Raw genomic sequence first — 72089 nt, 5'->3', positions numbered from 1 at the left:
TCAGATGTCCTTGGGACTGAGACTAGAGTTCTCCTCTCTTAAACCTTGGAACACAAGTGGGAGATGATAGTTCCCCTCTAGGAACATTAGGATGATGTTTCCAGAATAGAGGACAGATGCTAGCAGGTAAAACCAACCCAAACCAAACAGAAGAAATAGGTTTTTAGAAATAAAACATGGCTTATTAGGATATGAGCTCGGATAGGGAGCCCCTTATACATCCACATGGAAACTCCTCCTGTGTCTCTCTGAGCTCATGAAGAATTAGAATTAATGAGGGAAAACTATCATAGAACATGTTCTTTCTGTTTCTTCCAACTTATCTCTCTTATCTCCATTTTTGGATATTTTCAGGCTGGGGAAATGTGACCCTTTGGAATACATTTTTAATATTGTTTCTCATCCAAGAAGTGACTTGCTTTTATAAATGTTCATTCAGATCCACTGTTGTCATTGTTTTCATTCTTGGTGTTTCCAAAGGTGAGCTCCAGAGGCTGGGTCAGGGCAGTTGTGTGAGGGGGAAGAGTTGGTTACCAAAGTATTTTTAAAGCTTCAGTGTTGCCATGGATGCAGATGTTAGCAAGGTCATATGTCTCAAAGAGGTCTTGGGTGTCTCCTGTGGCTTTGAGAAGTCTATGTTCTTCAGAGAGCTCTTTTCCTGACTGGTTATTGCTTCTCATCTGGCATGATTGGGCTATAATGTATAGATAGACATAACCTAAGCATTTCGGCCCCTGATGAAGGATTCAGATTCTGCAGTCCGACGTGTGCTCAAATCTTGGCTCTACCACTTGTTAGTTGTGTGATCTTAGGCAAGTTCCTTAACCTCTCTGAGCTTTACTTTTTCATCTGTAAATGAGGATAACATTAACATTGAGAAGACTGGATGACACACTGCCAGGAAACAGAGCCCAGGGAGAGAACAGACTGAGTCTTTATCCTCAGGAAGTTAATAATAAGGTGACAGTTAATAAAAATAAATAAGATCCTATAGTGTGTTTCAGCAAGAAAAGCAAATGTTGGCTTCTAAGGCTGGATTCTAGTCCTGGCTGTCCACTCAACAACTGTGGGGTCTTGACTCCCTGAGTTTTACTATTCTTATCTGCAAAATGGGGATGAGGAGACCACCTCAGGTGAATTAAGGTGATTTATGTAAACCATTTGGTACAACGTCTGGCGTAAACCAAGTGCCCAGGTTGGGTCACGAGCTTCTCCCTCCCTTTCTGTGTGAGAAGCTGGGCCCAGCCCACATCCATGTGTGGGGGAGGGATGGCACGATACAGGTGTGGTGCCACCCACCAGAATTCACTGGGGCTGAGAAGAGAGGGTACTTCACAACAGAAGCTGCCATTCAGTGCTGAGAACTGCCAGATCCCTACTGCTGAGTACCCAGAAAGTGCTCATTAAATTATTTCCCCTTGTGACAGGATTTGACACGTAGAACAAATGCTGCTGTGATGCCTATAGCAAGTGTCACCCACCACTGAGGGAAGCTGCGTGCCCACGACCAGGGTAACCCCGGTTTTCCCTGCATGGCTGGAGCTGCCGATGGTAGCTAGCACCGTACACAGCTGCCTCTCTTACGGTCTCAGTTCCCAGGCAGCTCCGAGGGCAAAGCCTGGGTGGCATTTCGCTGCCATGACCCCACCTAGGAGAGCACTCTGGGGATAATTAATTGCAGTGTGAGAGTCTGGGTGGGAGTACTTGGCTTCCAGAGTGAATAATTCACTCAAGGCAAACAGTCCTCAACTGCCTCCCACCGAGAGGATGCTGCTTCTCCTCCTGGCACTGCTGCCTCTCCAGCTTGCTGAGTGAGAGGCAGCCGGCAGGACAGCAGAATCAGAAGCAAGAATGAGTGAAGATAGGTTTGCCTGGAGCTGAGACTTGCAGATTCCCTCTGGAGGCCTCAGGAGTGGGAGACAGTGAGGAGACAACATGATACTTAATGCTGACTACTTCCTTCTCTTCTAATCTGCTGTCTCTTGTCCATTCAAACTTGTTCTTGTCGGTCCTTTCTATCTTGTTTCGGAACACACTGTCCTCTGTGTCTCTCTCATTGTCTGACCCAGTAGTGTCATAGCCCTGTTCACAGTCAGTGTTGGAGAAGCAGAGAGCTTCCCACCCCCAAAGTAATGCCCCTTAAAATATATAGCAGTCTCCCCTTATCTGCGGGGCACATGTTCTAAGACCCCCAGTGGATTCCTGAAACTGGAGATAGCAGATGTAGGGTTCAATACTATGTTTTTTCCTATATATACATACATACTTGTGATAAATTTAATTTATGAATTAGGCACAGTAAGAGATTTACAATAAGAATTCATAATACAGGAGAACAATTAAAGTAATAAAAGGTATGTGACTGTGGTCTCTTTTTCTCTTGTTATCTTTTATTGTACTTACTCTTCTTCTTGTGATGATTTGAAATGGTAAGATGCCTACATGATGAAATGAAGTGAATGATGTAGACATTGTGATGTCGCCTTAGACTGCTATTGACTTTCTGATGATACATGGGAAAGAGGATCATCTGCTTCTGTACCGCAGTCTACCATAGCACCCAAATCCACTGATGCCCAATGTACAGGTTAGCTATCAGTGGGTAACAAATAAACCCAGAATCTTATGGTGTACAACAATGAGTATTTATTTTGCTCATATATCTGTGCATTGGCTTAGGTCACTGGTTTGACTCTGCTCCTCATGGTTTCTTTCTGGGAATAGGCTGAGGGGATGGTGTGTTCCTGAGAAAGCTCATTTCATGGGGATGGCAGAGCTGTCAGAGGGTAAGCTCAACTGCACAAACCCATTTCAAGCCCCTACATGCATTGTGTCTGCTAACATCCTATTGTCCAGAGAAAATCTGTGAGCAAGCCTAAAGAAAAGGGATAGGGTTATACTGTCTTGTGTGTGTGTGTGTGTGTGTGTGTGGTGGGGGGAAACTGCATGGTTTCATGGCAGAGGGTACCCAATACAAGGAAAAGTGAAGAACTATTGGGACCAGTAGTTCAATCTATGACAACACTTAACACCTCTTGTGATGATGTGAAATGAATGAGTATGAATTAGGCGGCTTAGTGCTGGGAGAGCAGTAATGGGAAGGCCTAGCCAATAGGGCTCATACAATTCCATGATGGGAGGTGAGAAGAATATAGACAAAGACCAGTTATGGTCTAGATGAGTGATTTGAAACCTGGAGACAATGTGAAGGCACTGGATGCCCAGTAACAGTGGTTCTCAAGATTTACCTTATCATAATTACCTGGGAAGCTTGTTAATACAGATTGCTAGGCTCTACTCCCAGAATTTCTGATGCAGTAGGTCTGGGGCAGGGCCCAAGAATTTGTACTTTCAACAAATTCTGGACAACGCTGATGCTGTTCCTATAGGAACCATACTTTGTGACCCACTACCTAAAGGAAATAGATTTTACCGAAGGCAAGCCAATATTCATTAGTGACAATCTTGCCTAAGCTTGGCCTAGCCTGCTCTCTCTTGATTCCATGCCAATCCCATTCCATCACCTTTGTTCCTTTATTCCCATTTATTTCCCTCTTGACTCTACACTCCATTTTTCTTCACAGACAGCTCCTCAATCCTTCTCTTGCTCTGTTGCAACTTCACCCATGTTTCCTGTCTCCTTGCTCCTAGACAAGAAAAACCAGGGTGTGAGGGGCTGGAGTATGCAAACCAGACACAGCAGTCAGGGCCTAGTCCCTGGGCCATAATCTTCAGGAGAAAAGTACTCTGTGTTTTAGATGGAGATCACTAGTTGATATGAAAAGATATTCCAGGAAGTATAAGATCCCTTAACAATATTCTTTGGTGGTTTATTTATTTATTTAACATATGTTCAACACCTTGTACTTACGCTTCATTTTTAAAAAAAAATTTTCATTATGTTTAGTTAGCCAACATGTAGTACATCATATGTTTTTGTTGCAGTGTTCAGTGATTCATTAGTTGTATATAACACCTAGGGCTCATCCCAACATGTGCTCTCCTTAATACAAAGATGTATTTTGTGTCTGGTGGCAACCATCACAAGGCACTGACTTTAACAACTTGTGAGGGACAAAGGTGTTCCCTTTGGGACCATAACTGATCTGTTATGCAGCTTACCCAGGAGTTTGGGAAGTGGTTGGACCTAAAACTCAGCTCACTCTCAGAATTCAACCCAGGGCTAGTACTGTCCAGCATCATCATAAACTCCCAGTAGGCCCAGCTCAATTAGTGGACTAGAGTGCCAGGAGATCAAGGTTATGGGTGTTCCAGCATGCCCTTTAAGTCCTGCTTGAGTAAATTAATGGTTCAAAGATGTTTATAGCTGGGCCCCAGAGAGAGACAGAGAGAAATGAATGAGAAGGGAACTGCTACACTGGGGCCATTGGTGGCTCCTTTATTGCTAAACCCTCTTTACATCTAGGGATCAATGTTGTACAGGTCCCAGGGGCTTAGTCTGTTAATTTTCTCTTCTCAGACCTATACACTGTATCCCTTGAGACTTTCTCCCCCAGGCCTGGCTCTGGAGTATTGCATGTATTCTTGACTCTTTTTTCTCCTGGCTCTCCAGAAGACAAGTCCAAAGGGACTTTTCGCTGAGCTTAATGCTGATATCACAACCATATTGACCATTGGTTAACAAACCTTAATTGTCTCTGAATGGCAAATAAAAACATCAGATTCTTTATTTTCTTGATTACAGGGCTCTATAAATTCTATTGCTTCTGACCTGGCCTTAGTATAGATATCTTTAGTGAAGGGGTCTTTCTGGAAATGAATGAATGACTTTAATCTCCTCTCTATTAGTTTTCTGTTGCTATGTAATAATTTACCACAAACTTAGTGACTTAAACAACATAAATTTTAGTTATTTCATTGTTTCTGTGGTTTGGAGTTTGGGCACAGCTTAGCTGGATCCTCTGCTCAGAGTCTTATCAGCCAGAAATCCAGGTATTAGGTAGGGCTGTGGCCTCATCAGAGGCTCAACTGTGGAAATAACCACTTATGACTTCCTATAGGTTGTTGGCAGAACTCAGCTGCAATGATTGTAGCTCTGGGGTTCCATTTTTCTCACTGGTTTTCAACTGGGGCCACTGAGCTCCAGAAGCCACCTGAAGCTGCTTGCCAGATGGTCCTCTCCATAGGTGTTCTCACAACGTGGCAACCAGCAGTAGAGAGAGAACCTTTCCCACTCAGGTATGCTCAGATGGAGTCTTATATAATGCAGTGCAATAGAGGTGTGAGGCCCCACTGCCTTTGACATATTCATTTGGTTAGAAGCAAGTTCCAAGTCTCACCACAATTACACAAAGGCCTGACTAGAAGGAGTATCTGTCTTTCATAACCTCTTGCCAATCTGAAGATACAGGCAGAATGATAGGTACTTCTTGGTCTTCGAAATCACTTCGTTTTTCTGAGGACCTTTGATGGAATGTCATTCAGTTCTGGAAATCTCTTCCTCTATTCATTTCTGTCACCTCAGGACATTTTTCCAACAACCCTCTTATTCAAGAAAGAACTCCAAGACTGTCCGACTCTGCGTGGCTGTCATCATCATTGCATAATTCATTTTCATCACTTATTATTAGTTTACTCAACAAATACTGTCTCAACACCTGAAAAGTTCTGGGCACTGTTTCAGGCACTTGACAGAGTCCCTGTTCTCATCCAATTTACATTTTAGCTAAGAGAAAGAGACAATAACAATTAAATAAAGAAATGCATCTAGACTAGGTACAGGGGTTATGAAGGAAATAAAACGTGAACAGAGCAGGCCAGAATAGTGCTTTAAACAGGGCAATCAAGGGAGGCTTTCTGAGGAAGTGATATTGAGTTGAGCCTGGAGTGATGGCAAAGGGGCAGCCATATTACCATTTGGGAAGAAAAAAATTCAAGGTGGGGGAACAGCATGAGCAAAGGCCAAGAGGTTAAATATAATTTGGCCTATCTGAGCAACCGCAGGAAAGCACATTGGCTGGAGATAGTAGGAAGAAGTTGAGGACGTAGTTTGTGCACTGCTTTCAGGGTCTTCTTGGTCATGGCAAGTTTGGGTTTGGTTTTTATGTGATGGGGAGCCACTGGGGGGCTTCACCAGAGATGTTACCTAATGTAATTTATACTTTATGAGGTTCACTGTGGTTGCTTTATAGAGAATAAAGTTTAGGACGGAAGCAAGGAGACCCGTCAGGAGTCTGCCACAGTTTTCCAGGAAGTGATACCATCAGTTTGGGCTAAGGTCACAGCAGCGGGATTGTAGAGAAGTGATTGGAATTGTAACATATATGGACTTGCCTCATTTACATCCTAAATGTGGGAGTCCAACACCCTTTACTTGTTCACTAGGGGGAAAAAAAAAAAACCAGTCCTTGAATAAAAAATAATCCATTTCTTTTGTTTTGCAAATGTTTGAAAATTTCTATAATGAAAAGTTAAAAAGGTAATATAGATCTTTCTGATGTACCACCTCAGGCTGCCCTCTCAGGGCCTCCAGTCACCAATTCTCAGCAGCACGAGGGATTGCTCCAAAGCGGAGCCTAATTTCACAGGCTAGGCCTTTGTGCAAAATGACTTCTGCCCCCATGGTGCGATTGTAGGACATCCATAAATATTTTCTCTGTGATTCAAGGAGTAAAAAAAAAATAGTTACTAAGTTCCCAGAGCAAAGGCAAAGGAGTGGAGCAGATTTTGTGCTGAAGCATGAAACAGAGGCTTCTTCTTAACATAGAAGTACAGCTTAGCATTGTAGCTAAGAACACAGATAACAGTGTATTTGCATTTCAATCTGCTGCATTTGAATCATGCTGCAATTTTGCTGCATGACCGGGAACAAGTTACTTTGCTTACCACTGCCTCAGTTACCTCATCTGTAAAGTGGGGATGACAATAAAAGTGATCTAATAAGCTGTTATTGGGACTTAATGAATTAATACTTGTGAAGTGCTGTGAGAGAATAAAAGTAAATGCCATAAAAGATGTTTGATAATTTAAAAATGATAGGTATTTTGATTTTAAGGCCCTCATGATGTATAAGGAACCTGTTAAAAATCAGTATTGTTTCCTCTTCCTTTACTTTAAATGTCAGCACATTTATTATGGAAAAAAAAAAAAAACAAAACCCAAAGTCATGGGAATTGGTCTCAGATGGAGCTGATTTAACCCTCAGTTCTGCTGTTTAATGACTGTGTGGTCTTGGGTAAGTCACTTTACCCCTCAAGAAGCATCATGTCCTTCATGAGTAAAATATAAAGAATGATTGGAGTGGCATGCTGGTAAATAGATAATAACTAAATCTGAAAATAAGCAGCCATTATTTGTAGTGTTTTCTGCTATTATTTGTAGTGTTTTCGGTTTTAAATATGTCCACTATAGCTGATTTCAAGCTATCTATGTGATATCCCTAAGCACAGAGTTGGGAAGAAATGCAGATAGTCTGCCCTTGGGAGAGAGCATGATTGTCTCCAGAAGGCTCATGAATAAAAGCAATATCTATCATTTACTGAACACTTAATATGCATACAGTCCCAAGTTATTCAAAGTGAAACAGAGTATTTTACTTAATCTTCAAAACCACCCTATGATGGAAGTGTTAATATTATCCTTATTCTACAGTAAACACAGTAGAGGCATGGCTAGATGATTTCCCCAAGCTCACATGGCTAACAGGGATGCAGATCCCTCACTTCAGTGCCTGGCTTCTGAGAGGCACCCAAGAAGAGGCAGACATTGATAGTGCTGCTTCTGCAACAGAAGGAGAGAGATTTCTTAGTATTTATATATAATGTCATATCATAATATAATAATGTTCCATTGATTTTCAAAGTTTACCCCCAATGTCATACTTCCAAAGGCAATAAAATATTTTGTCCTTTCCATTAAAGCGAGGATGAGAGTATGAGGTTGAGAATCACTCTTAAGTTACTAAGATAAAAGCTGAGGATTTGACTCTGAACATACTTGAAGGAAGGATCAATGATTGAGAGAACACGTGGATGTTTGTTGAGTACTTACTCTATGCTAGGTGCTTCATAAGCATTGTATCATTTAATCCTCCAGAGATAGAAAGAATTATATCTCCTCTGCTCCCCATTTGACAAATGAAGAGCAATGCAGTGACATGCCCAATTCTACATCACTAGTAAGAGGCTATGCTGGGATTTGAACCCAAGAGAATGAGCGAGACTTGGTTTCTTTTTACTATACCATGCTGTTCATACTTGGACTCCCTTGTCCTGTGAATGTCAGTGAGGCTGTTTTCTAGAACGCAGGTTAGAACTCTGTGAAATAACAGAGTTTTGCCAGTCACAGAGCATCTCTTGTCAGCTGGTCCAGTCCTTTTCTCTCTGACCACCATCAGTGAGAGCAGTGGCAGAGCCAGTGTCATGATCAGTGGCCTAGAAAAACACAGGGGCCTCACTATGGGCCTCTGGTACTGTTTATATGAAATTGCTCAGACTATTGCCCCTGGGATGCCCAAAGCCCTGGCCAGTTGCTAAGGGAAAATGTCAGCCAGTGCTCCATTCTGGTCACCATCTGTACACATTCCAAAAAACAAATGGTCCATTTTAGCTGACAACTTAACTTTGAGAGCCCAGTGTCCAAACCCTATTTGTCAGTACTCACATTCATTTTATTTGCTTTAGGTCCAGGGCTCGAGTCCAGAGCAATCCTGAATTTAACTTTTTATCTGCATGGCCAGGGTGTCCAAGTGGATGAGATTACATGTGAAATTACCTTTGTAAACACTGACAAAAATATTAGTATTCTGTTATCTTGAGTTTTCTGACCCAACAAATTGAATGGAGAGGGTTGTATTTAATTCTTACTGAAGGAGATAGCAAGCCAATATATTTTATTATGGAGGAGAAATATGTGGGCCAATGAAACCATTTTAATTATGGAACTTGACTCAACTATGGGGTTCATGTCAGGCTTCTCCAGGGAAGTGGCATTGAGTAGTGAGATGGAGAATGATGGTGGTTAGTGAAGAGAGAACTCAAGGTAGAATGAACAGCATATGCAAGGCCTGAAGGTTGAAAATAACAGGGCTTATTTAAGAGTGGAAAGAAGATCAGAGTAGTTGGATCACTGAGTTTAAGTGAGGGTAGGATAAGATGATACTGGAGAGCTGAGCAAGAACCAGATCATGGAGGGACTTGATGCCAAGTTAAAGATATCGCTCAATCTCCTGAGAACAATGGGAAAGCACTGAAGATTTTAAGCACCATGGTAATGTGATCAATGTTGTCACTGTAACAGAGCATTTGTGGAGGAAAGAATGGAGGGAGGAAAAGGCACATGTGTGGGATTGGGGAATTCAGATATATCAGATATATCATTTAAACTGACAAGGGGAGAGATAGATGATGGTGGCTTGGCCTAAGATGGTGATATTGCAGATGAAGAGTGAAGAGAGCACTGGCGGCAACTCCATTCCAGGGAGATTTAGGAAGGTTCATTGGCAGGACCTAGAAATTTTAAAAGATTTTAATTTTATTCTTTTGGAGAGGAGGTGCCAGAGATGAATTCCAGATTCATGGCTTGTGTGGATAGATGGATGTTAATCTCATTCACTACCATGAGAACATTGAAAAAAGATGGGTTTGTGGACTTCATTAATAGCTTAAGCTAGGTTATTCTGAGGTAATCAAATGACCCTCAAATCTCAGTGGGTTCTAAGAATCAAGTTTTATTTATTGATGTGCTGTATGGCTATATAGGCCAACTGCACTTCTGTTCCATATCATCTTTAATCTAGGACCCAGAGTGATTGAGCAAAAGCTGCTCATAGGGCACAGGGAAAAGAGATGAGGCAAACTTTGTGCTGGTTCTTAAAGCGTTGGAAATGACACACATCACTTCTTACTTTTCATAGGACAAAGCAAGTCACACAGCCATGCCTGAGCATAAAATTCATCTACAGGGATAACACCTCTGGGTAGAAAACAACAATAAAATCTACTGAAGGGAAATTTAAATTTTAATATCTGAAAAATACAGATGACGATATTAAATTTACTTCATAGGATTCTCATGATGATTGAATGAGTTAATGTACAGAAAGCTGTTAGAACATACATACAACACAACCTGTGGTTCAGAAAGGAGTTTCCCCAGTGACACCTGTTAATACGTATACCCACTCTACCTAACTCTCAGGTGTGTGGTAAAAATAAAATTCCATCTGGCAAACATTTACTGACTTTTATGCTATGTACCAGGCACTATGCTGAGCTGAGACTCAGATAGGAAGACTTCCCCTTTAAGGAATTTATGGTATAATAGGGCAAAGGGATGTGCCAGCAAGTATAGAACCCAGGATCGTGTAACAGTGGTAAGTCAGAGTGGTCAGTTTTGGACTTTCATTTTTCCAAATGAAAGGAAACATGTCCAGAATAACCAAGATTTATCATCAGTGGGGATTCTTGACTTGGGTCCTTAAAGCCTTAAGGGGTTTATCAGATAGGCAATGTGGGAAGGGCATTCCAGGAAAGGGTAGCAGCATGTACACTCAGGGATTCAGAGCTGTGCGGATCATTTGTAAACTCTCTATATAGTGAGTGAATTAGGCATCAGCAAGCACCCAACTCTTTCATTCTGGGACTCATCAAGCCTGCTGGGTTATCAGGGTTTGTCTAAGATCTGGCTTCACTGAAACCTCTCAGCTAGCTGCCTGGCTCTTATTTTGTTCAGTAGATATTTGAGCTGAGTTTGGGGTAAGGAGAAGGAATTAACCTTAATTGGAGAACAGTTTTTGCATAAAGTAGAGATATTGTTAACAGTTATAACGGGGAAAGGATTTATGAGAGGGAGTTATTTTGAAAGGAATTTTAAGGGCCAAATAATGCATAGTAATCCTTTTTTCAATCTTTCTGTACAGACTTTCAATGTAATTCGGCTTTATTGTTTAAATGCTGTAGGGAACAGATTGGAGTGTCTATGTATTTATGTTTATGTGCATGTAAGTATGTGTGTTTTGGGATGAAGTGATACGTTGAACTTGGCTGTGATATAATGGCAGGGTCGTCATGAAAGTTCAGGTGCATTTGGATTCCAGATTATCACCTCCATATTGTTAGCATGTAATATAAAATGTAGGCAGTATTAGGATATGAAAATGTAGAAGCAGGCAGGGCCAATTGTGAAAATGGCCTTGAACATCAAACTAAGAACTTGGACTTCAGCACTCAAAGTTAAAAACTATTTATAAGTGTAAAGGATTAATGTCCTGTGGGGGACTAGGGAAAGAACTGCAATCCCTTGGTAAAGATGGCTAAGGTGTCCTCATATGCCCTAAAGCGAGCCTGCTAACACTGGTGTATTTGTAGAGTGAGAGAAAAAGGAGAATTCTGTTCAGTTTCAAGAAAAACAATATTTGCTTAAAAAAAAAAAACAAACCAAAAACCAAAACAAAACCCTACCATATCTCTCTATGTGGTGTTGCCATGGAAAGAACTATTTTCATCAGATGTGAGAACAGGAAGCCACATAAAACAGAGAAAGGCCAGAATGCAGGCTTGAAATACCCCTGGGCTGCCCTAACTTAGCAGCATTTTTAGAGAGGGCAGTTTCTTCATGTTTATATGACAAGAATGAGAAAAATGAAAGGTCTCAATGACCTATTCCTTCCATTTTCCCATTGAACAAGAAAGCATGCCTAAAATCTATGGAATGGAGGAAATATTCCAAGTAAATGACAACTTGCTGAATGAAGAATGGTCCCAGATGGCATATCTGTGACCTCACTTCCACGACTGCCCTCCCCTCTCAATACCAGTACCATCTTTGAATAATATAGCATTTTTCATTGTCTTTGTGTTAAATGTACGCATTAAAACCTTTTAATCTGTTGTGGTTGACTTTTCAAGGGGTGTATTATGCTCCGGCAAAGTATGAAAGACGGTAATAGGACATACAGATCTTTCCAAGAAAAATATGTTTTAAAAAAGAAGCACATTCACAATGTTGGAAAAAAGAAAGCACAGTCAGAACTTGGAATGAGGTGCTGGAGCCACCTTATGTGTCTGAGAAAATGATTGGTGCCAGGGTAAGTAGTGAAGTTATGGGTTGGGACAGGAATTTGCAGTCTTGGGACTTTGGGAGCTAAAGGCTCCTGTCGAATGCACCAGAAACCAGGGAAGCAAATAATATTTTGTTGGCATGTCTGGCTCCTCTGTGGCCCTGTGGGCGGGATCTTGAAGTTGGCACCATCTCTGAGGTTGAATAAGGGAAGTGTTGGCAATTTTAGGCAGCAGAAGTTTAGGATAGTAAGTCTTGTGTTTTCTGAACAACTGTTGGGGGAAACAGACCTCCATTTGAGAACTGTATGTGAAGAGGCACCCATTTCAAGACCAGACACTCAGATACCAACCAAATGTTACTTCCTGCTTGTTCCATGCAATTACTCTTAGTAACCTCTTGATTGCTCACACTAATAAACATGGATTAGAAGGGTAGAGTGCAGACTAGACAGTTGATTGAAAACAATTCTGTTTGGTGTGGGAATGTGGGGAATGACTATTTTCTCAGGCTAGTGATGTTTTTTTTTCTTAAAGTTTTGCTTAACACATGAGGCATATGGGTTTGCTTTCTCTAGATACCTGCAGGTCAAGGAGAAAGGGGTATAAAAGCCACCTGAAGGCCTGGGTCATGTTGGAATAGTATTCAATTTAGTTGGACAAATATTAATTGAGCAACTACTATGTTTAAGGCAACATGCAGGACAAAAGAATACAAAGAATAGCAGTGTGTCATCCCTCCCCTGAAGATTTCACAACCTATGGTATACACAGATCCACAAATAGTTGTGATTATTGCTAGAACTTTAAAACAGTGATGTGAGGTTCTGGAGCTGGATATTGTTTATGTATGTGATCTCATTTAGTTTTTCCAGGGATTTTGTTAGTTAATGCTATTAGGATCTCTATTTTTCAGATGAGGAGACTGAGGCTCAGGAAAGCTAAATATTTCCTGAATACCATAGACAGCTAGTATTGGAACCAGGATTCAAACAGTCTGAGTCTGAGTTGTTTCTCTTTTTATAACCTCATCTTCTGCAGTGAGGTCAGAGAGGAGCAGGAACCCTCATGGTAGGGTGGGGGAGGAACAGAATTGACTCTGTCATGGGCTAAGGTGGGGGTTGAGGCAAGCTACAGAAAGAAGGTGACACTAGCTGAGACCATGAAGAATGAATGCGGTTCATTAGGTTATATGTGGGTATAATAATGGGGAAAGGCATGATTCCACTGGAAGAAAACTCTGCAAGGGTTTGGAGGTATGCAAGGATAGAGTAGGAGGGGGTCTGTTATGGCCCTTATCTGGACTAAGTTTTGGGGGAAGGGACCAGAGATAACTATTTCATCCTTTTAACAAATATTTGAGTGCCAGGCCACTTGGGTGTCTCAGTTGTTAAGGGTCTGGCTTCAGCTCGGGTCATGATCCCAGAGTCCTGGGATTGAGTCCCATGCCAGGCTCCTTGCTCGGTGGAAAGCCTACTTCTCCCTCCCTCACTCTCCCTGCTTGTGTTCCCTCTCTTGCTGTGTCTCTCTCTGTCAAATAAATAAATAAAATCTTTAAAAAATGTATTTGAGGGCGCCTGGGTGGCTCAGTGGGTTAAGCCGCTGCCTTCGGCTCAGGTCATGATCTCAGGGTTCTGGGATCGAGTCCCGCATTGGGCTCTCTGCTCTGCAGGGAGTCAGCTTCCTCCTCTCTCTCTCTTCCTGCTTCTCTGCCTACTTGTGATCTCTCTCTGTCAAATAAATAAATAAAATCTTTAAAAAAAAAATAAAATAAAAATAAAATAAAAAATGTATTTGAGTGCCAGTCTTGTGCCAGTGTCTGGTGGAGGCATGGGCCATATACTGACAACCCAAATAGGCAGGGGCCCTGTCTATATCTATCCTTGAGCCAGAACATAAATGAATCTGTGACTATCCCAACAAACCACAGACATATCATGAGACATATACATATCAGATGTTGAGAATTTAAATAGGACCATGAGAAGTAGGTTATGGGTCAGGACCCTCTGATAAGATGAACTTTATATTGATATCTGAAGAGCAAACATGAACCAAAGGGAAGGGCATTCCAGGTGGGGAGAAAAGCAAGGGCAAAGGCCTATGGTATACATCTCAACCAAACCTACATTGCAATGTGTGCTCATGTTTGTCATGTGATCACTTTAGAGGGCTGTGATGTTGGCTTCCAACAGGCTCACGCAGAAGGGTCCCATTTTGGAAATCTAATTTTTGCACTAATTTTAAAATTAGCATATGTATTGTGGGTTCTAGATTACATAGAAACCACTCACATGCTCAATCCAACTTCTTTCCCAAATGGATAGGCAGCCTGGATTGTTACTTAGGCTGTGAATTGTTAAGATCTGCTTGCCCTGCTCATTCTGCCCTGGCCCTGGCCCCACCCTTTCCCATCTGAACAATTCTTCCAGTGAGTAAATTGCCAAATTTTAACCAAATGACACCAATTATGCTTTATTTTCTCTGTAGCCATGAAAAACAAAACTCTATTGATAATCTCCAGAGTGTTCCCTTTCTAAACCTATGTTAAATGAGGTTTTACCACTGAGATCATTTGAAGACTGTCTGTTTCCATTAATTAAACATGAACTTCTTTTCCCATATACCCACCCTGCTTTTGGTTTGGAATGTTTCTTGGAAGTAATTTCTGTTGTTTAGCAGGAAGAGGAGAGTATTGAAATGTACAGACTGTTCATTTCCTATTTACCCAAGAGAAAGCAGGTAGAAGCTGTGAGGTAACCATGGAAAGGGGTCCAAGTCACAAACCTCCATTCCTTTCCTTGTCCTGTGCCTTCTCTGCTTCCGTGTCTCCTTCTGGTCTTTAATTCTGAGTAAGTGCCCTCTTCTTCCTTCCCTTGCCCATGGGGTGGACATGTGACTCATACCTGATGTCCATGTGACCCAGAGCCAACCAATCAGGCCCTTACAACCACACGAATTGAGACAGGTACGGACATGTGATCTGAGCCAGTCACACTGAATGTCAGATCAGGGTCTGGTGTTGAAAGAAGGGGAGGGGGGAAGCCCCTTTTCTCATGAGACTATCGAGCTGGGAGCATTTGGGCTTGTAGCTCCTGTTGTCCATCTTGCAAAAAGCTTAGTCGATGGCCCTTCTTTTCACTACATCTGTATCTTTGGGGTAAATACCCAGGAGTGCAATGGCAGGGTCATAGGGAAGTTCTATTTTTAATTTCTTGAGGAATCTCCACACTGTTCTCCAAAGAGGCTGCACCAACTTACATTCCCACCAACAGTGGAAGAGGGTTCCCCTTTTTCCACATCCTCTCCAACACATGTTGTTTCCTGTCTTGCTAATTTTGGCCATTCTAACTGGTGTAAGGTGATATCTCAATGTAGTTTTAATTTGAATCTCCCTGATGGCTAGTGATGATACCCCAATGTTTATAGCAGCAATGGCCACGGTGGCCAAACTGTGGGAAGAACCAAGATGCCCTTCAACAGATGAATGGATAAGGAAGATGTGGTCCATAAACACTATGGAGTATTATGCCTCCATCAGAAAGGACGAGTACCCAACTTTTGTAGCAACATGGACGGGACTGGAAGAGATTATGCTGAGTGAAATAAGTCAAGCAGAGAGAGTCAATTATCATATGGTTTCACTTATTTGTGGAGCATAACAAAAAGCATGGAGGACATGGGGAGTTAGAGAGAAGGGGTTTGGGGTAAATTGGAAGGGGAGCTGAACCCTGAAAGACTATGGACTCTGAAAAACAATCTGAGGGGTTTGAAGTGGCGGGGGGGTGGGAGGTCGGGGTACCAGGTGGTGGGTATTATAGAGGGCACGGATTGCATAGAGCACTGGGTGTGGTGAAAAAATAATGATACTGTTATGCTGAAAAAAAAAAAAAAGCTTAGTCGAGGGAGAAATTGAGATAGACTTCTGAAAATATTACTTGAATACTTAGATCGATCCATATCCTGAAGCCAGTACAATCTCAGATTTGTCAATTATGTAAACCAATAAATATAATTTATTCTTCTCTGAAACTAGGTTGAACTGGATGTCTATTTCTTGCAGCTCAAGGAATTGTGTTGAATATGTATCCATAGCCACTATATTGCTCCACCTCTTGTAACCATCCCAACTTGGTTTTTTCCTTTTCCTCATTCAGAAGACATTTATGGAGCCCCTACTGTATGCCAGACACATTGCCATGGCAGCAATGACCCATATCCATTTCTCACCCACCCCCACTTTTCCTGGCAGGCAGAACCTCTAATAGTTTACATTTGCCCTTTCCATAGAGTTATGGGTCATGCGTGGTGACACTTTTTCCATTCCCCATGGTGGATTCAGTCCAAGCAATTCTCTTTCTCCTCTCTTTTTAAAATAAAATTTTGGCCTAATTATAAGGGGCATGTCACAAATTTCTATTCAATGATGTGTGAAGAGAAATCTTCTGGGGGAGGGGGTCTTTTAGGAATAAAAACAAGGCTAGAAAGGCCCCTTTTCTTCTGATGGATATTATTTCTGTGTGAGACACCAGGAACTGTGTAGCAAGACAATGGCAGAGCAAAAGTGTGGGGGAAAAATCTCGTACTTTATGACATCATTGAGCTACTGAATTAACTCAGTCTGTATCCTCTGAACTTCCCCATATGTGAAATAATTAATTCCCTTATTAGTTAAGACTTTGGATTGTGTTTTCTGTTGTTGATAATCAAAAGAATTCTAACAGATGCAGTTGCTCAGTAAGTACTGATATATTCTCTCTGCCTATTCTTTCTACTGTTTCCATAGCCAACCTCAGTCACCTGACTACTGTTTGTTATTGTTCTTGTTGTTGTTGTTGTTCTTCTTCTTTTAGAGAGAGAGAGTATATATGCATGCAGGGGCAGCGGGGTGGGATGGGGTGGGGGAGGGGTAAAGGAAGAGAGAGAATCTCTAGCAGCCTCCAGGCTCAGCATGGAACCTGACATGGGGCTCGATCTTATTACCCTGAGATGACCTGAGTCAAAATCAAGAGTCAGATGTTTAACCAACTGAACCGACTGAACCCATGTTTGTCCTTCTTTTTTTTTTTTTTTCTAAGATTTTATTTATTTATTTATTTGACAGACAGATCATAATTAGGCAGGGAGGCATGCAGAGAGGAGGAAGCAGGCTCCCTGTTGATCAGAGAGCCTGATATGGGGCTTGATCCCAGTCCCTGGGAACATGACCTGAGCCAAAGTCAGAGGCTTTAACCCACTGAACCACCCAGGCGCCCCAGTGTTTGTCCTTCTAATAGCAGTTTAATGTCACCCCCTTCAGAAAACCTTCCTTGACTATACTCTCTCTCCCCCTAGGCTATATCAGGGTACCTTGCAGATTACTAGGTTTCCCTTGAGTTAACCTAAACATTTCATTTCTTCCATTGTAATTATTTATTGACTTGCTGCCTGCTCCTCAACTGTGAACTCCTAGGAGGGCAGGAATTGTGTCTATCTTGATTCCCATTGTATTCCCTGTTCCTAGGGCTTTGCTCTGTGTTCCAGATGATTAGCATATATTTGTTGAACAAACAATGAATGAATGAATGACTGTCAAGATATTCACAGAGACTTTCTGCTCCATCTTACTTAGGTGAGTACTGCCAGTGGCCTTTCAGGATGGTTTTTTTTGTGGGTCACTTGCTGAATAAGTGTTCAGTCCTTCTGCAGTTACTTAAATCCCCTTGGCTGTTTATTTATTTACTCCTAGTCAGTCTGGGAGTCCTAATTTGGATTCAAGCAGATCTGTGTTTCAGATCTCTCCTCTGTCATTTACTTGGGAGATTTTCTTAATTCTTGGGAGCTTTGGTTATACCATCTGTAAAATGGGGCTGATGGTAACACCCTCTCTCATGAGGTTATGGTGACAATAGAAACAAATGTAGATAAAATGCTTTACTCAGCACCCATAATATACTAGGTGCTCAATTATATTCTCAATTATGATTGCTTTGAAGCTTTGTGCCAGTCCTGAGGGCTGGGGATGGAGACACGAGGAACTCTAGAATTATAGAAGGCTGACATTTTATCCCCTTCATTATAGAGGAAGAAAGAACTCAGGGCTTCCACCTAGCATTACCAATGATTGTGTTTTTCCATAAATAGTATAAAAAAAATCCCAAAATGTAAGAATGTTTGAATCCAGCCCAAGAATGTATGTTATGTTCTTTAAAAAGGAAATGTCAACATAATATTGGGTGACAACCAGTCTCACACTGATCTTTCAAACAAAGCAAAGAGGGCATTCCATGGAAAATATTTATAAAGAACCTTATCTGAAGGAAATTAGCCTTAAGTTTCCTTCTAATTCAGAGGACAGGGGGTTCAGATCATTAGATGTAACAAGACTTTAGGAATGAGGACTGTGAAAGCTGAAAAGCTCTGGAACAGTGTACGGAGGGGAGGGGCATACAGGCACCCTGGCCAGATGGGGGCACGTACTACTGTCCAGAATCTACCTCCACCTTGCCCTGGTTGACATCTCCAAATATCAGTTTTCCCATATGTAAATGAGCATCACAAAGGTAGCCATCTAATAAGAGAGATGTGAGAAGTGAGTGTGCATGGCACACTTGGCACATGGGAGATCACCAGTGAAGATCTATCCGTCCTCCTCCACCTTTCTTCTTCTTCCTCAGGGACTATCCTAATACTACTGCCTACTATTTCTATAACTAATGTTACTTCTTTCATTACTATTGCTACTTCTATTATTATGACTTCTTCTGTTATATTTCTGTTACTACTAACTCTTACTTCTCTATTACTACTATTCTACACTAGTTTCTATTGCTACACTAGTCTCTATTACTACTATTCTACACACTGGTTTCTTCTAGTAGTAGTATTTCTTTTATTACTACTACTACTATTTCTTTTTCTCCCTCTTCTTCCTTTTTTTCTCTTTCTTCTATTACTGCTATGACTTCTACTACTCTTTCTATTATTGCTACTTCAATTACTACTTTCATTGCCACCAATAATACACAATAATATAATAATATAATACTGCTTCTATTACCACAGCTTCTGTTATTACTTTTTGTTATTATAGTTACTGTTTCTACTTTACTACTTTAATATTTCTGCTGTTTCTACTACTACTACTACTACATGAACTCATCATTTATAATAATCATTTCATTTTATAAATGGGAAATGTAGGATGAGAGATAGGAATGATCTGTACAAGACCAGAATTTAATAGGAACAGAGGTGAAACCAGAAAGCAGGTCATCTAACTTCTAATACAAGAATCCTTTCGTTCCTCCATGTGCTAACATGGCTGGACTGTGTGCTATGATGATAATTACCAATCACAGAAACTTAAGGTAATTAACTGGTTCACGAGTAAACTCCAGGGAACACTGGCTAACTGTGTGACTGTGGGCAAATCATTTAACCCTTCTGTACCTTACTTTTCTCATCTGCAAAATGGGGATTAGAAAGTACATATTTCCTAGACTGTTGTGGGCATTAAATGAGTCAACTCGGGTCAAAAGTGCTTCTAGCGGGGACTGGTGTGCTCCTCACCAGCAGGAGTCCCAGTCACTATCTCTCTCTCCCATCTCTGTTCTCCCTGCCACAAGGAGAGACTTAGCCATTTCCTTAGCAGGTATCAGCTTGGGAAACCAGACATTGTTCTTCCCTTACTTGTAGGGACAACTGACTGGCAACTCTAGCCATCTCTGTCTGTCTTTCCCTCCTTGTCTCTTTCCTTTTCCCTTTTTCCCTCCCCCTCTTTCTCTTCCTCTGTCTTCTCCAGTAACACCCTTAATCTCCGGCTTTGCAGTATGGCTGGGACAGGGGGTGCTGGTTGGGGTTAGCATGTTTACTTGGACTAAGCTCTGGTGGAGATCCTTGATGCCTCTCAGTCCAGAGACAAGAACACAGATGTGGGAGCTTACCTGTGTATAAATCCTTACTCTGACACTTACTTGCTTTGTGACCTTGGGAAAGTGATTTCAACTATCTGAGCCTTGCTTTCCACATTTGTTGTGAAGCTTAAACATTGAATAGATGTAAAGTTCTTAGTACATTTTAAGTGCTAAGTCAGAGAAAGTCCTACTTTACATTGTGTGTGTGTGTGTGTAAGAGAGAGACAGACAGAGCCTATCACACCCTGTCTCTATATCTTTTTACACCTTTGATGCTGGGAGAAGAGACATAGAAACCTAAGTGGGTTTGGAGGTGGGGGGTTTGTGGAGCAGCTATTAATTGCTATCATTATATCATCAAACTTCTATACAATCTCTTCATTCTACTTGTCCAGACTGGCCCAACCCCTTGATACACCATGTTGATACAAAGTGGGTTTTCTGGAAACAACCCCTGAGATGTTTATTGGTGCACATGATGTTTGTTAGGAGTCAACAGTAAAGGATAGGGAGCAAGTGGGATTGGGCAGAGGAAGAAGCTGAACTGCCCTGCAGGCTCCACAAAGTCCCCTCAACCCAGGGTTACTCAGGGGTGAGCACTGCCTATTGGAGTGTCTCATGTAGTATAGAAATGGCCGGGCTTTCCTGTCGCACCTCACTCCGTCACTGGATATGGACTGCCCAGGAGGCCATGGCTGCAGCTGAGGTGGAGCCCTAAGAGCTGAGAGAGGCAACAAGTTCTACTCTGAAGATAGATATGGCTTTCAAATGGTGAGGTATACAAGCTCTATCCATCCCTTAAAAGATGGTTCCTCCTGAGTTCTTCCAAGAACAGACTTCAGAAAAGATAGCAGATGAGCTATAAGAGATCTCACAAACCCTGTCAGCTCCTCTTAGTTACCTAAGGAGATTCTGAGGTCGGGGTGTGGGTGGGATGTGATTTATCTCAATAAGTCACTGCAAGCTGGGATTAGAAGCCAGTGAATGGAGTAGGGGGATGGGGGTGGGGAGGGCTTGGCTGGCTCAGTCTGTAGAGTATAGACTCTAGATCTCTGGGTTGTGAGTTTGAGCCCCTCTTGTGTGTAGAGATTACTTAAAACTTTAAAAAGAGAAGCCAATAGAACAGAAGAGCTGATTTTTAAATTTTATTTAATTTTGGATCACTTAAATTTAAATAGCCACATGTGGCTAGTGGCTAGGTACTAGGAAGTTCCTTGGCCTCAGAAGAATGTATCTCCTTAACTTCACTGAGAGGCCCTAATGTCACTTCCAGACAGGCAGCAGAGAAGGCAGAGAAACAAGAGTTGTTTGAGCTCTTCTTCCCAGCCCACCCTGAGTTTCCAGTTTTCCGTCCCCACTCTATCGCTATTAATACCCTTTGGTTTTAATACACTGGAAAGACTTTGCTTGCAGATCTGTGAAGATTGCTTATTCTCCTTTGCTGTTCGATGCTGCTTGCAAACATCTAATTTGGTTATCTACAGACCAGTAATCTCTTATATTTCACTCATAAGGCATTTGTCTAAACCTTGCACTTTGAGCTGCTTGTAATTTACACAAGGAACTAACAATCCAGCTCACCAGGATTCCATGTTTTAGTTTCTCCTGTGCCTTCCCCTGTCTCATTTTTGTGATGAGACTCTCTAAATAATCTTCTCTCCCTACCTGGGTGGGTTGGCTGCCTCTCCAGCCATCCATGTGGATTAGGTCTGATGTTCTGCCACAGTGGTGATTTTGCTGTACATATGAGTAATGATGACAACACATCAGCCTGTTAATGATTAGAAAGTACATTGGAGGTGGTGGGTATTATAGAGGGCACGGATTGCATGGAGCACTGGGTGTGGTGCAAAAATAATGAGTACTGTTATGCTGAAAATAAATAATAAATAAATAAATAAATAAATAAAAAGAAAGGCCATTCCAAACCTAAAAAAAAAAAAAAGAAAGAAAGTACATTGGAGCCTAAATCTATGCTTTTGCTTGTGAAGGCATAATTCTAATCACAGATGGTCTGCAAACCACCCTAGGTGAAATGCCATCTAGTTTGGGGTACTTTCTTCGTCTTTCTCTCTGTCTTTCCCATTAGTATTGATTTGAAAAAGGCTACCATGTGCTTTTAAAATAAAAACAGTGAGCTGAAGATACTCACTGCTTTACAAGTTTTGTCTTATTCACCTTTCTACAGATCCTCAATTTCTAGATTCACACTGAAAGATGAATTTGTTCTGTAATTAATTGACAGGACTCATTTTCAGTGAATAAAAGATTCTTCAGTTATTAGGGATTATAGAAATCTGCATTTGGTGAGTATTCATAAAGGGCTCCATACCAGAATAAACACTTCTTGTTCTTTCCTATTAATCTTCAAGACCATCCTGTGAGGTGGGTCTTAACGTTATGCCCATTTTACAGATGAAAAGAGAAAACTGATTCACCCAAAGTGATTCACCCAAAGTGATAGTAGTAGAACCAGAGTTCAAAGGCAGGCTTGACTGCAAAGCCCATGCATTTAACCCCTGGGCCACTCAGTAATCTGTCCTGTAGTGAGGGGAGTGGTGGAAGCCCAGGAAAAGTTTGCATCACTGTAGTGAATCAGTGTTGTTTTGGGCTGTCTAGCAATCTCCCCCACCCTCATTTCTTTTGGTAATAGCACCTAACCTTAGGGCAGGTTCCCCTTTTAGCAGACCCTGAGAGGGGATCTGAGGATAAGTGAGTTATTAAGAAAGTGCTCCAAGGAGAACCCATTAAGGGAGTGGGAAGTCAGGCCTGGGGCAGGAGGACAGGCCAAACAAATGTGCATTCTCAACAAAGTCCTACCCTTAGCCTGATCCTGGGGGCAGTTCTGGACTGTAGATGGCATCTGATTGAGGCAAGAGAGCTGGGGTTTCCTTCCCACCAGCCCCCTTTAAAAGTCACCCGTGAGAGATATAAATTCCCAGGCACTCCCAGGTGTCTAGTTTACAAATGGTTTCCAGCAGCCCAAGGATTGTTCTTTGAAGGAAGAAGCAAAGCTTGAGGGGTGGGGGAAGAGAATTGGCCAAAGAGATTCAGGGGAATTTGGGTGGAAGAGTCAGTGGTCATGTCCTCTACATACCTCAACCTTCTGTTAAGAGAATATCCCTTTTATATTCCTGTTGGGGCCAGTAGTCAAGATCAGAGCTTTTCAACTTTGACACTATTGACTTTTGGGGCAGGAGGATTCTTTGTCATAAGGGGCTTTCCTGTGCCTTGTAGGACATTTAACAGCATCCCTAGTTGTGACAACCTAGATGCCTCAAAATATCTCCAGACTCTACCAACTGTCTACTGAGGGGAAAATCCCCCCTATCATCACCCATAGAGAGCCCTGGGTCAAGGTGATCTGCCTTCACTGGCCAGAGGATGGATGTTTGACCCGGACTCTCCCACCCAGCATTTTCACTCTAGCTGAGTGATGATGCAAGGGCATACATCATTGGGTTGAGCACGAATCCTGTGTCCTAAGAAGACGGGGCCTGACTGCTTGCACCTGGATGCTCATAGGTGCCCTGGTTTCTGGCTTCCTGGGTCCTTTTTGTTTCTCCCAGTTTTCCTCTGATTTCTATCCATCAGGAAATTCCTTGTATGCTTAAGCTAATTGAATCTTTTCTGTTGCCTCTGATAAAGGACCCTTGATAAATGCAATGGTTAATCCCTTAAACTTTATGAGCTGCCAACTCTAAGCCAGGAGTGAGAAAGCAGACACAGAATGGAGAACTCTGCTTGCCTACGATCACTTCTTGCTGCTAAACCTTCACTCTTGCTCTTTTCCACTTCCACGTACATTTGTGTGACAACCTTCCAGGGTTGGTTGGATTTATTAACTAAGAGTCAGCAGTTCCCTCTGGAGAAAGCCTCTTCCTTTGCTAGTTCACCAAGCTTTGGCTACAGAAAAACCTATTGCTTCAGGGGACATCATTTCACTGGGAAACATATAACTGGATCATTTGCAGGGATTTATTTTTTCTATGTCTCAGCCATAGTTCTTCCTCTCTAAAAAAAGGAGTTGTTTTCCCTCTCTCTCTCTCTCTCTCTTTCTCTCCCTCTGTCCTTCCTTCCTTCTTTTCTTTTGTCCTTCCTTCCTTCCCTTCTCCCTTTCTCTTCTTTTTGACTTGGAGACTATCCATTTTATTTTCCTTTCCTGGAAAGCTACCTAAGACTCTGGAGTTATTTCACTCCCAGAGTCAAGATGACTGCTCTTGATGTTTGAGGATGACCCTACTGGGGATGGGTATGTGTGGCTGAACATGTGAGCCCTACAAATCCTCCCACGAGACTCCCAGAATGTGTTCCTTTCTTAGCTGCAACATGCAGTTCTGTTGTGTGTGTCTGTTTTGCCTCGACTTCACTACTGCAAAATATTAGGGGAAAGCATTGATGGTGGACTGGCAGTTTTTAGCAGCACTTATCAAATCCTTATGTTTAAATCATTAGGAAGCATTTTAACTATTTAAGCATGTTCTTGGGAATTTGCCAGTAAGAAAGACCTTTTCTTTCTTAAAGATTCATGAAGAATCACTAGTCCTGATGCTAAAAATTATGAAGTGTTTCCTTCACCCACTCCCTGCCTGCCAGGAAACTCACAGCCAAATTCAATGCTACTCATAGATTTTATGTCATCTAAACTACTGTGTTTCATATTTCCTTTTCCCTCTTTTCCTTTGTCTAGATTTACTATTCCTGTACTTATTTTACTAACTTGGTTATAATCATTGTTGGAGGCTTCCTCACAGTCCTTTTGAGAAAGAAATACAGAATGAAGGAACACATGATACTGTGCTAAGCATTTTAGCATTGTACTCTCTGATTCTACCCTTTCCCTGCTTCTGCACCTTTGAGATTAGTAAATAGACCAACCCCAGACACCAGTAGACACTCATTCAGTATTTGATCATTTTTTCCTTTGTTTTCTTCATCTTTGAGTTTTTGGATTTAAGAGTATCAGGTACCAGGATACTTAGTCTATTTCAAAATGAGGAAAGGAACGTTTTATATAGGAATCATAAACTGGTGGCTTGGGTGAGGGCTGTCATAGTCAATGCAAATGTTTCATCCTGCTGTTTTATTTGGTATGCCTAGTGTTTTAAGAGGCAACACAATAAGGCAGGAGTTTCCTTTGGCTGTGCAATAAGCAGCTCAGCTCTTTTGCCTTTTACTCCTTTGGGTTCAACATTTTATACTACATGTTTGGCCCTTGTGGTTATTTGCATTTGATATGTCTGCTTTATGGGTATTAGCCCATTTCCCCAGTAGGTAACAAATTTATAAAAACAAAAATGGTTTTTGATTATAAGAAGTGTTCAATATAAAGTCATCCCAGATTCCCAGTGAGTACTTATTTTACCTTTTCTTTACAAGCTCTGACCCCAGAATTTTCAGGGAAAATTGTCCAGTGCTGAACGTTTAACACTGAACGCATTAAACACTGTAGATTTATTACATCTTGACTTCTGAGAAGAGGCAATATTTTGTGGGTATATTGTAGTGCCCCTAATATCCCAGACAGAAAATGACTCTATATGTGTGTTTGTGTGTTTGCGTATGCATGTTGGATGTTAATATCTCAGACATAAAATGGTATCATATGTGTGTGCATGTGTTTGCATGTGCATTTTGGGTTTGGGGGAGTGAACTGAATATTTCCTAAGTACCTTCCAATACTGGTAAGGTTCCACAAGACCTTGGAACAGCCACTGTAGCTCTCTGGTCTTCTGTTTCTTTGGAGAGCTTTTGACTGAATACATTCCAAACCCTTGTCTGTTACTAACTTCTGTAGTGCTCCTATCACCTTAAAATTTAATTGATCTTCAAAATGGTATGGTCTATCAAGAGAATAAAAAGTCAGCCAACACAATGGGATAAAATATTTAATAATCATGTATCTGGGGGTACCTGGGTGGCTTATTTGGTTAAGCATCTGACTTTTGATCTCTGCTCAAGTAATGATCTCATGGCTGTGCGATCCATCCTTGCATCAGGCTCTGCACTGGGTGTGGAACCCGCCCTCCCTCTCTAAAAAAAAAAAATCATGTATCTGGTTAGGGTCTAGTATCAAGAATATATAAATAACTTTTATAACTCAATAATAAAAAGACAGCCCAATTAAAATACAGGCAAAGGATTGAATAGGCATTTTTCCAAAGAAAATACATGAAAGGTTGTAAGCACATGAGAAGATGCTCAATGTCATTAGTTGTTTGGGAAATGCCATATCAAAATAATAGTGAGATAGCAATTTGTACTCAGTAGGTTGGCCATAACAAAACAAAACAAAACCAAAAAAGAGAAAAATAAATGTTGGTGAGGATGTGGAGAAATTGGAGCTTTTATACTTGCTGGATGGAATGGAAAATGGTATACTCTATGGAAAACAATTTGGCAGTTCCTCAGTAAGTTAAACATAGAATTATCATATGATCCAGCAGTTTTACTTATACGTATATACTCAAAAGAATTAATAACAGATAATTATCTGATAATTGATAACAGATGTTCAAACATAATTATCTGACAATTGATAACAGATGTTCAAAAGAATTGATAACAGATGTTCAAACAGATGTTCAAACAAAAACTTGTACATATGTATTAATAGCAGCACTATGCATACTAGTCAAAAGATAGAAACAATAGAAATATCCACCCTCTGATGAATGGATAAAGATGTGGTATATCCATACAATGCAATATTACTCAGCCAAAATAAGGAATAAACTACTTATACATGCTGTAACATGGATGAACCTTGAAAATGTTCTGCTAAATCAAAGAAGCCTGCACAAAATGTCACATATTGTGTGATTTCATTTATATGAAATGTCCATAATAGACAAATACGTAGAGACAACAAGTAGATTAGTTGCCATCAGGGACTCAAGGGATGTGGGGTTGGGAAGTGATCATTTGATGAATATGGGGTTTCCTTTTGTAGAGATAAAACCGTTCTTGGGGTGCCCAGGTGGCTCAGTCAGTTAAATATCTGCCTTCGGCTCAGGTTATGATCCCAGGGTCCTGGGATTGAGCCCTGAATCGGGGCTCAATGCTCAGTAGGGAGTCTGCTTCTCTCTTTCTCTCTGCCACTCCCTCTGCTTGTGGTCTCTCTGTCTGCAAAATAAATAAATAAAATCTTTAAAAAATAGTTCTGGAACTAGATAGTGGTAACTAGTACACAACACTGTGAATGTACTAAACACCCACTGAATTGTATACTTTAAAATGATTAAAATGATCAAGTGATGTGTATGATGTATATTTAACACACAACCCCAAACATCCATGGTGGCTGTTTTTCTAGATTAAAAGAGATTTAAAAGGCATTAACAACTGAGAACAAAGGCATGGCAATTTTGTTTCAATAGAATTTGTGCAGATTCTCTCTCTCTACATATATAATATATATATATATATATATATATATATATACACACACACACACGTATATATCCACACAGATCCACACATATGTCTATGTATTTATTTAATTTCATTTATTTATTTGAGACAGAGCATGAGCAGGGGGAGGCATAGAGGGAGAGGAGCAAGCAGACTCCCCACTGAGTGGGGAGACTGAAATATGGCTCGATCTCAGGACCCTGAGATCATGACCCGAGCCGAAGTCAGACGCTTAACTGACTAAGCCTCTTGGGTGTCCCTACGGATAGGTATATTTTTAAATATATAGAATAATACCTGTTTTACATAGTGTTAATCAGGGTGTGGTCTGTGTATTGGCAGCATCAGTAGCACTTGGAAGATGGTTAGAAATATAAATTCTTGGGTCACTCTTCAGACCTGTTGAACTGGGATTCTCCAGAAGTGGGTTCAGATATCTATCTGTTTTTTTTTTTTTTAAAGATTTTATTTATTTATTTGACAGAAGGAGAGATCACAAGTAAGCAGAGAGGCAGGCAGAGAAAGAGAGGAGGAAGCAGGCTCCCTGTTGAGCAGAGAGCCCGATGGGGGGCTCGATCCCAGGTCCCTGAGATCATGACCTGAGCCGAAGGCAGAGGTTTAACCCACTGAGCCACCCAGGCACCTCATCTTATCTGGGTTTTAACAAGCTCTCCAGACAGTTCTTAAGCATATTGCTTGAAAATTCGTCAGGCCAGTGGTTCTCAACTGTTGGTGTTGGGAAGAATCACCTGGAGATCTTGTTATATCTTTTTATATCTGCTGGTTCCTGGGTCCAGAGATTAAGATTCCTTACATGTAGGTGATATTCACAAACCACAGTTTTAGCAAGCTTCCAGGAGATTCCAAGATAGATGGCCCAAGAACTCATTTATGAAATGCAAAAAGAATGGAAGAAGAATTGATTTTCAAACTCTATTGGTCATGAATATCACCTGAGAAATGTGCCAGAATGTGGTTTTCTGAGCCCCACTTCCAGATGTTCATAATGGATTAAGTCTAGGATGGGGCCTAGGAAACTACATTTTATTTTACTCTTTTCAAAGATACTATCCAATTTTGTTAGTATAGATAAAATTCGTTTACCACTTAGAACCTGCATTTTAAACAATCACCTCAGCTAATTCTAGTTCAGGGGGTTAAGAGATCACATTTTGGACAATGCAGCTCCAGACGGGAAGGTCTCTGAGGACAGACGACAGCTTTCAAAACATCTTGCTACACTAGAGCTACAGCCTCAATATGATAAAATGGGATTAACTGGGGTGGTTGACAAGTCCAGAACTTGAATCCAGTTTGTCAGTACATTGGTAAAAAAAATGTAGGAAATGTGGTTTAGCTCTAGTCAATGTAAAAAATAAAAAGGAAGAAAAGTCAGTGTAGTTTTATTCAGTGATAGGTACTGAGAAAGTCAAAGCAGCTCTAGGCTTACTTGACAGAAACATTGTGCCTAAAAAGAGGGAGGTGATAGTCCTATGGTTATATCTGGTGTTCTGATTATGCCTAGAATATTTTTAGTTCTAGAGGCCACACATTACATGGATACACCTTAGTGGGAACTGAAACTAACTTTTATTAAGCATTTACTGTATATCAGCTACACAATTATTAACCTATTTGACCTCATCGTTGAATGTTCACAATGACCCTGTGACATGTAGATAAGACCCATGTTAAAGGTAAAGATGATCGAGACTGCTAGAAAGGGGGAGGTAACTTGCCCACTGATTTTCTACTTCTCTCCAGAATAACTGGTTATCTCTTTTGCCCCTGGTGCCTGTAGTCTGGGAAGGCTCCATGCTGCACGATTCTCATGATGACTATGGCAGAATGTTGAGACGTCCCATTGTCAGCCCTGTGCTTATCAGGAGATGGTCCTTTGTTACATGGGAACCAAACCACCCAGTTTCCAAGTTCAACGTTTCCTCGTGGAACGATTCCAGCACAGTGTTGGGATGACTTACTGTTTGCTTTGTGTCTCTGGTATGTGCCTGGTGTAATATTTACCAACTGGTCAGCTTTGTGGACACAAGAGGCTGTGAGACTGTCTGTGTTTGCCCCCGCTCTGCTTCCCGGCGGGGCCTGTTTCCATGGCAACAGTCTTTCCTGTCTACAGCCTCGAAGGGATGCATAAAAGAGCACACTGTTGAGTACTGCTGTCTGGACCCTAATGAGGTTGGATTTTTCTCTTGGATCCTTAACAAGGAAAGAGGAGTAAGTCTTTCTCTTAAGCATTCCTACTGTATTTTCTTGTGTCCTGAAAGCGATCCTTTCAGCTTTGTGTTTCTAGCTTTTACATCAGCTAGGGAGTTTGATTTTGTGATTTGGTAAGGCGTTGGAATTTCCTCCCCAAAGGACTGTCTTTTTGCAGCATAGTAATCTGAATTGGGCCTGCCAGGTATTTTCCTTCCTCCTAAATGGCTCTCCCAAGTTTCCTTTTTCTGTTTTGTTCAGACCTAAAGATTTCTGATTTAGAAAATTGTAATGGCCCTGAATGCCTGCACAACACATAGCTTTACCAGGCCCATCTACACCCACTCGGGGTGTTTCTAAACCCTCATCCATTGTACTGAATTTCTTCTCTGCTGGACAACATCTGATGACTGTCTCCTGCTAGACATGAGCCCCATGTGCCTTATGATGCCACTCAATGTTCTCATGCTTGAATGGGCCAGCACTGTCCAGTAGACTTATAATGTCTAGTAGACTTATCACCTTAATTTTCTAGCAGGCACATTAAAATAGTAAAAATAAGCCGGTGACATTACTGTTAATACATTTTATTTAGCTCAATATATCCCAAATATCATTTCTACAAATAAACAGCATAAAAATAATAAATTGTTTTACTTTCTTTGTTCTGACTGAATCTTCAAAATCCACTTTGTCTTTTGTACATGTGGCACATCTCAGTTTGGACCAGCCCCACCTCAAGTGCTTAGTGACTAGTGTACCAAATCTAGCCCTTGCCTCCTCCTCTAGTCTCCTTCTGTTCCAGCTTCCCACTCTCCCCAAGTCTGCCAATCCACTAGGCACACAGAACCCTTGCCATCCTGTGAACTCTTCATGCCCTTGTGCCCCTGTGCCTTTGCACCTGCCCTTCCTGTTGATTGGCATTCCCTTCTGTACCTGAATTTCTCTGCATCTTTTAAATCTAGATCCAGTGGTTTGTGAAGTTATTTTTCCTTACGCCCTTTCTCTCCTCTCTGTCCTCTTTCCCCCTCCACTAGCACTTTGTGTCTCCAGTATAGCCCTGGATGCTCTGTACCATGATTATTCGCTTAAAGTTCTTCTCCACTGTGGCAGGTGGTCGTAATGGCAAGGGCATGCACTGGCTAGTTCTGTGGCTCCCATGAAACGTTCGAGGGAGGAAATGAGCACACCAAAGGCTCCTTGATGCTGGGATCTTCCAGTTTCTCTTCCAGGAGAGGCAGGACCACACTCAATGGCAAATTATCGTTGTCCCTCGGCTTCTTAATATGCCACCCGCTCTGTCAGTCTACATTTTCATGCATTTTCTGAGTCAGACAAATACCCTCACATGAGTGCTATCCCACACCAAACGGCACTGAGACACGAAATAGGCTGCTCAAAAACACACACCACCTCGCTCATCCTCCCAAATGAAGTACAACATTATAATATTTGTCAAAAGTTTAAAAACAGTTCTATCTGGGGTAAATCAGGCTACCGTTCCACTCTCTTAGGTGTTGCAATTAGCTGTTGTAAAATCAAGGAGAGAGAATTATATTAGAATCGTGGAGCCAATGAATCAAAGAATTGCTCCCGTGTGCCTTTTGAGACTCAGGTCTGATGACAGCCTGTCGCGTCTCAGGCAGTATGTCATGGTACAGGTGAATAAGCACGGATGCAAGGTCAGAGAGACTTGGGTTCAGTCCTAGTTCAGCCACTTCCTAGCTATGGGAACTTGAGTAGGTTGGAGACTGGCAGGCTTTCCGTAGTGTTCTCACCTGTAAACTGGGGTGAATGGACTGTCCCGTCCCCTCTGGACTGTCCTGAGGGCTCACTGAGATGCTGTGTGCCTGAGAGGGAAATGCTAGGACATAGGTTGTGGCTTCTCCTTTGGCCACATTTATGAAAATCAGTCCTCCTTGACCTACAGTGGTCTGGGTGTAGCATTCCTTAGCTTTAAGACTTTCATAGGGCTAGGGGCGCCTGGGTGGCTCAGTGGGTTAAGCATCTACCTTTGGCTCAGGTCATGATCCTGGGGTGCTGGGATCGAACCCTGCATCAGGCTCTCTGCTCAGCGGGGAGCCTGTTTCCCTTCCTCTCTCTGCCTGCCTCTCTGCCTACTTGTGATCTCTGTCTGTCAAATAAATAAATAAATAAATCTTTAAAAAAAAAAAAAAAAGGCTTTCTGAGGGCTGAGCTGAGGATTTCTTAAAGATTAAAATTCCTGGCTTTGTTCTCTAGAGTCTCCATCGGGTTTTGCATTTGGTGACATCTAGTGGTTCGATATGGTAGTTGTCAAAGCTGAATGCAAAGCCTCCGATTTGTTCTACCTTCCTGGATCTACTTTCCCCATCCTTCCCTCTCAGGAGAGTCTCAAAAAGCTGCCCCTACCCCACCCCAGGTTTGCCACTTTGGTGTCTCTGTTCTCCATCTCTCTAGAGTCAGGCGACAACATCTGTCCTCCAACATGTCCCAGCAGTCAATCCTAACTGGTCCTGTCCTAGCCTCTCCTCCTGCTACAATGACAGGAATGAAGGTTTTGGCCAGATGATTGACAGTTCCCCCTGCCTGAAGTCCCACGATCACCTCTGCATTTTAGAGTCATTCTTCATGGATCACCTGCAGCCATCGACTTCATGAATCACTCCTGCTCTGCCCAGGCCAAGCCAGGCACCGCTCCTCTGGGAGTTCAGAACATTTCTTATTTCCCTTTATTCTAATTTTTCATCTACTCACTCAGTCAATGCTATTTTCTGAAAACCCACTACATATCAGGGACTTATTGCATCGAATTGTTGTGATATTATTCACATGCCTGTGTCCCCCGTAAACAGTGAAATCTGTTTCCCTACTTTCTCTTCATTCTCTCTTTCTCTTTTATATTCCAGGGGCTAACACACATCTGGCACACAGCATGTTCTAAATAACAATTTATTTTAATATCTTTTAACGGGTTTGTACACAAAAGAATCATAAATGCTGAAAATTTCAGTCCCCTTGGCACTCGGGTTGGGTAATATTTTGGGCCAGTTGAAGCTAGCCTAGTACCCTTCAAATTAAACCCCAACACAAATCTGTGGCTAGTTCGACTTAAGACACTGTAGCGGGACGCCTGGGTGGCTCCGTTGTTTAAGCAGCTGCCTTCGGCTCAGGTCATGATCCCAGCATCCTGGAATCGAGTCCCACATGGGGCTCCTTGCTCGGCGGGGAGCCTGCTTCTCCCTCTGCCTCTGCCTGCCATTCTGTCTGCCTGTGCTCGCTCTCTCCCCTCTCTCTCTCTGATAAATAAAAAAAAAAAAAAAAAAAAAAAAGACACTGTAGCAAACTAAGTAACTGGGTAGTTGGAGAAAAAGTACAATGGATTTTTGGGGAGTACAAAGCTAAAAAAATAGGAAGTGCTTAAAAAATAGGAAGTGCTTGTACAAACTTTGGCCATTCAATTTTCCTTGCTTTTAAAAGATATTAAACTCCCCTTAGACAAATGCAGTGATTCCCAGGTTGTTTTTTTGTTTGTTTGTTTTTAACTGTGCTTCAGCTGTAAAAGCCCTGAGAACTTCCAGTATTTTTAGGTAACTTATAAATTGTATGCTTCAGTAATGCTATTTTCATTAAAAGGTAGACAAAAAGAAAAAAATTTAAATAATGAGAAAAAGTAAACAAGTAGGGGTCTAATACTCTCCTCCTGTGCCTCAGGGAATCATGTCCATCCCCCTGACATCTGGAATCTTCTGCCATTTATGCCCGTTGCTCTGATACAGATTCTCTTTTTTACTCACACCTCCTGAACATGCTCCGGCTGTCTCTTCTTCCTGCCTTGGTTTGTGACATTCTTTCTTTTTGGAACTCTCTTTTGTTCTTGCCCAGAGCCAACCACATCTGAAGGCTGGCTCCAGATTTTTCCATTTCAGAAAACTTTAGGGAAACTGAGTCCCAAGAGAACAGGTTAGAGTGCAGCTGGTAGAGTGCAGGGAGGAAGGAGATAGACCCAGATTTCCCAACTGAGCATTCATTCGTTCAACAGGCATTTATTGAAGACTTGCAGGGTGCCAGGTTGGAACCTGACTCTATTCTATTCTAGCAAGTTCTCTCTCAAAGTTTGGCAAGCCAGGATTTAATGTCCCTTGTAGTAGTTGGAAGCTGGGATGATCTTTGAAGAAGTCATGAAGTCAGTTGGATTTCATGTCATCATCTGGTTGGGTAAGCTTGGTCTCTTGAATCAAACCTATCTTGATTTAAATCATGCCAAAATGGCCAGCCTTCCATATAGCTTTAGGCAAGAGTTTACTTTTCTGAGTCTCGGTTTCTTCATCTGTAAATTGGAACTCCTTATGTCATAGGATTGTTGCGAGGTTTAAATGAGATAATATAAGTAGAATGACCTACGTGCCCCGGTTCACCTGGGGTTTCCTGATTTTGGCTCTGAACATCCTGCATCCTGGGAATCCAATCAGTAGAGTACAGCTAGAATGGTTGATCACCCTAGAAGTAGGGAAGCTGCCTGGAAATTCCCTATGGTGTAGCAAGTGCTTCATGAATGCTTGTTTCTGTCTCCTGCTTCTCTCTTTGGACTTCTATTTTCTTACAGACTTGATCCCTCTTTCTTTGTCAATTCAGTGAGGTTTATTGAGTGCTTGCTGTGTGCAAAGCTCTAGGCCATGCTCCAGGGATATGGAGGGGAACATAGCAAGCCAAGCTCACCTTCCTTCCGGTGACAGACAGTTTCTGACCTGACTTGTACGCTTGGAGCCATGGAACTTTATGATAAACTCTTAAAAATTCTGGCATTGTTTGTCCTTACATTTTCCCTATTCCTCACTAGAGTATCTCTGAGGACTGTTACAAATGCCCTTTCCTCAACATACATTTGAGAACTACAAGAGCACGGGAAATGTGATGAAGGGGATAGAAGGCATGCTAGAATTTAACAGGCTGCCAGACCATGACACAAATGGACCCTAAGCCCTCTGGGAGCCTTCAGAAACCTTTTGGGGACGTTGTGTCCACTCATTGTGCAGAGGGGGCAAGCTGTGGCCTCTGTCAGCATTCCTGCTGGGTCCCTTGAGGAGCCCTCCTTGCTGATCTAATAGATCATGGCTAGAATTCTACCAAGGAATGGCCTGGAAATCTTCACCATTTGAGGAAGCATGTAGACTGCCAGACACAACTCTGGTCTGAGCAAAGCAAAGTGTAAATTGGTTTTGGCCACTGAAGTTAGAAAAGGAGTAGTTAGGGAACAGCCCTCTTGAGAAAATGGCCATCCCTCTTTGGAGGTGTAACTTCGTCAATAGTTCTAAATGGTCTATGAGTGGAGGGCCCAAGTATAAATCTAGAGGGATGTGTGTGTGTGTGTGTGTGTGTGTGTGTGTGTCTATGGGGGCCTCTGCTAGGTAGCACAGGACACTGTTAAAAACTCAGCATTGCATTCAGTCCTGGCTCCACCAGTATATAGCGTGAATCTTGGATAAGACATCTAGTACTTCATTTTCTCCATCTGTAAAATGGGGATAGCTTATAAGTTTGTTGCAAAAACCAAACTACCTTATTTCATGATTGGACAATTGACATTTTATTTCATGATTGGACAACTTACAATTCAAGAGCATCTTTCCAGCAACAATGTGGTATTAGTTTTAGGGCTGTTGTAAGAAAGTCCAAAAACTTGAGTGACTGAAACAACGGAGATTTATTCTATCATGGTTCTGGAGGCTCAAGATCCAAGATCAAGGTAATGGCGAGGCCATACTCCCCCTGAAAGCTGTAGGGAAGGATCTGTTCTGGGAGTCTCTCCTAGCTTCTGGGAGTTCGTAGGCTTGTAGCATCCCACCTTAGACCGTCATATTGGATTCTTCTTTTTGGGAGACCAGTGATATTGGATCAGAGCCCCATCACAGTGTGACCTCATGTTAACTTCACTGATTACATCTGTAGTCACCTTAGTTCCAACTAATGTCAGCTTTGGAGGTTAGAACTTTGGTATCTGAAGTTGGGGAACACACAATTCATCCTTAACAAGTGTCTAACTTCTTTTTAACAATTTTGGTTAATGTCTCTTACAAGTGACGGCACCTTAGACTCAGTTGAAATAGAGTGAATCAATAAATAGCATTTAGCACAACACCTGCTGTGTAGTAAACACTCAACTCATGATAAAAATTGTTGTTATCCCAATAGTGAACACATTCTTTGTGCTTCAGTTTTATTACCTATGAGATTGGAACAAGAACACCTACTTGGCAGAATTCTCGTCATACTTAAGTGAGGCGTTACATATGCATGCGCCCAGCGTGTGCTCTTGCACTCAGCAGAAACCCTGCCCGTGTCCTTTCCTTTCTTCTTTCACTGTGTCTCTTCTGGTGTCTGTGCGGTGTCCACAGTGTGTGGCTTAATTTTAGCACCCAGTGAACCTGTTGGATGAGTGAAGAAGTGAATGAATGGTGAGCTCAGCAATTGCATTAACTGACTCTCTTTCATTTGGAAATAACAGGAATGCAACTTACACTAGCTCAAAGAGGGGACTATGTTGGCTCAAGAAACCAAACTACAAGAGTAGGGATGGGGCTGGCTTCAGTGATGGCTGGGACAGAACACTCACACAGGCTGGCGGGGGTCACCTCGGCCTCTCTCTGCACGAGGGCTTCATCTTCTCTTTCTGAGTGCAGGTTCCTTCTGCACCATGGGGAGATAGCTGCCAGTAGACGCTTACTCTCATCCTGAGAACTCCCTAGTCAGAGCAGAAGGCTTGCCCTCTCTAGATTTTGCCGGAAAAATCCCAAGAGAGGACTCTGTTTGGCCTAGAGTCTGAGTTGGGACTAGAGGGATGCTTCTCTCCCCTGCAGCCCCAAACACGTGGACTTGGAGGTTAGGACTCACTTCCCCCAAAGACATAGCATGACGATGGCCACTGGGGAAATGTGTGCTGAACAGCACCCTGACCAGTGCCACCCACAGCAATGAGGACTGGAAAAATTAACATGGGTGAGAAGACTTCAGAGACGTCAACAAGGAAATTCTGGTAGCTAATAGACATGACATGTTTATTTATTTATTCAACAACTTTTTATTAAGTGGCTGTTCCATCCCAGCCTGTCGACCCAACATGCCTGTTAGTTTTTGTGATTCCTTACAGTCCTGTTGGGTGGATGGAGTGAGTACCCACACATGACCAGGGAGGAAACCCAGGTGTAGAGAGCCGAAGTCCCTTGTCCCAGGTAACAGGGAGAGTGAGCCATTGAGCTTGAATCTGATTCAGAGTCTGAATCATGGCTGCATTACCCATTAGTTGTGACCTTGGGAAAGATCCTTGACATGTGGGTGCCTCAGTTTCCTTAGTTTTCCTCAGTACTAATAGGGGGATTTTTATAATTCTTAGGTTCCTAGGGTTTAGAAAATTGACAGTCTGTGAACAGGGCTTGTTGTGAAATGTGGCAAGTGCTTAATATACAGCATATCACCTATTACTGTTGTTAGTAGTAGTAGTCTTTGGCTATTATTTCTAAATCCCCTGTGCTTTTTTCAGTGCCTGAAAGTGTTTTATGTAAACAGCATAGAAGACACATTGCATGAAAGCCCTGGAGGAAATTTTACTAAGGAAAGGCATTCTAGGAAGGCTTTCTGGGGGAGGAGAGAACCCAGGTGCTAGAAGGAGGTAGCTAGTCTCCCCTCTGCTGTTAAGCTGTCAGGTGCTCAGTGGCCTAGGCAGGAAGGGCCCTGGTAGGTCTAAGACTTTATTACGCTCCTAAAGGAGTGGGGGGGCCTGCATACCTCAGGCCCTGAGATTGAGGACTCCCTTGTGCCTTTGCTGGGGGCTCCATCTCCCTCCCTACTGTAGGGCTTGGTAGGGACAGGACTGTGCCCTTTTTACCCCATTAAGCTCCTCTCTATTAACATTGGTCAGTCTTAGCGCTCCTGCCTAGAGTGACTTACCATGGGCCTGAATGTTCCCTCCTGCAGCCGGAAGTACCTGGGAAACAAAGCTGGAGGCAGCCGCAGGGAGCAGAGGGTAGGAAAGCAGCTCAGCAGACAGGAGGCAGGCTCCCTTGGTCTGGGAGTCTGTGGGCATGTCAATACCCCTTTCAACTCGCTCCTCTCCCTGTCCCCTCACATTCCAAACCCAGGCTCATCCTCTGCATCCCGTCTGGGTCCTTCCTTCCCTCCTTCATTTCCCCCTTCTCCTCCTCCCCCGTCTCCTTACTCTCTTTCTTCTTTCTCCATCTCCAGCGTTACTCCCGTTCTCTTCTCTCTCCCTCCCATCCCTGCTGATCTGACCATTCAATTTCCTGCTCCGTGACTATCTGGAGTATTCAGTTACTGGAGGCAAGAGAAGGCTCTAGGTCTCCCTATCCCTGCCTCACTTCCGGGGGGTTTATTATGTCCCCTCTCAACTCTGCCACACTTGCTACGGAGCCAGAGGCCATGAAAACAGCCCTCCACTGTCCTGGGAGCTCCTAGCAACCTACTGTGTTTCTGTGCGTTTTGACAAGTCCGCACATGAAAGGATCACGGGGGAGCGAAGTTTTCTAATCAGATCCAGCAACAGACAAGGATGACCAGAAGACAAAGGCGGGAGACAGGCAGAACGGATGGGACTGCAGACGCAAGACACCATTCAGCTGCCTGGCTCCACAGAAGCTCCTCCTGTGTTTACCAAGGATGGAGGAGCTGCATCATGGTGTTTCTAGCCTTCCACATACCCTGTGCTCCGCTCATTTAATCAGTGAAGGTGTTTTTCTAACATCTCATCTGCTAATTAATGATCCTCTAGAGCAGATTGAAACAGAAGCCTCGGAAGTGCTTGAGCTAGCCTTGCTTCTAGAGTGTGGATCTCTGATTGGAATCCATCAGAGGCTGACTGCCCCACCCACCCTGGGGTGTGGATTCCTGATTAGGTAATTTTAAATGTTAATGAACTGCCCCTCAGGTAGAGAAAAACAACTTGCAAACTTACATATCTGTGTCTATAGCTTTCTCTCTGTGTTAGCTTGTAAGAGGTACTTTAAAGTCAACTAGAATTCATTCTCATTCTTATTGTTTATGTAGCTGGCAGAGGTTTGAAACCACAGACTCAGGTTTGATAAAATAACACATTTCCCTCCTCTCTCCCCTCCCCTCCCCTCCCCTCATTCATGAAGCTGCAGACTTTCTTCACAGATGTTGCCGATTTTTCAAGAAGGCCTACTTGTGTTCTAGGATTACCTAGATTACCACACTGCATTCAGCCGTGGTGACTCCTCAATCTCCTCTGGTTGGAGTTTCTCTGCCTTTTCTTGTTTCTGATGACATTGACAGTTTTGAGGAGTACTGGTCAGATATTTTGTTAGGATTCCCCTCAATTTAGTTTTGTGTGCCATTTCTCATGACACCGTTGCAAGAATGATCGCTTAGTGTGAAGTCAGGCTTGAACATCCCGGGAGAGTAACATTACCAGGCCTCTCTTTTTTCCCTTTCCATAGGGCATTCTTTGGAAGCTGGTCAGTGAATGGAGCCCTCACTTACCAGAAGGAGCTGGTTAAGGCCCACCTCCTGGAGGGAGAATTTTGGACTTCCATTATGTGGAATCATTCTGTAAAGGAAGATTTTTTTCCCCTTCTTATTTATTTATTTATCTATTCAGTTTATATCAGTATGGATTCCTACAATTCATATATTTATTTTATACTTTGCCTTGTAATCCATGACCGTGCCACATATTTTTGTTGTTGTTGTTGTTCAAATTGTTTCATGTCTGGCCACTAAGAGCTCTTTCAGTCTGGCTCCTCTCTCAATTTCCTATGGCTTTTGTAACAAATTACTTATAGCCTCAATGGCTTAAAATGATACAGGATTATCATCTTTCAGTTCTGGAGGTCAGAAGTCCAAAATGGGCCTCATTGGGCTAAAATCAAGAAGTTGGCTGCCTGGAGTCCTCTCTGGAAGCTGTGGGAGGGAATCTCTAGCCTTACCTTTTGCAGCATCTAGAGACTGCCACGTCCCTTGGCTCACAGCTTCTTTCCATCCTCAAAGCCAACAATCCCATCTCTCTGACTGCTGCTTCCTTCTCCGGTTCTGACCCTCTTACTTCCTCTATCATGTGGAAGAACCCTTGTGTTACGCGGGGCCCATCTCGAGAATCCAGGACACTCTCCTTGCTTTAGTCTGTTCCAGCTGCTATCACTAAATATCACAGACTGGTGGTACAAGTAATGGACGTTTATTTTCTAACAGTTCTGGAAGCTGGAAATCAGAGCAAGGTGCCGGCCCATCAGGTTCCTGATGAGAGTGCTCTTCTTGGCTTGCCGATGGCCCCTTTCTTGCTACGTCCTCACATTGTAGAGAGGATGGAACCTTCCTCCCGCTGTTTTCGTACAGGCACTAATCCTATCACATCAGGGCCCTGCCTGATTTAACCTTAATTTCTCCTTATAGGTTCTTTCTCTAAATACACACACACTGAGGGTAAAGGGTTCAACATAAGAATTTTGAGGAGGGGCACCATTAGGTCCATCATACTCTCTCTCTCAAGAGCTTCAATTTAATCACATCTGCCAAGTCCCTTTTGCCACTTAACATAGCATACACACAGGTTCTGGGCATTACAGCATGGATGTCTTTGTGACAGCCTTTATCTTGCCTGCCACAGCTCTTCTGTCCTTTTGGAATGCCCCATCAAGTTTCTCTTTTATTTAGTTAACCTAAATTACCCTCCAAACTTCCACTGCACTAGATATAGGTATGTTTTATCTCGTGATTATTGTGGCTTCTACCCTGGGGTCTTTCTAAGGTCCGGAATGGTAGAAGGGTCTTGGGTAACTCCCAAGTACTGGTCCATGCTGGTTACTCTTCGGTAAAGTCCAAAGTCCCAGCTCACTGGTCCAATGGGGTCTAGGGACTCTGCTGCCAAGTTTGGGGCCTGAGGTTGGGTCTATGGGTTGGGTCCAGTAAGTTGGTCTAGAGGCTGGATTCTACTGATGTCCCGTCACCTCTGGGTGTTGCAACTCTTGGGAGCATCTGAGAGCTTCTCTTTCATCTTCCTTGCTACTCTCAAGACAGAATGCCTGTTCCTTCCTTCCCCCCTTAGGGACATCTAGCATAATCATGACAATTAATTAAACTTTTTACAAGGTAAGGGAAAAGCTGTTGACTTTAAGCAGGGTGTGTTTTCTTCCAAAATTCTCTAAGTCAAGGAAATACATGTGGGAAGTGGGTGGACAGGAGAAAAATGAATGAAGGGAAAAAAAATACCATCTCAGTAAATTGGTCTTTAAGGGAAGGAAATCTTTTGGAAAATAAGCTTTAAAAAGGAAAAATCCACTTGAGTGTGGGGGTTTTCCTGGCTTGGCTCAATGTTGTCAGGTGCTTGGGCCAGTTCTCAGTTATAGAGGTTGACCCTGGATGGGATTGTTCTAAAAATTGTGCTAGGGATCAGGTGTGGCACGGATGTGCGCATGGTGTCAAGAAGGAGATGTGTGTCACAGATGTCTAGAAACACGAGGCTCAGCAAGCTATGTGGAGTCACACGGGAGGACACCCAGGTCTGTCAGGAGGCAGGAGGAGGGAAAGATTCAGATTACTCGGGTTTTCACTGGAAGCAACAGGGAGACACAAGATAGGTACTCTAAATAAGCTGAGGACTAGATAGTATAGCGGTGGTCCCTTGTTATGGAGTAGCTGGCTCTGGGTGGTTTGCGGCAGGGGGAATACTGACGTGATGTGTGAGAATTTGATAAAGGACATGGTTGGGAGTGTAGGCTTGGCTTTAAGTTGACAGGCACCTTTAAGGCACTTACACTTACGGAGAGTTGTTTGCTGCCCCAGCAAATAGTGAGCCCTGGGAGATGTATCCTCATCTGGATAAAGGCTTCCAATGCCAGAGTGTCAAGAATATAGAACATAAGAAAATATAATCAATTTAGAAGTGCACCATGCAAGGGGTCAGCTGCCCACCACAGTCATAAGGGAGGAAGGAAAGTGGATTTTCTCCTAAGTGAGGTGGTGACTTTTCCTCAGGAAGATATTTGAATGCCCTCTTGTTTAGATGTTGAGTACTTGTGAAGCTTTTGTGGTTGCAAAGAACAGGATGTTTATCTTAGGAGTGTTAAGTCATCTTTTTTTTTTTTAAATTAGAACTTTTTTTTTTTTTTTTTTTTTGAGTAATCTCTACACCCAACATGGGGCTCGAACTTACAACACAAGATCAAGAGTAGCATGTTCTTCCGACTGAGCCAGCCCGGTGCCCTGCTAAGGCATCTTTGACATGAGATGAGGGTGACAGATCCGCTAACATGCTCAATTCTAAGATCCCAGGCCTTGGATGATGCCATTCTGCTCCATGAGACCCCATACTCTGCTCCCCTCCAGAAGGTAAAGGCACTCTATTTATATTCTATTATCTATTTATTTATTATTTTTGAGGGAGAAAGAAAAAAAGGGAGAGAGTGCATGAGCAGGAGAAGCAGACTCCCTGCTAAGCAGGGAGCCTGATGTGGTTAATCCCAGGACAGTGAGCCGAAGAGAGACACTTGACTGATTGAGCTACCCAGGTGCCCAGTTTTTTTTATGACTGAATAATACCGTCTGTGTGTGTGAGTGTGTGTTTACCATGTTTTCTTTATCCAGTCACCCATCAATGGACACTTCAGTTGCTTCCATCTCTTGGCTATTGTAAATAATGCACAATGAATGTGGGGGCGCAGGTATCTTTTTGAGTTAGTATCTTCATTTTCTTTGGATAAATACCCAGAAGTGGAACTGCTAGATCATATGGTGGTTCTATTTTTAATATTTTAAGGAACCTCTGTACTGTTTTCCACAGTGGCTGCACTAATTTACATTCCCACTGATAGTGCATGAGGGTTCTCTTTTCTCCAAATCCTTGTCAACACTATTATTTCTTGTCTTTTGGATAATAGCCATTTTGACAAGTGTGAGGTGATAACCTCATTATGGTTTCGATCGGCATTTCCCTACTAAATGGTGATAACTGAGTGTCTTTTCATGCTCCTGTTGGCCAACTGTGTGCTTTTTTATGGGGGGGAATATGTATCCAGATCCTCTGCCCATTTTTTAATTGGTTTGGTTTTTTGCTACTGAGTTGTATGAGTTCTTCATATAGTTTGAATATTAATCCCTTGGGTGCACTGCTAAAACCAGCAATGGGCATGCATGACTGAAGCTCAGTTGGGAACTAGTGCCAAACACAAACTTCACAATGATCCCCTCTGAGGGGCAAGAGGTTTGGGGCATTTATACACTAACTCCCGAGGGTTCCTGTAGGAAGGCTGCCCCCGGAGTTTTAATTCTTCAGAACCTCTGGCCTGCTGGGTATACTGGCAGCTTGACGGTCCACAGTTCTAGAAAAAAAAACTCCTGCAATGTGGTTAGAGGCCAGCAGGAGCCCATAGGATACAGATGGTATTCTGACAGTGTGTGCTTCAGGAGACCTCCAAAAGAAGGAGGTGGTCAAACACAGCTAGGAGTTCTCTGAATTCTTATCGTTTAGCTATGTGCACCTTGGGGGACCAGAGTCTCTGGGGTGGCTGTGGGCATCACACAGTGCAGGTGCTTTGGTCCTGAGTAGCCACTGCTTTCTGTTCACTTTAGCATTTTATTTTTTATTTGTTTCTTTTTAAAAGATTTTATTTATTTATTTGACGGTGAGGGCGGGGAGTGCACAGATGGAAGTGGCAGAAGCAGAGGGACAAGCAGGCTCCCTGCTGAGCTGGGAGCCTGACACGGGCTCCATCCCGAGACCCTGGGATCATGACCTGAGCTGAAGGCAAACGCATTACCGACAGAGCCACCCAGACACCCCCACTTTAACATTCTAAAACTGAAGGCATTCTCCTTTATAACCATCATTCTTATATGTCCATTTGGCCTTCACTGGCCCCCTCCTCCATTAAAAAAAACAAAAACCAAAAACAAATATAAACACTTATTCCAACTATGTCAGTATAAAGATCTATCTATCTATCTATATATCTTGTAGTAAAACATTTCAACAACCTAAAAGTTCATTTTTATCTTTTTCTTTTAAAAGGAATTAAACATGTTCAGGTTCCTCTAAAAGTATCGCTGTGGGCCCTAGGCACTGCCTTGTGTCTAAGGCTAAGTTAGCCCTGGAGAAACGGGAGGGAAAGGTGACTGCTCTGTCTTGCCCTTACATCCTGATTTCCTGGTGGGATGATCCCTATGCCTGCCTCAAACGTGTGGGTGGAGAAACTCCCGGGGTGTCTCGTGGGAAACATGAAAAGATGCCCTGTCTCACACAGCAAACCCCCTGACAGAGTTAAGCTGCCTTTATGGAGCCACTGTTTCACTAGATGCTGAGGAATTACAAACCTTCAAAGACCTTGTTTGCAGGTTGGGGTACCACTCCTCCTCAAGGCATCTTTGAAATGCAAACTTGTTCTCTCCAAAGACCCAATGCATCTCAGCCTTTAAGATAAATGCTTTAAACTGGCAGCAAACCCACTTGAGTTTGGTGCCTGGCTTTCCGACAGATTAATCAGATCGATTGCTGGCTGTGCGTTTGCCTTCGTGGCCATCTCTCCCTTGTTGGTTCCATTTACTTTCTCCAGCCATCACCACGTGGGAGCTACCTCCAAATAAACAATCAGGGATTCCACACCCCAGGCCTCACAGGTGATGGCAAACCGTGCGCTTTCATGAGGAGCTGCCTGGCAACATGCTTTTGGGGCACCGCTGGAATTCCAGAGCCCTTCATTTCCGGTGGGTTTCAGGGTTTCCTGGGGAGGGGGCGGAGCCCTGATGTGCTCTTAGAGTGCGCAGATCCCCCAGCAGGCAGGGCAGGAAGGGCACATGGCAAAACGAATGCACACCTGCTCTAGGAGAATTCTCCTGAGGCAGCTGGCAAGGTGGCTTTGTTTTGGGAGAGCCCTTGGCTTCTCTCGGTTTTCTCGTCTGCAAAATAGTAACAGTAACAGGGGCTAATATTTATTGAACTCAAGAGTGTGCCAAGCACTGCTTTTAAGGCTTTGTGAGTGTTACCCTTTTAATCCTCATGGCAGCAGGCTGAGATTTAGAGAGGTGAAGAGACTCAGGCAAGATGAAGAACAAATGGGACCTACCTGCAAAGTTCAAAGACAAACTGGACTCTGAGGTCATGCCGACTTAGAGTGGCCAACAGGGGTCACTGAAACTCAGTATTTTGAGATGGTGGATTTCATCATGTGTCCTGGTGGCCTTCACATTTTCCAAGTGTGGTGGAAAGTTCTAGTACCAATGTAGTGTCATGGAAGATAGACACTAGTCAGGCTAGTACCAATGTAGTGTCATGCAGATAGACACTAGTCAGGCTGCCTGCATTTACAACCTGTTCTACCACTGAGTAGCTTTGTGATCTGGACAAGTAACTCCGTTTCTTTGTGCTTTACTTTCCTCATCTGCAAAATATGGGGGATCATAATATGGGGAATCATAGGGTTATTACAAGGATTACAAGAATTAGTGCTTGTAAAGCATTTGAAGTATATGGAAAAACACAATGTAATTGTTAAAATATTTAATTATCCTTCATAAATAAACATGCAATTTCAGGAACTGAATCTAGTGGATGCCAGTGTCTTATATTAGCTTAGTCTGGTGGGTTTTTGAGGTCTCAGAATCTTGAGTGCAGAGGCTGTGGTTTTAATACCAAATGGAATAATTAGTTGTTACAAGCCTGGGAAGGAAGAGAGTCACATCCTGTGACACACTGTACTTCATTTTATTGAGCAATTAACACAAACAAATTCACAACTAAGAGTGAAAATTAAAATGTAGGGTGTGCATTTTGTTAATGAGGATTTTCTTATTTTGAAAAAGAATGTTGTGCCTTAATTTAGTTCTTGTGAAAAGCTTCTCCTCCCTTGGCAGAGAGCCCCAGACCTGCTTATCAGCAGAAGGGCCTGCTACTTGAGGGAGGGGAGTCAAGGAGCTGATTGGCCCAGGTGTGGAAGGGTGCATAATTCATACTCAAGCCTGGGAAACAAAAATCAGAGCTACAGTTAAAGAAAAATCACACTGGTGATTTTGGGAGAATCGAATGAAATGCTGTTAGAAGCCAGTAAGCAAAGAGGAACTTAGACATGTCTTCAAGGGCTTGGAAAAGTGCCCCAGGCCAGAAAGATGCTTTGGGAAAAAAAAAAAAAAAAGAAGTCACATGAGCCTGAGACTTTTCTAGAAATGATTATTTCCAAGTTAGTGCATCTGTTTTCCTTTTCTTGGGTACGTACCTTCCCAAGTAGTGGCTCCTGGCCTTGCTCTGGGCTGGAATGGGTCCCTAGCTGCTGTCTCCAGAGCTGTCCTCGAGTATCTCAGCACCTCCCATCCTGCTCCATGGCTGGCCTGGATTCTGCCAGGCTTGCAATAGATCGAGTGTGGTGCTTGGGTTTTATCTGGCAACCAAGCATGTTTTTATAATGGGAGGGCAAATAAAAGGGCAAGAGGGAGTCACAGAAGCATGGCCCACAGAGGAGGGCTTGCTTATGAGTGAATAAGAGGGTCATGGCATGCATTACCTGGTGGGGGAGTTGAAATTATTTTAAAAAGACCATTAAGAAGCCGATGAGGAACATGTTCTAAGTGCTGTGCTAAGCACTCCCATGTTTCCAACAATTTATCATCTTTATTTTTAGGTAAGGAAACTGAGGTCCAAGGGGCTGTGGGTCAATCTCACCTGACCTCTGTGTACCTGGGATGCCTCTATATGTACAGAACACCAGGACGTGAAGTTAATAATGGGGGGGGGTACAAAAGGGAAGGGATGGAGGGAGCAATGGATATGAATAATGACATAATATTGATTATATTATATATTAATCATTAATAATTGATAACAGTAGCTCCTATTTATGGGGAAATTCTGATCTACCAAGGACAGTAATGCCAAACTTATCCTGGATGTCATATCTTTTGACCATCACAACAACCCTGTGAAGTTGGTGGCAATGATCCCCAAAGTTTTCTATCTGGTTGTGGGACAGTGGAACTTTAAATCCTGGACAGAAAAGTCAGCCTTTTTGAATAAATGGGTGAATAAACTGGGTGCCCAGTTACTGAGCACCTTGAACAACCAGGCCTGAGAACACACGTGCTGAAGAACTCTATTGATTAAGAAGATGGGTCCAGAAGCCAAGGAGGAAAAGTCATGACAGGGATGACTCTCATTCTCTGTGGGGAGAGTTTAAAGGACAGAGATCTCTGTCTGCTGAGATCAGCACTGAAACACCACTTCTACTTAGAGAGAGCCTATAAACTACTGGCGAGGTTGGTAATATTTATCACAGGCCCGTATGCGCCAAGTTCTTTATATACAGGATCGTATTTAGTTCTCATGATGGTCCTGCAAGGTAGATACCGTCTTGACTGAACAGAAGAGGAAACTGAGGCACAGAGAGGAGGCAGATATGGGCAAGTGATAGAGCTAAGGTTTACACTTACTCATCCCTAAACCCACATCTTCTGTGGGACCCCTCAGTTGCTCCCTAGCTCCTCTGTCTCCGTGCTGGCCTGAGAAGGCTACCCCAGAAGTAGGGCTATTGAATGTACAGGGTGTGACTTTCTCTTCTTTTGTTGGACATGGCACAGCCATGGTCACCCAGATGCCTTGGAGCCTCACCGCAGGCCTCAGCCCCTGCTCTGGCCAGAGGGTTTGTTAGCTGAGCTTGTGCTCTGTGGGATGGTGAGTTGAACCCATGGGCCACTATCGTAAAGTGGCAGGGCAAGAAACAATCCACATTTCTCTGTGCTTCTAAGACAAATAAATCTTGCTTTACCCTTTTCCCTCTTGTTAGAAAGTGCAGGAAATTCAGTCTGGTTTATGTTTCAGGGCCTTTCCCCATCCCTGGGGCTGTGTGAGAAGCCCACGGAATTCACAAGGTCTGGAGGCTGTGGGAAGCTCCCCCCCCCACCTTGAGCATTGCTTCTGGCTGTCATGATCCCCATGAGCCTCTGGGATACTGGATATCCCCGGGCCCTTTCCTGAGAGTTTGGAAGCCACAGAGCTTAGGGTCGAGGCCCCCTGTTTCCACTTAGATCTTCTTGGGTGCTCCTGCTACCTCCAGGGTTGCTGCAAGGAAGAGAGGTGGGATGCTACCTTCTCTTCCATCTTCTTTGGTTGGGATATTTGACTGCTCCCCTGGCTAGGCCGCTGACCTCTCCTCTCCTCTCCTCTCCCTGGAGCTCTTCCATTTGTGGCCAATATAGCCACAAAGATATATATATATATATATATATATATATATATATATATATATATATTTTATATATATATTTTATATATATTTTTTATATATATTTTATATTTTGCCTGAACCTGGACTTACAAAAACCAAAATGCACAAAAGTGAGTGCTGGGGGTGTTGGGACACCTGGGTGCTCAGTTGGATAAGCATCTGTCTTTGGCTCAGGCCATGATCTCAGGGTACTGGGATTGAGCCCCACATTGGCCTCTGCACTCACCAGGGTATCTTTTTCTCCCTCTCCCTCTGCCCTTTCTCCAGCTCATGCACTCTCTCTCTTAAATAAATAAATAAAATCTTTTTAAAAATGCTGGGAGCATGGAGGGAAAGTACTTCTCTCATTGTTTTGTTATAATCATACTAATCATATCTCCTTCTATATGTGAAGCCTGTGTTACATATAGCAGTATCATTATTTAATGATACTGCTGTGGTCATTGCATTTTGCAAACAGGGAAATTGAGGTCTAGAGGGATTAAGTAATTTGGGTGGGGTCACATAGCTGGTGCATCTCACTCTAGATTCAAACCGGGGCAGGCTGACTCTAGGACCCACACACTTAACTACTGTATGGACTTCATGTTGACAACATAGCTATGTAAGACGATTCTGCATGCCTGCTTCCCCCATTGGGTTGGGGACCCTCTCCATTCTAAATAACCTGTCCTCTGAATAGTTCCTAATTTGGACATGAGCTTATTCCTAACAAAGGTGCAAATGAGTGTCCTCACAGATTGGCTGAGAGTCCTGCAGGAGAGAGCATGCTTGACTCTGGAGGGGTGCGTGAGCGACGACAAAAACTGTCACACATTCTTTTTTTTTTTTTTAAGATTTTATTTATTTGACAGAGAGAAAGAGAGTGCACAGATCCACACAAGCAGGGGAAGCATCAAAGGCAGAGGGAGAAGCAGGTTCCCTGTTGAGCAGGGAGCCTGACGTGGGGCTTGATCCCAGGACTCTGGGATCATGACTTGAGCCAAAGGCAGATGCTTAACCCACAGAGCCACCCAGGTGCCCCAAATGGTCACACTTTCTTTCCAGCCCCATTTCCATGCCTTTGCAGTGTGACTGTAAGCTCCTCCCACTGACCTCTGTTCTTTTGTTCCTTAAATGTAGGCTAGCCTTGTGGTCTGCCACACGATGGGAAGCTGTGGAAGGGGTGGTGTGCCAGTTTCAGCCCAGATGTGTGCTTCTTCTCTTTGTCATAATGTTGCCACTGCCATGTTTACAAGCCCAGCGAGCTTGCCAGAGGATAATAGGCATGTGCCCCAATCCTTCCCATCACTCTAGCTGGAATCCCAGCCAGCTTCAGAAATGGAGCTTCCTCTTAGCCAGCAGCTGACTGCTGATGCCCTTGTGAATTGAGACCAGAAGAACCTCCCAGCAGAATCCAGTCCAAGTTGCCAACTCCTAGAACCATGCGCTAAATTCATGTTTCTTGTTTTAAGCCACTAACTTTTGAGGCAGTTGGTTCTGCACCAAAATCTCCCATGATACACTCAGCTTCAAGTCCCATGCATTCCTCCCAGAACTGGGTGGTAAGACTAGGGGCTCTAGATAGGGCAGATGAATTAGAGCCATATTTCTCCTTCTCCCATGTTCCATGGAAGCACACTGCTATGGATTTGTGCCACTGATACCCAAGACTGAAATTGTATTTGTGAACACCTCAATAGAGGAAATGAACCTTCCCTGAGAGAAGTGATCCAGTCCAGCCCTGACACCAACTTGCCACGTGGTATTCAGTGATTTCCTTAACCAACCTGCCTGGCAGTTCCTTGCACATGTAAGAATAGGAGACTGGCACATGTACTTTTTGATTTCTGCCAGCTCTAGTATTTGTGACTCTGTGAGGCATCACTAACGTGATGTTCAGACTGTCCACATTTGATTTGGACAGTTTACTCTGGACCACTAGAATGGCACAAAATGATGAGATTTTTTTTTTTTTTAAACCATCCACATAAAAAGAAACAGACCATAAACTGGCTTGTGCATTGGTAAGAAAATTCCTTTACTGACAGTGAAGCAAAAAATATGTCTTAACTATAAAAGTACAGGTTTGGAAAGGAAATGCTCACATTTCCTGACAAATAAGTTTGCATTATTAAAGCTAGTGGGTTTTATGGGCTTTTTGTTGAAATTTACAAAACTGCATTGCTTTTGGCTTTTCTCCTAAATCAGAAAATGGTTTGGTTGGCTTGACTGCATAGGTTCTATAAAATGTGTTAATTCCTTCATTCCTTCACTTATTCAGCCATTGTCTGCTATGAGCGAGACACTGTCCTCCTTCTGGGAGTAGGGAACTGAACAAGAGAGACAAATCACAACCCTCAAAGAGCTGACAGTTTACTGTGATAAAATCAAACCCACAGTTAGGCATTGGAGTCATCTAGTGATTAACATTTCTCTCATCCTCTGATTCTCAACCAGTATAACAAGGGTACTACTACTATTACCTACCTCTCCATGTTGTTGGAAGATCAAATGCAATAACATAAACAAAAGCATTGTGTTAAAGTTATCTTCCAGATGCACTGCACATTCCCTAAGGACAGGGGCCATGTCTTATTTATCTTATTTCCACAGAGCTTGGCATACCAAATGCTCAATAAATGATGGTTGAGTGAATGAATGGGTCAGAAGATAAATTAGCAAAAGAATGAAATTGAGTGGGTCTCAATTTTTTTCATTTTGCACATTACGTCACCCATGTACAGTTATACAGGTTGTGCACTGCACAAGTAAATTTGGCTGAGGTGATAGAAGGACTAAAACCCAGATTTTTCACCTGCCAAGTCATATGCCTGATGCAGAGGGCGCCTTTCATAAAGGCCAGCAGTGGGCCTAACATGAAGGAGTGAGACTCTATGGCTTCCCAGAAGCTCTAATTTTATCATTTTGTGATGGGTTCCATGATGCTATATTCTTCAGAAAATCCCCAGATGACTCAAATTTTCCTCCTAGTTTGGGTACAATTGGATTTGTGGTCTTTTAAGGCCTCTCCCACTCTAATAGGAGGTGATTTTGAATTACATTTAGATTTCTTGAATTTATTATTTTCTAGTATTTCATGTTAAATTCTCTTTGTTAATGAGTACATGAGTTGCTGTCTCATGATGTTCTTACCCACTGTTCCCTGTCTTTGGCAGGGTGTAGCTGTTGGAGTATGTGAAGTTTGTGTTACCTATTAATCAATAAGAAATTCCATGCCAAACTAAATTTTTAAAATTTCCCCAGATTTCTCTTTCCAGTCTCCAGCATTTGTGTTTTTCCTGACTTCATTGGCAATATCAAATAATAATAAACAGCAGGGTTCCTTAGACAACATAGAGCTGCTAAGACAAAAGCCCGGTGATGAAAGCTACCAAGGTCTAATTTAATTTTCCTGTCTTCATTTCTTTTTCACTCTCTTTATCAATCAGAGTACAATGAGAAGAAAGAAACCACACAGGAATTTCATCAAGGAAAGTTTGCCGTGAAGCAGGCTTTCTCAGCTTCAGCACTTGGTATTTTGGGTTAGATAATTCTGAATTTTGAGGGAATGTCCTGTGCACTGTAGGATTTTTTTTTTTTTTTAAGATTTATTTATTTATTTTAGAGAAAGGGAGCATGAATGGGAGGGGCAGAGGGAGAGAAAGCAGACTCCACACTGAGTGCAGAGCCTGATGCAGGGCTGGATCTTACCACCTGGAGATCACGACCTGAATAGAAACCCAAAATTGGAGGCTTAACTGACCGCGCCACCCAGGAGCCCCACTATAGGATTTTTAACAGCATCCTTGGCCTCTCTGCTTTAGATACTAGTAGCATTCTCTCTTCCTCCAGCTGTGACAACTGAAAATGTGTCCAGATGTTGCCAATGCCCTCTTTGGTCGGCAGAATGGCCCCCCTTGAGAACCACTCCTGAAATAATTATTACCTCCCTCCGAGATTATCTGGAAAGGAGTAAAGTGAACTCTACAGAATCACCTAAGGCTGAGGAAGACTATGAAGGAAGGGGCATGCTGAGAAGGGGGACCCCTTCCCCAAGCTGGGATTCAGATTGTGTTTAAGAAGGTGTGGCTGCAGTTCATTCTGTGGGGACGTTCTCTCTGGCTCTGGGCTAGGCAAGCAGGAAGCAACTGGAGGGTAAGCAGAGACCAGCCAGCAGGAAACACCCTTTCTGGTTGCAGGTGGAGTCACCGCAGGGTTCCTGTGATTCACAGGAAACCCATCCAGGGGCTGTTTCTGGAGCTGATGGGAATGAGTGCGGCTGGCCACCATCCTAGCAGCCTGCTGGCAACAGCTCTTGGTAGGAACCAGAAGCCCTGTAAAAGCTTAGGAACAAAAAGACCCTTCTTTCGGCAGTGTCTCTGCAGCGCCCTCTCCTGACAAAATTGAGCATCATGCCATCTTCATAAGGAATGCTTGATCCAGCTGGCAATGAAAGATGATCTGGATCTGAAAAAGGAAAGAAATTGATAGCTGGCGTATCCTTGTATTGTCTCCTTCTCTCATCCATCTCTGTACCCTCTATTGGCATAGGTCTGGTACTTGGTTTGTACGAAATTAATGTTAACTGAGTGATTGAAAGAATGAATAAGTGACGAACAGAGGGCAGGATTTGCTTTGTTTTTGTTTTTGTTTTTTGGTAGCGGTTTTGGAGAATTTACCACTGGTTTAATTTCTTTTTTCTCCAGAATAGCAAATGGTAGAGTTTACTTCCTCCAATCCCACTTTACTACTAAATTGAAAACTAATTCTATTACTATGTTACATCTTCTCAACTCATATAACGGGTCAATTTGTTAAAAATCAATTAAAGAATTGAACAATTCAGTGGAAACAAATTAATTAAACTAGTTTGAATTGATTCATTGATTAAATTCCCCCAGTTGAGCCAAGAAAACACTAGACAAGTATCTGTTTTTAAGACAGGATATAAGCAAAGTATTGCTGGCCAGTGAACTAAGTTCAACAAAATTGTTGCCCAGAAGACTAAGAACGTTAATAATATGAAAATTAGAATTAATTTTGATTTAGGTGTCAAATGATTCCTTGCTGATTGCAATGTGGTAAGTTAGCAGTAAGCAGGTTTAAGTTACACTCTCATAAAATGAAGAAGCATAGTGAAAAGAAAATTGGATTGGGATTGAGTAAAAGTTCGGTGTGGACTGCCTGCTAATGTAGGGTCACTAATGTTAGGTGGACAACTCATTTGAGTTTTGGGGGCTTCCCTCTATTCTGGAATGCAAGAACAACCATACACTTCATTTGGGGGAAGAGTAAAACGTAATATGAATGTAAAAGTATTTTGGAAATTGAAAGTACTTACTACACAAGAGCATCTGGGTGGCTCAGTTGGTTAAGTGTCTGCCTTCAACTGGGGTTATAATATCAGGGTCCTGGGATTGAGCCCTGCATTGGGCTCCCTGCTCAGTGGGAAGTCTGCTTCTTTCTCTCCCTCTGCTCCTCCCCCAATTGTGCTCTCTCCCTCTTTTTTTCTCAAAAAATAAATAAAATCTTAAAAAAAAAAGTACTACACACATTTGAGGCTCTTATTAGTTCACAGTTGTTTTAATCTTCTTGGGTTTCTAGAAGATTCCAAGTGTATCTGGAGTGTGAAGAATATATTTCCATTTTCTAGTGTAAGGCAGAAGCCTAGTGGAAGGAGTTTTTGAATTTCGGATATCTACACATGGTGTCTCCCTCAAGCATCTTAGGGCCTTTGCACGTGCCGTTCCCTCTGCCTGGATTCTTCCCTCTCCTCTGCCTCTATAACTCCTAATTACCCTATTAGCCACATCATTACTTCCAGACTTCCTGAGCTGCCTGACTTTCTCCTTTATTTGTTCTTACATACCACATCTTTCCCATATAGTACATAGCACCATGGGTATTTTTACATTTTAGTGATTGTTTGATTAATGTCTGTCTCCCCAACTAGGCTGTAAACTCCATGATGGGAGGGACCACTTTTGCTTTTGCCCACAGTGACATTTTCGGTAGATGTTTAATTACTAATTTTGGGTAAATGAATGAGTGAATGAGTGAACAAACATATTACCCAGAGCTGAGTGTTGCCTACTGGGTTTTGACATGTCAGTCACATTTTGAAAGAAATGGAGATGCTTAGCTCTCTGGGGCTGTAGAAAGAACACAGGGATTAGACACACAGTTCACCAGAATGTCCTCAGCATCCAGCCTAAACTCTGGCATACAGTAGGAACTCAATTAATGTTTGTTGAATGGGTTAACTTTGGATCCAGAAGTCTGGGGCTTGATCTTTCCCTCTAAAATTTATAGGCTTATCACCCTTGGTGAGGATGTTTAACCCCCCTATCCAGTACAGTGAAAACAGGCTCGGAGCCCAGCATTACTGGGTCTAAATCCCATCTACTAGATGCTGGACGAGACATTTAGCGTTACTGTGTACAAGTCTGCTTATTTACAAAAACGAGGGTAGTATCAATGTCGCTGGATTATTTCAAGTATCAAATGAGAAAAACTACTGAAAAAACCTGGCCTAATACAGCACATATTAGGTATCAGTAAACATTGGTTACAGTCCTTTCCCCTCCTTTATCCTTCTTAACATGAGAATAATATCACCGGCTTCAGAATCATTGTATCGCCAATAAGATTATGTACCGCATTTTGTAACCTGAGGTGTAAGATTTCCTTTCTTCCTACTCTGCATCAAAAGAAAAATATGTGCAGAATCAGCATCGGCCACCAGGCGGCACTGTGGTAGTATCTTTGATTTCAGGGTTTCAGTGTAACAAAATAGCACCTTAGTGTACCGTTCAAATTGAAGTCTTGAGGTAAGAAAAATGGGTTGCATTTAAGAGAGAAGCATTGCTCGATAATGGAGTAATGTCCTTTGTAAATGATATTTTAATGTCCAGGGTCTTACTCTGGAGAATCTGGAAGGAAAATTTTAAAAACATTCTTTTACCTTCTTAATTTGGGAACACAAGAACCATAAGAACCAGATGAGGAAGAGACAAAAGCTTTTATTTGCTTTATGATAACATAATGTTATCATAACTTACAACTTTTTCTCTTGGAGATCCATTTTGTTTTCTCAAATATTCTGGTAACTTATGCTTATTTTTCCTTCATCTTTTAGAAAGAAAGGTTTAGTTTGGTAGACAAATACTTCTTGGGTATCTAACATAAATGCACCGCTCTGGGTGATTGAAATAAGATCAGTAGAGAAGTCAAAGCTCCATATCCTGAAGCGGGGAAGAGACCCATTAACGACTAGGAAAAAAATGAACAAAAAGGGCAGTTTAGTAGGGCAGCAGGAAAAAGGGTGACTTAGGTGTGCATGTTTGGGACACACACTTCAGATAGCTTGGTTAGGGAAGGACTTTCCAAGGTGGAGCGGTTTGTTCTCCAACCTCAATAACTGGAAGGATCTGGTCAGGCAAGTGTCAGACAGTAGAAAAAGCTGGTCAGAGGCTCTGGTGTGGGAGCAAGCATGTCAAATTCAAGATAAGTATTTTTTGTAAATTAATACTATTCCAGTGATCTAGTGCTGCAAAACAAACTGTCCCCAAACACAGTCGTTTTAAATGACCTCTTTATTTTGCTGACAGTTTTGTAGGTGTTAGGACTTGAGAGCGGTCCAGCTGGCTGATTTACTTTGATACACCTGGTGTCACGGGTAGGGGCAGTTCAAGTGGGAGGACCACCTTCAAGATGGTTCCTCACGGACACACTGGTGCCCTGTTGCCTCCTGGAATCTCTCTTTTCTAGATGGGGTTTTATCCTACAGCCTCTCCATCAGGCTGGGGCTTCTCACAGCAGTGATACTCTCAGAGTATTTGTACTTCTTTCTTGTCTGCTGGCTTCCAAGAGACCAGGTAGAAGCTGCCTGTCTTCTTAAAGATGAGGCCCAGAAATTACTTGTGACATAGCATCATTTCTGCCTAATTCTACTGATCAAAGAGGCCAATCCTCTTTTTTCAAGGGGGAGAATAAGATATATTCTTTGTATTGTGAAACAACACAAGACCTTTTGTCAACATCCATTACCATGCATAGTTACAATTTTTTTTTCCCCTTGGGGTGAGATGAAAACTTTTAAGATCTACTCTCTTAGCAACTTGCAAATATATAATACTATGTTATTTACTGTAGTTACCATGCTGTATATTACTTCCCAAGGATTTGTTTGTTTATTTTAAAGATTTTATTTATTTATTTGAGAGAGAATGAGTGAGAGAGCATGAGAGAGGAGAAGGTCGGAGGGAGAAGCAGACTCCCCAAGGAGCTGGGAGCCCGATGCAGGACTCAATCCTGGAAGTCTGGGATCATGACCTGAGCCGAAGGCAGTTGCTCACCCAGTGGAGCCACCCAGGCGCCTGGATTTGTTTGTTTTATAACTGGAAGCTTCTACCTTTGACTCTCTTCACCCATTTTGTCCACCCCCATTTCCCACCTCAATTTGGATTTGTTCTCTGTTTCTATTTGGGTTTTTTGTTTGTTTTTGTTTATTGTTTGTTTGTTTTAGATTCCACATGTAAGTGAGCTCATAGAATATTGTATTTGTCTTCTTCTGTCTGACTGAGCATTGTGCCCTCAAGGTAATGGACTTCACCTCTTGAGAAAAGAGTGTGAAAGAATTTGTGGCCATCTTCAAATGTAACAGATCCTGGAAAAGCTAACAGAAATTCCCTGTGAATGGCTGGGGGCCAGACTTCTACTGCCCAACACCACAGCTCTGGTCTGTCTGTAGCATGGATATTGGGCAACAGCATTGGAGAGTTTTCTTTGGAATCCAGACCCGTAACCAGGAAAGTCTGCACTGAACAAAATCCACTCTGTCCATTGCCCACCATGAGCATTGTCATCAGCATGGACATACGTGCCTAAGAGGTTTCCTTAAGTCCTGATTGTGAATCTATGGCTTAGGGTTTGGAATGGAAAGCAGAGAATGATGCCAGCTTCTGGGTGTGCATTTTCCTATGTGGAATAGTTCTGGGATAACCTTAGAGGAATAGGAGCGAAGGGCAACACATAATTATTGTTCAGATACTCAGAGTTTTTGGCGTTGAAATAACCTACAAACCAACCATAGCTAGACCCTGGTCACCATGATCTAGTCAGGAGAGTGATTAATTAGGTTTGTCCCCTTAAGAAAGATAATCGAGCCAGTCGGAGTTGCGGTCCTCTTCTGACTAAGTTATAAGGGGAAAGGAGAGAAAGCAGGGAGTGAGATGCGGCATTTCTGCCCTACCAGCCCGTATGGAGAAGGAGAGAGATCAGTGGGGCCTGAGAATTTTCTCTAGTGGACAGGAGATTTGGGGGGAAGGGAAGGTGAGGCTTAAACAAGCCGACTGATGGACCTGACTGGTTTTGAGTCTGCTCTGTGGCAGTGTGGTAATCAATAGAGCAAATCATTTTTGTATTGACACGTGTCCCAAATCTCCTGTTTGCCTAATGATGGCAGCAGGCTTCACTCAAGATGCAGTGGAACCCAAAAATGTTTGTTTAATCGTGGTGGCTCTTAAGGCAAGAGAAAATTGAACCTGAGAAAACGTCAACAGAATTTACAGCCATAGTCCTCACATATTCTCCCCAGGTAACTATTTCTTTCTTTTCGCACTCTTTTGATGTGCTGAGACTCCAATCCAGTTACGTAACAATCCAGTTACGTAAACACCTCTTTTTGTTCCTAAGTGATACGTCAGCATGGGCGAAGTTTCCAGTTTCCTCTTTGCTCTTGGATGATAGGGAGGACACTAACAAACCTCTCCTTGTTCTATTGTTTCATCTGAAGCAGTATTCTATTGTTCTTGATTATGATTTATCATATTAAAATGGATAGATTTACCTAGATGAAGATTTTCATGGCAGCCCTAATAGTTAACTGGGAAAGTCCACTTGTCATGTCGTAATTAAAATAGGGCTTGGTTGTACACATCCCACACTCAGGGGTTGTGCAAATCCCACACTCAGATGTTGTCTCTATGGACAGAACAATTGTCTGGGTTTAATGAGACATGTTTTTGGAGGGCTCGACTTGCATGCAAAAAGCAATTGAGTTAATCACATCTCTCTTGGCTCTCAAGTTTTACATAAATAAAGGGAGAATACATCAGAGACTGCTCTTTCAAAATTGAATCTGGGGCTGGATTTTATCTTAACCCCATATCTATGCGCTTATGGGGCCAAATGGAGTCGTAACTGTCACTTGCAGTGGCTCTTGTCTCTTCTTGCTCATGCTACTGTCTGTTCCTTAAAAGAACCCCCCAAGCATTTTGCAGGGTCTTGGAAAGGAATCTTCATGTACTCCAGAATGAATCCTGCCACTTATGTGGTCAGAGTCTTCCTGGAATTTTCTGTTTCTTTTGTCTTCTACTGTGGTTGCTGATAAATCTACAAGGGGTGGTGGTCTTCTGTCAGGCCCAGCCATGCTGTTTCTGTGGCTGTCTGTCTCCTCTGCAGCCAGGTTGGGGGGCTTCCTCCTTTCCTAGACTGGGTGCCCTGTGCTTCGGTGAAAGCAGGAGAAAGCTGCTTTCCTCTTCACGTATCAAACTTGGTACCTAAGATGGCACTCCTGCCATGTTGCTTGTGCCCCAAAGGGTTCCTAGATTTAGAACCAGCTCTTTCCATTTTAGTTAGAGCTCTTCCTTTTGATAGTGGTAAGTTGTGAGTTCATGGGGCTGAATTCAGGACAAATCAGAGTGAGAGACGGTCTGCTTCATGTGGACACATCTTTGTTCTCTGCTAGACTTCGGGACTGGGTCAAACCCATGTGTCTGGTGTAGAGGAAAGAACAAAAGGAAGGTGTCTGGACAGCTCAGTCAGTTAAGTGTCTGACTCTTGATTTCAGTTCAGGTCATGATCTCAGAGTCATGAGATAGAGCCCTGTGTCAGGCTCCATGCCAGGCGTGGAACCTTCTTAAGATTCTTTCTCTCCCTCTGTTAGTCTCCAACTTCTCTGCCTTCTTCCTAAAACAAAAACAAAAATAAAAACAACAAAAAGACAGTGGCCATAAGGTGAGATAGATATTACGTGGGTGGTGGGGGCAGGTAGTAGAGGGATAGTTCTCAGGTCCGTCACCTACCAGCTGTGACCTAACGCAAGTAACTCAATCTGTCAGCCTCAATAGTTTCCACCTCCTGAAAGGGAGTAACTATGGGAAAACAAACCCAAAGAGCTCCTGTTATGGACTGGACCCATTCCTGGCACAGACCTGCTGGAACCCTTAGAATTTCCTGAGTGAAAGGAGTGTCTTTTGTATGCTAATGAGGTGACTCCTGGTAAAGTCCTGGGCTTTAGGATGGGTGCTGGTGGCCAGAAAACCAACTAGAGGATTACGGTGGGAACTTTTGACCTACTCTTCACCTCCAGGCAGGGTAGAGGGGTTGAAAACGGAGTTCAGCTACTAAAGACCAGTGATTAGCTCATCATGCCTGTGTAATGAGACCTTGATAAAACACAGACAGCTTTGGAATGATAAGGACTGAAGGAGCTTCCGAGTTGGTGAGGACGTGCATGGTGGGAGAGTGTGGGATAGGCCAGCTCCACGGGACGGAGGTCCTTTGCTCAGGACACTTCCAGACCTTGCCCTGTGTTCCTCTCCATCTGGCTGTTCATGTGTATCCTTTATGATAAACCAGAAGAGTAAACATAGCTCTGTCTTAACATTCTGTGAGTTATTCTAGCAAATTATTGAACCTAAGCGAGTGTCCTGAGAATCCCTGAAGTTGTAGTCAGCTGCACAGAAGTGAGGGTAGTCCGGGGATTTTGAATGAGGTGGGGGGTGGGGGGGAAGGGGGAGGAGGGGGCATTCTTATGGGACTGAGTCCTGAGACTGGGAGGCCCGCCCTAGCACCAGGTGGTCAGCATCAGAACTAAACTGGATTAGTCAGACACCTAGTTTGTGTCTGGCTTGATTGGAGAATCAGTGTTGGAATGATGTATTTTGTGTCAAGAAAAAACAGAGCCTAGTGAAGTATTTGTTTTACAGTAAGGACCTAGGAACTGGGAGCTCACGTGATTACGATGTTATTTACTAAAATAAAAAGAAAATTAACAAAAACTTATGTAGTGCTAACTAAGTGCCAGTGGCTCATTTAACTTGTTTGCTCCTTATAACAAATCTAAAACTTAACTACCATTATTCCCATCTAATAGAGGAGGAAACTGAGGCACAGAGAAGTTCAGGTACTTGCCCAGGCTTATCACATAGCTGACACGTGGCAGGATTTGAATCCAGGCAGACTGCCACCCGAGTCCACGCTCCTCATCTTTACGTATGTTTTTGTAATTAATCTTATTATTACTACTACAGTTTGTTCAGGGAGGCCTGAATAGCCAAAAGAAGATTAATCAGGCATGGGAGTTCATTAGAGAAAACTGATTTCACATTAAGATAGAGATATTTGTTCCCAAAGTAGGTTCTAGACTTAGAGGGTATAATAGGTTCCACAGGACTTGGATTATTAATAACTTGGAAATTTCTATGATCCCAGGGTGATATGTGGAAGCATGGATGTCTGTATACTTTGGCATATGCAGATATACTTGAGTTTACCTGACTTCTCTTGAGAAAATTCAACCAATGTTGTGCCTATTATAACTCTGCAAACTCCACTGTGTGGTCAGTTCTGTGCACATGGGGCAGATGATCAATGGGCCTAGTGCTGCCTTCTCCCAGGCGAGGCTCAGAAGAAACCTGCCACTTGGTGGTGGGATCCCGCAGAGAGAGGGCGGAAAGGCCACATCTGCTCTGCCAAGCGGTTGCTGGAAAACACGCATCCACTTATCACAGCAGACCCAGCAACATGCCTGACCTTCACAGATCTGTAAATAAAAGGTATGTGAAAGCAAAACCCACTGGAGCAAACAGGCATCCCCAAAATGAATGGCTTTTTTTTTTTTTAAATCTGGTATCACCTTTATAGGGCTACCATGTAAGCACACTTGATGAGCCCATTATATTACTTAATCCCCACAAAACCCCAGAGGGAGTGGGGTATTAGGATGACTAAGCATCCTAGTTTGCCTGCTGTCCTCATGTGAATATTAAACAAGCCCTTTCTACTTTCCAAAGTGCCCTAGGTTGGACGATAAATTGTATGGTCACCCCAGATTTTGTCTTCATTTTATGGAAGAGGAAACAGGCACAGAGAAAGTAAATGAGTCACTCAAGGCCATGTAGCAGGTGGGGGATGGAGCTGGATTCTGACTCAGCTCTGTCTGTCTCCAACCATAGTGCTTTCTGCCAGAGTCCTCTGCCTGTCCTACAGAGACCTGAGCACATCCGCCTGACGGCACATCCCTCAGGAGGCTCTAGAAACTCACTGGAGTGATTTAACTACTGTTTGCAACACTGTTGGGATTCCTCTTTAGGAATGACCTTCAGAGTCATTTGTTCTACTTTTTAAGAAGATTTTTGATGTTAGCAAATCTTGGTCCTTTCGGGGTAGAGTTCATTTTTGGAAATAACTCTCAATACTTTCTTAGGTGAGTTGTGAGTAACGTGGGAAATTATTGGGGGCCCCTGGCTGGCACAGGGGGTTGAGCATCTAACTGTTGGTTTCAGCTCAGGTCATGATCTCAGAGTGCTGAGACTGAGCCCCTCTCTAGCAGGGGGTGTGCCTGAGGATTCTTCCCCCTCTCCCTCTTCCCCTCCCGTTGCGCTCTCTCTCTCTCTAAAATAAATGAGTAAAATCTTTTTTTAAAAAGTGGGAAATTGGGCGCCTGGGTGGCTCAGTTGGTTGAGCAGCTGCCTTCGGCTCAGGTCATGGTCCCGGACTTCCTGGATCGAGTCCCGCATCAGGCTCCCAGCTCCTCGGGGAGTCTGCTTCTCCCTCTGACCTTCTCCTCTCTCATGCTCTCTCTCACTCATTCTCCCTCAAATGAATAAATGAAATCTTTTAAAAAAAAGTGGGAAATTATTCTGGGGAACACTTTAAAGCCACATCAAAGGCTTAGTTTGTGACTTACTTGTTTGCTTGTTTGGCTGGTGAAACTGGCTTTGAAAATAATTCTCCAAGAGTCATTCTGCAGATGTTTTGAACAGTTGACAGTGTCATTTGAATGGGTTTAATTTCCCAAATTACTTTTTTTAAATCTCATTTTATCATGCCTGATAAATGTGACATATTGTATCCAGTCTTTCCTAGTAGCTAAGCGCATTTAGCTTGGAATGAGTGGATGAGCTTGCCTAGGTTTTTGGAATTCCTGACCTTAGATAAAGGAAGTAAATCAATTCTTTCCCCAGAACTCATGTTTCTCTTTGTCATTCCCCAGCCTTCATGTTCCACCAAGTGAATTCCAATGTATGTCATTGTCTTACATTTTAAAAATTAAAAGTCCTGATACCTATGTTTGCAGAACTTAATACTTTTCTTTCAACATCTCATAAGGTTTTGGATGGATTCATCTATTAAAAGTAATCATTATACATTTTTAATTGCACTTGTAAATGTATAAAGCAATGCCAAGTCTACTTCTTTTTTCTTATTTAAATTCAAAACAACCAAGGGAATAGAGTGGGTCAGGTATAGTCATGCACATTAGAGGTAAAGAAAGGGAGGCTCTAGACGTTGCGTTTTGCCCACAGTCACATTTAAGTCTAAGTGGCAGTGTCTAGAGTTTAGGGTGCGTGTTGCATCCAGTTACTCATTACTTTCCTTTCCAATGGAATATATTCCCTTTCTTGATTTTTCTGTTCTCAGAGATCACTGATGCTTTCAAATGTTTATTAGTTTTCAGTGGTGGCTATACCAGATTACAGCAAACTTGGTGGCTTAAAGCAATAGACATTTATTCTTGTACAGTTTTGGAGGCCAGAAATTTGAAGTAAGTTTTATCTACGTGTCTGTAGAACCAAACACTCTCTCAAGGTTATAGAGGAAAAAATCCATTTTCTTGCCTTCTCTAGTTTCCAGAGCTGCACTCATTGGCTTCCTTCGCTCTTGGCCCTTTCCTCCATCTTCAAGGGCAGAAGGATAGCATCTTTAAATTTCTCTTTCTCTGTTCTGTCATCATATTGTATCTTCCTCTGTGGCCAAATCTTCTTCGCATTCCCTTTTATGAGCTTACATTTGATTGCATTGAGAGCCCACACTGTTAATCCAGGACAAGCACACCATTTCCACATCCTTAGTTTGTCACACCAGCCAAATCTGTCTGTCTATCCAACCATTCATCCATTTGTTCATTCATTAATTCATTTGATACAAGGTAAGAGTCATAGGTTCTAAGTATTAGAGTGAGGAGATATTCTTTTGGAGGAGAATATGTTATTATTTAGCCTACCACAGTCCACCCATGTGGAAAACACATTCACCCCATCTTAGCATTGGCCTAAGTCTCAACCCATTAAAATATCAACCCTAGTCCAAAATCTCATGTAACTGCCATCAGATTAAATCTTAAATCTCATCATCTAAATCATATAAATCAGGTATAGGTGAAACTCTTGGCATGATTCATCATGAGGAAAATTTTCTTTCCATCTGTAGACCTACAGAGCAAGAGAACGTGTTCTCTACTTCCAAAATACAGAGGTGAGACAAAATTGTGGCAGAGGATAATAGGCATGCATATTCCCATTCCAAAAAAGAGGAAGTGAAAGGAAGGAGATATTGATCCTAAGCAACTTTAAAATCCAGCAGGAAAAATTCCATTAAGTCTCAAGACCTGGAAATAGCCCTCTGTGGCTCATGGCTCTGACCTCTCACTCTGGGAATCATCCCCCTGCCTTTTTTTTAAGTAACATATATTTGCAGCTGAATGATTTATGGGCCTGCTTCCTGCCTTCTCTTCATTTTGTTTTCTCTCTGTCTCTTTCCATTGAAACTGGCAGTGTTTCTACAAATAGAACACTCACAAAAATCGGATGGTTCTCCAGTGTATGTCCTAAGGGTTCATGTCATTAACCAAAGTGTTCTCCACAGATATTTGGACAGTCTTATCTGTATTCCTAGCTTCTGCTGAGATGACTGAGGGGATGCATAAGTCATATACCCAGTTTTGTTGGCTCTCCCCAAAGGTTATCCAGCCGCACTCTTGACATATTCTTCAGAGCATGATTTCCAGACAGTGATTACCTTATCTCCTAATACTGGCATCTTTTGCCATCTGGATAGGATGTTAATTCCCCAAGTCATCAAATTCTGATTCTTTTTTGCTTAATGTTTCTTCCTTCATATTATGTCTTTCCTTTAATATTTTACTTTAAATGGCAAGAGGAAATCATACTGCACCTTCACTACTTTACTTGGAGATCTCTACAGCTAAATGTCCACTTTCATAACTTACAAATTTTGCTCTCCACGCAGTTACAGGATGCATTTCAGTTAGCATTTTGCCATTGTATAAACGAGGGCTGCGTTTCCTTCAGTTACCAGTAACATGTTCCTCACTTCCTCCTGAGACCTCGCCAACAGTGTGCATTTTATGTTCACTATAATTTCTATTAATGTGTTGTCTAAAGCAATCTTTTTTCTCCCATGGACCTCAAAATCCAGCCTCTACTCATTACCCAGTTCCAAAGCCATTTGTAGGAATTTGTTACAGCAGATAAACAAAAGTCGGTCATTGTCTCCAATTGCTACTGTAATGAATTTATCACTCTCTTGAATACTTAAAACAGGAGAAATTTATTTTCTCATAGTTCTGGAAGGTACTAGTCTTCCTTAAGTTTCACTGGGCCCAAGCCAAGAGCTGTACTGCCTCTGGAGGCTCAAAAGGAGAATTCATTCCTGGCTGCTTCCTGCTTCTAGTAACTTATCAGCATTTTTTGGCTTGTAACCACTAGAATCTCTGTCTCTATCACTGCCTTGCATTTCCCTTTTCTGTGGCTGTATCACATTTCTCTCTGCTTCTTCTTCTTTTTCTTTAAATAAGGGTACATTTGATTGCATGTAATGATCATATGTGATTGATTGTCTTTAGGGTCTAGTCGGAGATGATCCAGGATAATCATCCATCACAGGATCCCTAACTTAATTACATATGTACGTTAGTTATTTGTTTGTTTGTTTTTCTGTATAAGGTAGCATTCCCAGGTTCTAGGGATAGAGGATATGTCTTGAGGACATTATTCAGCCTACTGCAAGCTTATTTTCCATGTCTGTGTCTTGCCATGGTTGCATGAGATCTGGGAATACCCATTGCACAGCCATGTAGTGTACACACATTAGGTTGCTACTTGCCTCAGAATGTCTTGTTTCATTCCCCCAACCTTTGTAAAAGACCCATGCTCTAGTCATGGAGTAAGCCAGACTGCAGCAGTCACGGGTCCTCAGGTGCCCTCACCACTGCGGTGGGTACCTGACCCAATGCAGCCAATCAGAATTCTTCCCTGAGATTTTAAAATTGAACATAGAGAGAGAAATGCTCTAGGGATAGAAGACTGGTGCTGCCTTTCTTCACTGTGTGTTGAAAACAAAGGACTCACCTTGGCAATTTCTCCTTTTTCACCCCTGAAATACATAAAATTCTCAGCAAGGAAGTCTATTCCTCAAAGATAAATAAGCCTTTGACTTCCCACCTAGGTGTAAGTAAGAAGGTCGGCAGGTGAGACGTGGCAATCTTGATGCGTGTGAGGCTACTAAAATTTTTCAGTTCTTCAAGAGGTTATGCTGGTACATTAAATAATCAATAAATCACCTTGGTACCTTAAAAGCTACACAAAAGATATCTCAAAGTCTGTTTAAACATAGCACACATTGATTTCTGCTTCCTCCTGTATCCCACTAAAATTAAAAATAGAATTAAAAAGCTATAAATCTACACAGATAGAGGGCATAGAAGAGGCACCAATAGCAAATTAAAGATGTCAACCAGTGTGGAAGATGGAAATCAGATGGATGATTGGCAGCCGGATGGTGAGAGCAAGAAAGCTGGAACAACGTGCCCGGAGAGTGGGATTCCAAGAAACAAGCCAACTTTTGCCATGGAATTCTAGAGAGACTTGAAAACCAGAGCCCACAGGTACCTCTAAAGACAGATGTGTAGAATCAGTTCAGTAGAGGATAGCTCTTGAATTGTGGCTGTCCATCATCTTTTGAGTAGCGTGTCTATAGTTGGGGAAATCTGTAGTCTTGCTTCCCTAATCTAAACTCTAATACCCAGCTTCCCCTACACTCATGGGACCTGGCTGTGTCAATCAGACACACATAACGTTTTAATTTAGAAATGGGCTGAGGAAAGAGAGTTAGTGTTTTCATTCTTCAGGCAGAGGACTCAAGCTTTTAGTGGAAGCTGTCAACCATTGGTTGTAAGGTTATGTTTCTTTATGAAACTGGCTTTGTTGGGGGTAGTGGTGGGAGCAGTGATCACCTATTTTAGTGCTCAGTGGGTAGTAGAGTCTGTGAACACCCAAAGGGTGATTTTAGGCTTCGTTCTACAAGATTATCTTGCAGCCTGACTTTTTAGCTTTCTCAAGCATTCAGTGAAGTTCCTACCAGTTGATAAACCTTTCCCATTTATTTATTTATTTTAAAGATTTTATTTATTTATTTGACAGATAGAGATCACAAGTAGGCAAAGAGGCAGCCAGAGAGAGAGAGCTGCTGAGCAGAGAGCCCGATGCGGGACTCGATCCCAGGACCCTGAGATCATGACCTGAGCCGAAGGCAGTGGCTTAACCCACTGAGCCACCCAGGCGCCCAACCTTTCCCATTTAAATTGCTTGAGTTCATTTCTGGGTATAGCAGGTTTTTTTTTTTTTTTTTTAAGATTTTATTTATTTATTTGGTAGGGGGAGCACAGAGGAAGAGCACAGAGGGAGAGGCTAACTCCCCCCTGAGCAGACAGCCTGATGCAGAGCTTAATCCCAGGACCCTGAGATCATCATCTGACCCAAAGGCAGATGCTTAACTGACTGAACCACCCAGGTACCCTGGATTCGAGTTTTTTAAAAAAGCAGAAAATACCCACCCCCCTCCCCATAACCTATATTACCCTGCGTGTGTAATGTATTATCTGAGATGCCATTTCTCACTCCAAAGAACAAGGTAATGGATTTCCCCCATAGCATCTGGAGAAACCCAGAGGGGGTTCAGATTGAGGACATCAGGAACAGTGTCTAGCTGGCCTCAGACATTGAAATAAAATAAGGAGAGAGACTTCTCAGTTCAATCACCTTCCTCTCCTCAATTCCCAGAAGATAGGCAGTAGGGTATATACTCCTTAGGCAGAGATAGGAAGATTTTTCTTGTGAGTAGTTGGGCCCTCCAAGAAAAAAGGCCTCCAGTGAGTTAGCTAAATATCTACCCAGTCACCCTCCAGTAAAGCCCAGCCTAGTCACCAGAGACTGCCAATCAGGACTTTATTGCCTTTCTCTTAAATATCAGTGGATGTGCAGGAATCACCAGATTTTGAGGAAAGCTTCTATTCTCAAATGAAAAAGACCAAAGCAAATACTGGGAGGAAATGAACTTGATGAAAACAGTGATAGTGAAGTGAACAGGAGGCAACTTAATTTAAAAAGCCATAATTAATGTATTCAGAAAGAAAAGAGAAGATATTTCATTGATAAAACAAAATATAATCTATTTTTTAAAGAGACTAGAGAACAAAGAGCTCCTGGAAATGAAAAATATTATAGCAGAAATGAAAAAAACATGTTTGAAAGCTAATTTGAGGCAATCTCCTGAAAAGTAGAGCAAAAGAACAAAGGCATGGGTAGCAGGAGAGAAATGAGAAAACCAGGGAATCAACCCCATAGGTCCAAGAACAACCAAGAGAGACACAAAATAAGAAGAATTTTTAAAAACCCTGTATATATTGAGAACCAAAGAACTTGAATCTCCGGATTGGAGACTCACTGTGCTCAGCATATGAGTCTACATCAAGGCACATTACCATGGAATTTCAGAGCATGAGGGATAAAAAGAGAAGATGCTAAAAGTTGCCAGAGAAGAGCAGACGGGTTACATATCAAAGGTTCAAGAATCACGATGAGATCCTAATTCTCAGCAGCAAACTTGGAAGTCAAGAAGTTAAGGGAGCAATGTCTTCAAGGCTGAGCAAATGCTTCTCATCTAGACGTCCATATATCGCTAAATTGTTAATCAAATGTGTAGGTAGAAGGCAGATATTGAAGTCTCAAAACATTTATATCCAGTATAACTACTGAACGGTTTGCTCCAACAAGCAAAAGAAAACATCAGAAAAGGAAATAAAAATCTGGAGATGGGAGATCCAACTCTGGGAGAGTAAAGAAATTCTTAGAATGATGAGGAAGGGATTTCCTGATATGTCATCTGTTCGGGAGCCTCAGTGAGCAGGAAGACGAGAGCTTTTTGCCAAAAAACTCCTCCAAACCCCACAAAACCAAAAAAATCTCCCCAAACTTCAAAGGGAAAATGCAGTACTGATAGATTTTTTAAGGAATTGGAGTTTTTTTGGAAGGGGGTTTGGAATTCCTCAGAGAGTCTGAGAAAAACGGGTGATAACTAGAAAACTGAGTACATGAAAATTAAAAGCAATTACTAACTTTAGGGAAAACATAATTTTGTATAAGAAAGGAAATGCAGATGTAGTACACTATTGGCTTCATATATGAATAATTACATAATACTAATTTAAGTAGTGACTACTGATACAACCAACATTATAATAAAGCTGTATTACGAAGAAGGTAGAGATGAAATGTATGTAGGGAGGGTGGGGGCATAGGGTGTAAAAGTCCTAAAACTTTATTTTGCTAAGAAGCAAGTCAATGGATAATTCTTAAAATAATTAAGGAATAAAAATATACATGTATAGAAACACAAAGGTAAATGTTGGCAAAAGGAGCTGAAAGGATCAAAAATGCTTAGCTCTGAGGAGCAGGACTTAAGGGTAGGGTAGGGGACTGTTCTTTTGCATTACAAGACTTATGGGACTATTCATTTTTTTTTTTTAAACCATGCACATGCATTACTTGATAAAAATTCAAAACCAGCCAAACCCTGGAAAAAATGCTGAGATCAACAGGAGCTCTCATGCCCTGTCATTGGGAATGTAAATTAGTGTAATCAGCTTGGAAAACTGTTCAGTAGTATTTACCAAAGCTGACTATACACATACTGTATGATCTAGCAGGTCAGTCCCAACAGAGATGTGTACGGTTGTGAGGTTGTGCGCTAAAAGTTCTACAAGCATGTCCATGGCGGCTCTGTTCATGGTAGCTGGGGCAGGAAAGAGCAAAGTGTGAGACTACTGTGGATACTGTAGGGTCCTGTAAGGAAGAGAGTTAATGTAAAAATACATTTAGAAAATCTCAGCAAGCTGAATATGGTTACTTCTCAGTTCTTTCTTTCTTTCTTTGATTTAAGGATTTTTTTTTTCTTTGTATTCTCTGTGTATATTCTACTTGAAGCAACCTCAAGGTTTCTGTGTTTTGTGGGTTTTTTGGATATTTTGGGGAGGCGCATAATTAATGATGACTTTGAAACTCTTTGAGGGGCAGCTGGGTGGCTCAGTCCGTTAAACAACCAACTCTTGATTTTGGCTCAGGTCATAACCTCAGGGTCTCGAGATGAAGCCCCACATTGGGCTTTGCACTGGGAATAGAGCCGGCTTGAGATTCTGTCTCTCCCTCTGCTCCTCCATCTTCATTCACAAATGTGCTTGCTCTCTCTCAAAAATGAAAAAAAAAGAAAAAGAAAAAGAAAAAAGAAACAAACAGAAGAAATGAAATAAAAGAAATTATTTGAAACATTGAAATGGGCCTGCTCATGCTTTTAGGCACAGTTCTGCTAAAAAGAAAACAAAGGCAGAACACAGGAAAAGTAATAGTCTGATAAGGAAAAGAGCATGCCTTGACTGGGTTTCCTCGGGGGAGGAGGTGGGGCTGGAATTCTCCTATTATGCCCTTTTACATTGTTGCAGGAATCTTACTCCCTGAAATAATATAATGCATCGATGACCTTGGTTTCTCTCAGAATTCTTTAAGAAGAGAGGGCATTCATCTTGCCTTTGCCCTTTTATATTATTTGTGTTGGAAATCTTCATTGTGCAAGCCTCGGAAGGAGGGGAGAGGAAGCCAAGTTACATTTTCCTGACCTTCACATCACCACACTATAAAAGCCCTTCAATTGCAGGCATTTGCCTTGCTATCATGTTACAGATCAAGGGAGAGCAGAGGGAGACACTCTTGAAAGTTCAGCCACTTACCCTGAATTATAATGGGTGGGATTGAAGGAGACAGGAAACAGCCAAAGCTCGCTGGTAATTAGATTGATATGCATGGGTTTGTGCCTGCAGTCAGCAACCTCTAAGGGAAAGCCCTTCTCATGAAACATTCTGGGGGGTTCTGCTTTGGGGGGAAGGTGCCAAAAATTCTTCAGGACATAAAACAGACTTTGGATGCTATCAAACTTCATTTGGTCTCTTCCTTCTTACTCTAAAACCGTCTAAGAAGATTATTTGGGGACAGATGTTCAGTAGGCTGGGGGATTACATAGAACAGTAGCAACTGGTCATTTAAATGCCTGCGATTATCATTGGCTTTATAATAGATAAAACATCTTACAATATTTATTTTATTATATGCATATACCTCTATAATTATACAAAATAAGAATATATATAATATATAGTTACAATATTATAATTCTTATAACAAGGAAGTAGTTTGCTATTGAGCTAGGAGAACTGAATTCACACCCCTAGTCTTTCTTTTGATAGGTCCGTGATCAAAGGAGCGAGACTGGTACAAAGCGAAGGTCAAGCAAAGCTTTATTTCGCCCCAAGCATCGAGAATCAAACTGACGGGTCGGGCCGCCTCTTACAGAGAGGGCGACCCCTCCCTGCCTTGCTGACCAACTTTTTAAAGGGCAAAGGCCCTGTGGTTGAGCCTGGCCGCACACAGGTGGCCAATGAGATTGCAACACACAGAGAAAGCTGCCCAGTCATGCTAGGTCACACACGGGTGGCCAATTGAATTACAATTCATCCCATAGTAGCTATTTGAACTAGCCTATCACCTTGGTCAGAATTGGCGCCCAAAAGGCTGGCCCCACACTCCTTGGTAGCTAGGGAGACAGTATGCGCGCTTTACTGATTGGAGGTCTCCACCTGACCCAACTCAACCCTGCATTTGGGCCGTTATCTCCACCTGATCTGCCCTGCCCTTGTATTTGGGCTCTGTTACCTGGGACTGGTCAACCATATTTTACTGGTTTCCTGGACTTGCTTTTAGGTAAGCTCCTCTGGGGTGGGAGGGGGCAGGGTCAGTTTAAGTTTTACTGCATAAACAACAAAATCACTGTTTAACCAGATGGAATCGCTCTGTCTAAATAGGCCCTTACACTTTAATTATTTGTGTGAATTTAGGCCACTTCCTACTTTCTCTTTGTTCCCATGGGTGTCTCTGCTACATGAGGGTAATTATGCCTATATTGAATAGGGCTAGTACACAGTAGGTATTCAATAGTTGCTAGGCGTTTCCCTTTTTTTACCCTATAAAGTTATCTTTTAAGCAAGTCTTAAAGAGTTGCTATCTGTCCGAAGCCATGTGTTGGGACAACTCTAGAGATTTATGCCTCTGAGTATTCCTGCTACTTACCACAGGCTTGCAAAGAGCAAGCCACTGGAGTCATCTCTTAAAAATAAACATAGATCTTGTTGCTTCTTGGCATACAGCCCTTCATTTTTCTTTCCCTACATACGGAATGAAATCCAGCCCCTTGTCAATGTTCTACAGATCTCTTTCATGGTCTGGCCCATGCCTGCTTCTCTGGTTCCATTTCCTAACCAGCTGGATTGCTGACCATGACCCTAACACTTGTGCGCCCTCTCTGGTCCTTAACCGTGCCAACAAGCTCATGCCTCAGTCACTTGGGACTTGATGTTCCCCCAATATGGATCACTTCCTTTGCCTCTTCGAATGACTGACCCCTGCTCCTCCTTTAAGCATCCACTTTTGTCTTTTCCAGGAAGACACCAAGATGGAATTTAGCATGAATGGTGTTTCATTGGGGGAGAGGGGGGTCTTAGCAACACTTACTAAGGGAGGGTGGGGAATGAAGCCAGTATAGGCAGAGGGAGACATGGAGCAGTACAGGCCAGGCACAGCCTCAGGCTGACCGCACACGGAGCTCTGGATCTAAAATGGTCTTACAGTGCTTCTTCCAGCTTGTAGCCATGGTCAGGCCTTTATACTCTCTCATGAATCAGCCTGAAGTGGGGGTTTCCCTTCCCACTGGGAAAAATGTGATATTGGGGAGTCCACTCTCTACAGCTGAGGCCATCCCTGAGAGGGTTGACAGCTGAAGGCCAAGAGCTGACATTACTCCCAGGCATTAAGTCCTGCTTTGAAGGAGGATCTGAGCTTCATGATCTGCCATACAGACTTCCTTGCACACTCAGCATCTGAGCTTGTTTT

The sequence above is a fragment of the Mustela putorius genome, unplaced genomic scaffold, assembly GCF_011764305.1.
Source record: "Mustela putorius furo isolate JIRA1106 unplaced genomic scaffold, ASM1176430v1.1 tig00003850_pilon_pilon_pilon, whole genome shotgun sequence".
NCBI classification, from domain to species: domain Eukaryota; kingdom Metazoa; phylum Chordata; class Mammalia; order Carnivora; family Mustelidae; genus Mustela; species Mustela putorius.
Note: the sequence above shows the minus strand (reverse complement) of the source record.